The sequence below is a fragment of the Vigna angularis genome, chromosome 1, assembly GCF_016808095.1.
Source record: "Vigna angularis cultivar LongXiaoDou No.4 chromosome 1, ASM1680809v1, whole genome shotgun sequence".
Classification (NCBI taxonomy): Eukaryota; Viridiplantae; Streptophyta; class Magnoliopsida; order Fabales; family Fabaceae; genus Vigna; species Vigna angularis.
The window spans coordinates 19,372,528-19,444,616 of NC_068970.1; the positions used below are offsets into that span (position 1 = coordinate 19,372,528).

The 72,089-nt window shown below is 33.0% G+C and overlaps 3 protein-coding genes across 4 annotated transcripts in view; 2 read left to right on the forward strand and 1 right to left on the reverse strand.

Moving 5' to 3' along the window:
* Nucleotides 1–19,007: 19,007 nt before the first annotated feature.
* Nucleotides 19,008–24,175, forward strand: LOC108322646 (uncharacterized). Of its 2 annotated transcripts, none has more exons than XM_052871531.1 (10): nucleotides 19,008–19,476; nucleotides 19,777–19,872; nucleotides 19,985–20,101; nucleotides 20,618–21,142; nucleotides 21,334–21,698; nucleotides 21,776–21,875; nucleotides 22,009–22,068; nucleotides 22,556–22,639; nucleotides 22,730–22,846; nucleotides 23,679–24,175. In XM_052871531.1, exons 1-10 carry the CDS (start codon nucleotides 19,417–19,419, stop codon nucleotides 23,979–23,981), a joined length of 1,827 nt encoding a protein of 608 aa, XP_052727491.1. In that variant the 5' UTR covers nucleotides 19,008–19,416; the 3' UTR covers nucleotides 23,982–24,175. The 2 variants fall into 2 exon arrangements, with proteins under 2 accessions (XP_052727491.1, XP_017410286.1); XM_017554797.2 differs by having other exon boundaries at nucleotides 19,009–19,476; nucleotides 19,780–19,872.
* Nucleotides 24,176–25,510: 1,335 nt separating this feature from the next.
* Nucleotides 25,511–53,227, reverse strand: LOC108322671 (uncharacterized). Its single transcript, XM_017554831.2, has 24 exons — nucleotides 52,894–53,227; nucleotides 50,083–50,192; nucleotides 49,259–49,424; nucleotides 49,059–49,159; nucleotides 48,825–48,897; nucleotides 48,605–48,740; nucleotides 48,273–48,433; nucleotides 47,899–48,023; nucleotides 47,723–47,822; nucleotides 47,560–47,656; nucleotides 44,951–45,002; nucleotides 37,002–37,103; nucleotides 36,774–36,920; nucleotides 36,443–36,605; nucleotides 36,116–36,358; nucleotides 35,837–35,997; nucleotides 33,800–33,928; nucleotides 33,412–33,529; nucleotides 33,083–33,278; nucleotides 31,728–31,839; nucleotides 31,492–31,646; nucleotides 27,705–29,130; nucleotides 27,128–27,322; nucleotides 25,511–26,452 (listed from the first exon to the last, which is right to left on the reverse strand). The coding sequence occupies exons 1-24, from the start codon at nucleotides 53,024–53,026 to the stop codon at nucleotides 25,976–25,978; spliced, it is 4,878 nt and encodes a 1,625-aa protein (XP_017410320.1). The 5' UTR covers nucleotides 53,027–53,227; the 3' UTR covers nucleotides 25,511–25,975.
* A 17,055-nt stretch (nucleotides 53,228–70,282) lies between these two features.
* LOC108322660 (uncharacterized) overlaps nucleotides 70,283–72,089 on the forward strand; it is a 2,104-nt gene continuing 297 nt past the window's right edge. Inside the window, exons 1-5 of the mRNA XM_017554815.2 lie at nucleotides 70,283–70,743; nucleotides 70,830–71,089; nucleotides 71,179–71,272; nucleotides 71,394–71,505; nucleotides 71,880–72,089. The exon at nucleotides 71,880–72,089 is cut by the window's right edge and continues 297 nt beyond it. Coding sequence (XP_017410304.1) covers nucleotides 70,608–70,743; nucleotides 70,830–71,089; nucleotides 71,179–71,272; nucleotides 71,394–71,505; nucleotides 71,880–72,075 — 798 coding nt within the window. The 5' untranslated portion in view covers nucleotides 70,283–70,607 and the 3' untranslated portion in view covers nucleotides 72,076–72,089. The remainder of the gene's footprint in view (nucleotides 70,744–70,829; nucleotides 71,090–71,178; nucleotides 71,273–71,393; nucleotides 71,506–71,879) is intronic.

Consider the following 72,089-nt stretch of genomic DNA (forward strand, 5'->3'; position numbering starts at 1 on the left):
ATCCCACATGAAACGGCCTAAAATTGATTTCCAAATGGAATCCTTAGTGGGAAGGTGCATGTGGACGGAATAGTGACAAAAGTACGCATGATCTTTCAAATTTTCCCTTGCGTTGTATGAAGAGCAAAGGACGCTTTTCAAGCCCATAACTAACACCTTCATAAAATTCAATCAACTTATTATTTTCAAACTTATCGAGTTTTTTTTTCATCAGCAGTACTTGTATGCAGTTGTTTATCACCAACCACAAGGAGAAGTTAAGATAGAATTAATACAAGTTTTTTATTTTCTCTTTAGTGTATCATTTCACCCTATAAGTTTGAGATTATTTTTCCTAATATAATCAGACTTAAAGGTTGAAGAAAAAAATATCTAAAGGCTTCTTTCATACATGAATCATGAAATCCAAAGATTGCGTGCTTAAAAGAATTCAAATTCCTTCACTCAAACCAATATGCCAGTAAAATGTGCGCACGGGAAAGAGTGATAGAGAAAAAGAAAGAAGTAAAATATTGTCAATAAAGAAATGGTTTTTTAATATCTATTTTTAAATTATACTTATTTAATATTTCTTTCTGTCTTATCTCTATATTTTATCTCATCACACCCATCATATTTATATTATTTTATTTTCTATCTCTCACTAACTATCATTTTGAGTATGCAAATATTAATTTTTTTATTAATATCTTGCATGATGATGGAGAGAGAGAGGAGACAAGAAGAACAATACAACTAGACAATTCAAAGAAGATACGAGTTCTTTAACTCGAGAGGTTGGGCTGAAACAGTTAATATAGTTCACAGGATGTCCCCAAAGAATATTTTCCAAGTGATGAGGAGTGAAAGACATCACATGGTGTGGTCTCCCAAACCTTAAAACCTTTTTAAGATTCCGCACTTCTGGAGGCTCGCATATAAATACCAACCTAGATGGAGAAACATTTCAGTGTCGATCATCTATCTTCCCTCTTCCAACAACACTCCTCCATCTCCATTTCTCTCCAAACACATAAATAATCCTTTTCTTTACCCAGACATTATCATGGAAAACACTAGACTCCGAAACATTGCCTTGGTTCTGTTGTTGTTTTTCATTTTGCACCACCAATCTGTGTTTGTCGAAGGCAGGCACTTGAGGTCTCCCTTGTGCGAAGAGTGCTCCAAACCTCAAAATCACACCATGAGTGGTGATGGAAAGAGTGATGATGTGGTGCACCAAGAAGGGTCAAGACGTGTAGAATATGAAGTGGATGATTTTAGGCCGACAACGCCAGGCCATAGTCCAGGTGTTGGCCACTCCATCAACAATTAAGGACCAAGCGCATCCAACATATGGGTATCAACTGTGCTTTCAATTTCATCATATATCCTCCACATTGTGGGAACATGCAGTAAATACGGAATCATAAACTGTTTTAGTTGCAACCTGCAATTTTTCATTTTGTACTAAAGCACTAACATTTGTTTATTTTAAGCTAATTAGTTTATGGACTCACCAGCTCAAGTGAAGGATCAAAAAAAGAAACTGAAATTGTACTTGTGTTTTAGGCATTTGCAGGGTAGCATGCAGTGTATTTTCTCTTAATTTATGGTAGGTAGGTAGGTAGCAACAAAAAAAGAAAAAAAAGTACAGAAGCTAGTAATAGTTGTATTTCGTCTCGCACCTGATGTTTTATTGACTGAATGCAGTTTATTAATTGATTGCCCTGTTCTTCATAAGTTTTGGCCTTTGACTATACAAACTCAACGTGCTTCTGTTCAGCCCTAAGATAATGACGATGATAACGAACTTTTATTTTTAATTAATTTATTATTAGTAGTTGTGACACGTGTTTACTTTTCTTTCTAACAATGGAAAAAAAATGTTATTAAAACTTATATTGAATTGTTTGAGTTAATAGTCTAAGACATTAAGAAAAAAAATATATAGGTTGATATCTTAATAGATTAATATATTAAGACATTTAATTATATTGGTAAAACATGATGATAAAGCATTTTTTTTTATCTTTAATATTTCTTAATCTATGAATATTCTTGTTATTAAGTATGAAAAAAAGTTTGAGTTAAATTAACATACTATGTTAATGGGAAAGAAAACCTTTGATTATATGTTCAGGATTTTGTTGATCAACATAATAATATCAAAGATTCATTAAACTTTTCTCTTGTTATAGGTCACTTTTTAAACTTTATTAACACGAGCAGATTATCATTTTTTTTTTCAAACTAGACCTGTTCAAGTGCAGTTTCTTTTTGTTAAAGACTAGATTCTCATAATTTTTTTTTTCTAATTTTAGAGGTTGTTTGCCTTTGGAATTATGTTTGTTTGAAGAACCAATTTTAGCAACATTTTTTTCTAGTTTTATAGATTTTTATATTTATTTATAATAAATTATTTTATTAAAAATTATATTTTGTTTTATAAACTCATGGGAATATAAATTTTAAAAATACATTTAATTTAATATTTATAAATTAATTGGGAATAAATTTTTTGAACAGTGATTATAATAAATAAGATAATTTAAATATATTGTAGTTATGGTAATAGAAAAATTATTAAAATAGAATATTGTAATTAGTGTTGTTTATTGTAAATATAATTTTGATAAATGTATATTTATTTGGTTAAAATAATTTATGTAATAAATTTTTTGAATAATTTGAATTTTTGAATTTTATATTTGAATTTTAATTTAAATTTGAATTTTTTAATTTCATACCTCGTGTATTTTAAATTTTTTATAAAATTCTATTACGAATTTTAATATTTTTCTATATTTTAAAATTATAATTTTTTCTAAATAAAACTTTAGAAAAATTTCAATACTTTTTAAATATTTTATTTAAATAATTTTTTTTTATAAATAAACCTAAATGTTTTACATTCGTATTGCTAATTTTAAACTTTACATTAAATTTCTTTTCAAATCTTCCGTCTACAGTCATATTACTATTTAATTGTATTTTTCTAACTTATTATACAAAATATTATTACATAAAATATTTTAACCAAATAAATATACATTTATCCAAAATTAATTTTACAAAAAAAAAACAATAAATATAATATTTTATTATGATAATTTTTTATTACCATATATATTTAAATTATCTTATTTATTATGATTACTCTTCAAATTTTTTAATTCTCAATTAATTTATAAGTATTAAATTAAATATATTTTTAAATTTATATTCACAGGAGTTTATAAAAAATTATAAGTTTTTGATAAATTAATTTATTATAAAAAAGCATACAAATCTATAAAAGTAGAAAAATAATGTTGCTAAGGATTTGTTACTCAAAATTCAGATTTTTAACGGCAAACACCCTGCAAAATTAAAAAAAAAAAATGACAATTTATTTTTTTGCAAAAAGAAATTATACCTAATCAGTAAAAGGGACTAATTTGAGAAAAAAAAAATCTGGATATTTTAGTCACATCAATAAACTTCAAAAGTGATGTATAACAGGAAAAAAGTCGATTTATTAAAGGCTATAAAAGAACTATTTACATTACAAGAATGTTGAATATTAAATGTCATTAAATTACGTCAAAATATGTTATTATAATTGGTCAAACCGAATTTAACATGACTCAAAACAAAATATAAAGAATAAAATACGTGAAGCTCCTTTTATTCATGGATTTAAGAATTTGGTAGAAAATAAGGAGGTTAATTTGTTATTTTTATCGTGATTATTAGAAATCTTTATACATTTTAAATGTGTTCTATCGCATTATCACACATACTTTTATTAAAAACTTAATAAAATGAAATTAGATGGATACGTAATGTAGACGAAATTGATATTTTTAATATAAACAAAAATCAAGTAAACACATTACTCTAAGAGAGGAATCACCGAACAATTAAATCTTTCACTACTTATTATACCATTGTTATTGTTCTCAAATCCTATCTTTTTTCTCAATTCCCTCAAACTCTCCTACATGAAACTCTTAAATTTAGAATAACAATCTTAAGTCCTAGAATCGTCTCAACCAAAAATCTATTATTAGTGTGAGATACGAAATTGTGAAACCCTAATCGGTCTAATACTACTTTCAATATTAAACTAGTTAACAAGGAATAAACGATTCTAATTTCTTCCATTTGGTGCATAAGATAATTAGCTTAGTTTTTATTCATGGACTAAATTAATAAAGTCAACATGACTGGATTGTAAAATGATTGAATTTGAACATTGTAATTGAATGTAAAAATATATTAATACTAACTAGATATATTTAAAAAAATAAAAATAAAAACTCATTGCCAAAGTAGGTCAGTTGAGAAAGAAATGTTGTGACTTTCTTGGGGGAACTTTTTTGTTAATATATATGGATTCATTTTGTTCCCAATGGAAAAGGTTTGCTAGAACCAAATGCAGTTAGGAGAGAAATGAATTAGGTCCAGTGAACATGAGTGGGAAATGGTAGTGATGAATCCACTGAAGTTGATGATGAGACATGTGAGGGCCACAATGTAGTACAATATTTTTGTGCTAGCTAGATATACCTTCCCTTAATTAACATGCATATCTTAGTTTAAGTTAAAGCCACCCACCTGTAGAATCCAACCCCACTTCTGTAGCCTTGAAATATATAAAAACAAAGAGAAAGAAAATAGTTAGGAGTAATGCATAAGCCAAGATTGTAAGTGCAGAATACAACTGAATCAGTAATATTAACCTAAAATAAGCTAATAGCCCGAGCATATGACATATCATTTAGGCCTAAATCTAACCAAACATTCTTGTTCTTGATGCTGGGGATTTTGCTTTTCATGTCACCTTTTGGACCATTTTCATAATGTTCAAACCATGCCCTTCATCCAAATGCAATTTGTTTCGTGCTTCTTTGTTTTATTTTAAATTTGAACATTAAAAAAAAACAAATTACTGTTTATCGAGAACTTACTAAAATTGTATTCTTGAAATCAGTGAACCAAACACGTACTACAAATTTACGTAGACGCTTTTTTTCTTCCTAAATAAGCAAAGAAAAGATAAGGCCCCCAGATTTGTTACCTAACACAAGGAACAGTGTCAAGGTTTTGATGATAAATGGTATAAGGCCTTATGCATTTAAAAATAGTCTGTCATTTGCTAACACTTACTCTTATTATTTAATCTGTTCATTTTCTTTATTATTATTATTATTATTATTTTGATTTAGTTAAAGTAATAAACTTCAATAAAGTTCTATTAATATTCTAGATTCTTTTCATGCTATTAACAGGGAATAAGGATTCTATTTTACTATAAATAAGATTACAAGGGGGTTCTCATAATATGCTATAAAAGTTCTTATGTTTTTATTCTCTTTAATGATCATGGAGAAGAGAATACAGGTTAAGTTGACAAAATTCTAGTCTTGAGTGTAAACAGAAAAACTACTGTTTAGATGAAAATAAAATGTGTATCACTTTACAGTCTTAGAATTTTAAGTGTTAGAAAAAACTACCTATTAAGTGAATAAGATGTCTACTAGTACATAATCCTAGTCTTAAGCGTGGTAAAATAAACCATTACATGTCCTGGGATTAATCTGTTTTCCATGGATCATGTCAAAATATTGTCATTAAAAAGTCAAAGAGTAACTATGTAACAATTTTCCTTTTACTATTTATTGTTTTATTTTTATTTTACTTTATTGCCTTCTGAACTTATATGTGATTTTAAGTTAAAACATTCAATTCAATATAACTGTGTGCTTTCTCTTTTGCTTAGAGTTTTCTATTTATAATAGTTTATTAATTAGGTTTTCTTGAGTATTTGTACCTTTGTTTTCCTCTATTATTTAATAGACTTGTTTTTTTATTATTATTATTATGTTAATTAGGGTACACACAAATAACTTGAATAAAGTCTTGTTAATAGAGCAACTCCTTGTGTAATTAGCATTTAGTAGTGAATAAGTATTTGTTTGATTATGAGAAAGATTATATGGATACCAATACATATTATTATCTTTATATTTAACAATTTTATCATAATTACTTATATCTCTTCTATACCGAAACATCACTTGAGACCCTCTAACCATATTGAACCTCTTAAAATAAAAAAGTGATTCCTAACATGTTTGTAAAAATATCCTTAACATGTTTTCAAGGATATATTGAGACAACTACAAAAATCACTTCAGCAGCTTAGAGATAGATCAGGAAAAATACTCACTAAGGATTTATGTTTTTGCATTTTCGTATATAGTTTTCTAGACATTTTGTATTTTTCTGCTGCTTTTGAATTTTATGTAGAACGATAAATACATTATGTGATTAAATATTGCTCCTAAAAGTAATCTAACATTCTTAATACAAATGCTCTTTATTATCTTATTTATCTTAAAAGCTGTAATTTTTAAGACAAAACTAAATATAATTATAAATAAATAAATAAAAACTCTAAGAAAATGTCAAATTTTAAAACTAATAAAAATATTTTCAAAAATTGAAAAAATAATAGAAGACCTAAAATATATTTAATTTAAAAAGTAATACATAGTTATCGATTATACATTCAACAGAAGATCGTTTTCATTGTGTTATGGAGTGTTCAACCCAACAATATTTTCATGAATAGCTTTTTTAAAAGGATGGTCTAAATAGTAACTTGGGAGTGCTAATAATAATGCCGATACGAAATAAAATAACAGATACCATCTTTCTAAAACCAATAAGGCCCATTTTAAAGTTATCACTGTTTTGCACAAGTGAGCTCAAGCTAACTATGAAATGTTTACAGGTCTCTCTTTCTTATACCATTTTTTGTGTTGCTCTATTTTATTTTTGTAAAGTTTTGAAATTTGGTATGATAAATTTGGAAACTATTTTGAAATTTTGTCCCGGTCTCTAAAAAAAATAGTTATGTTCCGGAATTTAATTCTGAAAAGTTAACATTTAATTATATTCCAAAATTAGTTTCTAAATAGAATAATTTTTCAATGATTTTGAAAACTAATTTCCAAAATAAGAGACTATAATGTTTGTGAAGTAGAAATGAGTGACACAGTAATATAATATATTTTAAGAATTAAAAAAAAAATGATAGTACCTCCCTTAGTCGTGTGGTGAGAGAGGTGCCTTCCACAGTCCCAGCAGTTGGGAAATTATTGGTACTTGATAACCCTCTATGGCAGACATTTAATGTCATATATACTTTGGATAAAAAGGACCATAGTGATTTTATCTTTTTTAAGATTTTTAAATACTTTTGAAATTTATATAATGCTTTCGCATTTCATTATGCTATTTTTAGATTGGAACAACTTTGAATCGAATTGGATAACATTAGGGGATTTTACAATCACTTTTTTTCAGAGCTGCAAATAGAGTGTTCTTTATTTTAGTATCACCATTGACCTGTTGAGCTGCTGGGCTTTTGTGTCTTTTATTTTATCAATTGAACGTGGGCTTTTATTTCTATCCCATTGTTAAATTATTAAAGAGTAAATTTTTTAATAAAATTTGAAAACATGATTCATTACAAAATATCAAATATATTTTAAGATTGCATACGTTTAAAAATATTTGTTTTTACTGTGTAAACTAAAAATACATTTTTAATTATACTATTTTATATATTTTTTAATTATTATAAATAATGTAATATGCAAAATATTTTAAACAGTACATCTTAGAATAAATTTTCAAATTGATAAATGTAGTGTTGATTACATAGTTTGAAAATGCATTTTTGATCGTGGAATCGAAAATACATTTTTACATCATACAACTTAAAATATATTATCAAAGATCCCTCTAAAAGAAGACATATTATATATATATATATATATATATATATATATATATATATAAATTGAATATTAAATGCTGATTGAATATTAAATGCTGTAACTTGATATACATTGGGTATTGGGCTGCCTAGGATGTAGGTCTCTTGCATGCAATAACTCAATCTCATCCAACAAGAACAGATCAGGATAAGACTGTTCAAAGCCAGCAGAGTGATCACGACCAAAGAGGAATCATCATGTCTCTATATTCTTCTTGTTCAACCTCCAATACCACAAAACACCAACACAACCGGAGTTTCAGTAGTAACACAATCGGAGTTTCAGATTCACACAGTTTTTATTGTTTCCAGCAGATCATCATTATGTCATTAACACGTCTTATTAAAAGGTGAATTTAAGTTTAATTTAATATGAAAAAATCTTAAAATTATGAGATTTATATCACATATATTCTAAATTATCTTACGTGTGACTTCCAACAATAAAAACAATTGGTAGAAAAAATTTCAAGTTTATTACAATCCTTTAAACCAGTTTGAGCAAACATCCTTAACATGTCATCGGTATCCTATCGTATTTAGCAGTCTGGAGATGATATTTCCCTTCTCTACCAATTTTACACAGTAAAAAAATCCTTCAAACTTTTCATGTTCTGGGACCATCAATTTCCCCTCACAATTGGCAGAAATTGATTTGTCATGTACGATCGTAATACAGTAGCAAGACATTGACCTTGCCAACAGTGCTGCCAAACAATAACATCCAAATTTAGCATTTGTGCACAGTTGTACACACAGGTTAACATCTTGTAGGTGAAGAATATATACACCAGTGAGATGCATGCTTGTATGTGCATCACTCTTGATTGAGCCATGCACATTCCTAGTTTGCGTCAAACGGTTAAAGTATTGTTGGTCGTCTCTGACTCTACACAGGTAGAAATCTTCCATTCAGTCTATTCAATTGGACCATCATGCAGTTGGATTATTTAGGTGGTGGTCCAAAATCTTTCTCAGGACCACTTTTGACAGCATGCGTAGACTATGACTCATGCTGCCACTATATGCTACAACCCACCCTTGTACTGTTTTTTAGGTCTAAATAGTAAAAGCATTTCTTTTATTCAAAGTCATGTTATTCTAACACCAATACTCATTCTTTGTTTTCAACTCCATCCCTTGGTAAAAAGGGTTCTATGTATAAACATACACAAATTTCCTTAAAAAGGATCTCCTGTCATTTAAAACCTAACCATAACTCTTTTTTTCAACAAAAAACAGTTGATGTGAGTTCTTCCAAACATACTTGGGCAGTTGAAATTGAATTCATTGTACCTTCTAATCATATTTCATTTGTTCTTTTTTATGTCTCCTCCAACTTTTCTTCCTTTTTGGTTTTCATCACGTATATCTTTATTTAAAGACAAATTCAAGATAGTAGGATTGATGCTAAATGTGAATAATTTTTCAAAACAAGAGTTTGAACTTTGGTTCATCTCTTTGATTCCAATACTTATGCTATTCTAAAATGAAATTTTGATATTTTACGTTTTCTTTTTCACTGTATTACAAAAGATTGTAGGTTGGTTCAGGAGTCGTAATTTTCATATATCAATAAAAGTTGAAAGCTGACTTTATATAAAGTGCCACACAAATCCGGTTTCTCTGTGTGACACCAACAACAAGAACAGCACTTTAAGGCTTTTTATTGTTGACATATAATCTTTGAATCACACTCAGGATTAAGACAACACATCCTCTGGGCAAAGATCTTTATATAACCAATTCTTCCGTGGCTATTTTGGTGAGTTTAGATCCAAAACGTTATATCATCTCCATTTAATTTATATCATGTTTTTAAAACAACATTTGCGCCTTGTTTTTATTGTATAATTCTCAAAATTTAGAAGAAAAAGAAAAGGTAAGAGATAACACATAATTTGTAAAAAAAAACAATATATATGTGTAAGGAAAAGGAAAAAAGGGAAATTATTATTTTCCTGTTAGTTTCCTGTGAAAGAATTGATGATATAAAATCTGAGATAACATAGCCTCAGTAACTTCACCATCACTCCTCCCTAAAGTGATAAAATCTAAGAAGTGAGTGGATGCTATTAAACAGGGAACTTTTCCTTTTAGCACATGTCATTATTTATTACTATTATTATTATAGATACTATTAATGAAAAGCAAGATACGAAATTTGAATTTTGTACAACAATCTCTACTGATATCATACTGAAGTTTATCTATTATAAAAAAAAAAAGATATATAATTTTTAAACAAATAATAACAATGGAAAATTACTTCTTATAAGGTACTGAAAATATATATCAATAAAAATAATTCCTTTAGTTATTTTAATATATATCAGCATTAAACGTCCCAATCATATTGGCCACTTGCTGTCTTTGCACTTTTCACAAATGACATGAAATTAAGTTGTCGTGTTTGCACTTTATGCTTTTGGGTGTTCTAAAGGGCTCTGTGGTGAGTGAATAGATAGTTCTGGAATAAGCCCTGAAATTTATGGTGGTGTGTGTGCTGGCTCATTTTGCCCATTCATCCCTCATCCATAAAGGATCAAACAACTTTCTTATATAATCCATTTTTTTAATAATTTTTTTAATCTATTATTATTATATATCACTTTTTTTAGTTCTGTTCTCTGTAAATCGACCGACCGGTGATTCTTAAATTTAAACAAACAATGAATATGTATGAAAAAACTGATTGGAAACTTCAAATATATGTTAGAAACTAATAAGTAAAATTTGATTTAGTGAGTAAAAAATATTTAACCATATATGGTCTCAAATATTAAGCGCGTGTAGTGTTGATGCAGTGTTAATTTGTGAAAAGGGATTGAAATACGCTCCTGAGTGGCTCTAGGAAGTGATACACTACTTATAATTTCAACTTCAAAAATTCATTATAATCTAGGTCCATCTTATTACTTTTTCAAAAACTGTTATAGGTGATAACTTGGCATATCTTGTAAAAAGTAATTGAGATATACTATTTTTCATGGTTGGGTGTATCAAAATGAATTAGGATTTTAGTTCTATATAAAAATGTAAAATAATTATTTTAATCTTAAATAACTCATATTATAATAATTATGAAATTATAACATTAAAATTATTCATATAAACTAAAATTTCATTTAAAGATGTCTTATTTATTATTATTATTATTATTATTATTATTATTATATATATATATATATATATATATATATATATATATATATATATATATATATATATATGTGTGTGTGTGTGTGTGAACACATTAATTAAAAATATTGATGAAGTTCAATACGAGTGTCATGCATATCATTAATTTATCTTACACTATTATAGAAAGACAAATATTTGGCGATTAAAAATAACTTTCTACTACAACTTTCAAACTGTAACTGAATTTACCGTCGTTAAAAGTATTACATAAATGACAAAAATTACTTTTAGTTGTCGTTAAAAGTGATTTAAAAAATAATGACGATTATTTATAACTATTGTTGAAAGTGTTAAATAGGGATATTATTAATACCGTTATAAAAAATTTATTCAAAAAAACAAAAAATAATAATAATGAAATGATTTATACTAATAATTTTTGTCATAACTGTTGTTATAAGCCCACTCAAAAATGAATAGAAAAACTAAATGCATATTCATGACGACTACGATTTTAATTGTCATTAAAATTGAACACTTTTTAATATAATATTTACAATTTGGTCTACCAAAAACTTGTCATAAAATTTTCATATAAGAACTTAGACAGTTCAAAAAATAATTCATATGTTTTATAAATATCAATACTCTAACAAATAACTAAGTATGAAACTATTCTAACATAAATAACTTTAAACCTAACTCCAACACCCTATATTCTTATATCTAATAGTAAAGTACTTTGTCCACACGTGTTTAATATATTCTAATGTTCTTTGATCGAATGATTGGACATTGTTAAAATTATGCAAAAATGAATTGAAGTTAAAGCTAGGACATATTGAAGTTGAAACAAAAGTTAGTGTATAGTTGTTATAACATTTTACATCACCTCAATTACTTCAATAGTCGGCTTACACAATAGTGTCATTCCTTACATGATGTAATAGTCACACTCATAGCACCTATTTTGTTTATTACACTACACTCATAGTAAAACTATTTAGATAAATTAAATGATAACACAAAAAGTAAGTCAATTATAGACTATAAATACTTTGACAAAAATCCATGTGATCTTTTGAGTTGTGGTAGTTGATCTACCACTCAATATATTATGTTCATTGAAGGTACTAAGATAAAAACATTCAATGTTAAGAAACATTCAATTGTATATTGAAGGTCAATGTATTATTAGGGATTTCTTAAAATAAACTTACGTGTATTCAATTGTACATGCACTATTATATATATGAATTCGAGCTCCAACGCAAAATGAATGAAAAAAACGAAATAAAAGAAGAAAACATGTGTTGAATGAAGAATATTTAGAACAGAAAAATAAAATTGTATCATATTCTATAGTAGTAGATTTAGAACCGTCATAATTTATTTTGTAATTAATTACAAAAACGTTATCACATCACTTTTTTTATTAGGACGATTTGATTTAGAATCATTATAATATGTTTTGTAATTAATTATAAAGGTATCATTATATCATTACTTATTATATCACTTCTTATGAGTTAAATTTAGAACCTTCATAATATATTTTGTAACTAATTTCAAAATATTACCATGTAACTTTCAATAATAAATAAATTTAAAATCGTAATTATATATTTTATAATTAATTATGAAAGTGTCATCATATCATTTTTTATTTATAGTTAAATTACAACTACTATAAAAAAATTGTCATAAAATCAAGTTTTTTCACTAGTATAAATTGTCTTCCTATCAGCTACTAATTTTCTTTTTATACCAATTATGATAAACACAAAGCATGTAATAAAAATATGAAGTTATACTTGTTAAAAACCGAATATGGGACGAAAGTATAACTTCTAAAAGAGCCCCACCAATCATGTGATTATTCCATTCATAATAAAAATGTTTTAGACTAAATATTTTAAATGGCTTCCTCTATTATTTGCTAAATACATTATGAAAAATAATGCTTGGCAGGCGTTGACAATCTTTATCTTATCACATCGCTAATCACTCCATAAACTAGGAGAAATAAATATTATAAAGACTTTTCGATTCATACAAGTTGCCAACCCCATAATTTTCTTAAGTTTATCCATTTTCATGTATAACAATGCATCCTCAATTAATAATTCTAGCTTCATCATTAACTCATGGTCCCAGAGCTGCTTCTTATAATCTTCTACTGTTTGCTGCTGTATTTATGAGACCTCCTTCTCATCAATGCTTATACATTGACTACATTAGACCTCCATTTTCTTCTTACCTTTTATTTGGTTTAATGATTACTTCTTATTTGTGACGAATTTAAATTTAAAAAATTGTTTTTATTTTTTATTATTTAAATATAATGTTGTTTATCATATCAACTAAATTACTTACTTTCAAATTTTTACTCTAAAATTTATTCATTTTACTTCTAAATTCTTTAAAAGAAACAAGTAAAAGCTGAGTTACATTACATTACATGCGTGGGTGGCTTATGATAAGGAGACAGACTGAATGCAGCGTGCAACTTTGCCAGAAAGGAATGCTCAAACGTTGAGCCACACATTAAATAGACTTTACCAGAAAATGCTTACTCAAACCACGTGACTTTGCCCTTTGGTTTTGGCTGATAAATAGTTAATATGTCTACTTAGGGGGGATAACACGCCAATGAAACAATGAAATTAATATATATTTATATACATATATTAGTATTACTATGATTTTTTTAATATGTTTTTTCTACGTATGAGTATAAAACATTTAAAACTTCATAACAAATATAGGGATACAGGTAACAAATAATTAGCATTATAATAATTTTAAATAGGCATATAATTAGAAATAAGTTACATAAATGTAAAGTTGCATCATTAAATGTAAGCATCATATTAAAAGCAAGCATCTACCAATAAGTTCTTATGCATTTGTCTTGTTGTAGTTGTTTTCTTGGCCATATTACAGTTGTTTTTGTAGTTTGTATATATATATATATTTTGGTCTACCCATATTACAGTTGTTATTGTTGACTGACTTTTTCTTAATAAATATACAAGTACAAATGCCGTTTTCTCTATAAACCTTACATGTTTGCCTTGGGAAAAATTTTACATGAGAAAACAACTTTTAATGTGCCTTTGTATGTCTCAATATTTTTGTATATGTAAAAGGGTACAATCATAATTCTTTTCAAGTTACTTTCAGATATATGCGGAAATTTGGATGATAACGCTTGCTAAAGATATTTCAAACATTATTAGCTACTGTTTCTTTAAAAATAAAATAAGGGTAACTTTTTTCAACAAAAGTAAAATAAAATAAATAAATAAAATGTTTAAAATGCATCAACATGGAAACAAACATAATAGACATGTCTGCAATTTTTTATGTTTAACCACTCTAATTCATAAAAGAAAACAAATAATATAATAAGAATGTTGGATATAACTGCCAAAACATAAGGTTGATTCAAATTGAACTCTAGTAAAATGGTTAAAGACACTATGATTAATAATATAATAAACTTTTAAATATTTGAAGCACAAAAAATCCATATTTAAATTTAATATAATTTATTAAAAATTAAAATTATAAAACTTACCTAGGGTTCTATGTGTTAGCCCCTGCATCACAAGGAAAACTCATTTGTTGATAACGAGTAGCACTGATGGCAATCAAACCAGAAGCGATGACAAGCATACCAGTGGTGCAGCGAGCAAACCAGCAGTGGCAGCAAGCAGACCAACGGTGGCATCATGCAAACCCGCGATGGCTGCGACGACCAAACAAGTGTCAGCACCAACACTAACACGGCAAACACAAACGGTGGTGAGCAAACTATGTGATAATCGTATGTCATAATCGTGCGGTGCATTTGTTTGTTAATAAATTTGTATTTTTTTAAAAAGAAAATTCAAAATCTAACTTATCAATAAAAATTATTTTTCTAAAGCAATAAAGTAATAACATATAAATAAAAAGGGTGGGAAAAGAAAAATTTGTAAAAAGTAATTTTATACTAATTTGAATTAAAACATGTTACATTTAATTGTTAATTTTCAAAAGGAAGAATTAACTTAAACACTAAAAATGAACTAAGACTACAAATATGAGTAAGAAGTTTAGGATAGAAAACATCTCTTTTGAAGTTATAAGAGATGAAAAACATCTCTTTTGAAATCATAAACATCTCTTTTGAGCTCCAAAAGAATAAAGACACCGCTTTTAAATCATATAAAAAGATGAAAAAACACTTTCTTTGAATCCACAAGAAATAAACACTTTCTTTAAATTACACAAAGCATAAAACATGAACATATTCTCTTGTACTAACGTGATACCCATAATAGGTTTTTCAAAATCTTTCTACATAGAGTTTTTAAGTACTCAAATTTCTCTAACTTTTGTATTTTTAAATGAAAGTCTATTACATTATTAATAGAAATAAGGACTCAATTGAGATATAAAAAAAAATTATTTGAAATTCTAGATAAAAATAAGAACCTACCGAAATATTAAACCTTAATTTTAAAAACAGTTGGAATACGTCAAGACAACGTTATACCAACCAATACATAATTTATTCAAACTACATATCCAAATTTTAAACATGTGTAAAGTTAAAAATATATGAGAAAAGAAATAATTCATACTCACAGATAAAGTTTATTGTTCATATGATTAGAGGAATAACAAAACCGTACTTATGTATAAACTTGATTGACAAAAATAATTAATAATTTTATCTATATGCATAATTAATTATATATATAGGAAAATTGTATATTAGTTAGTAAAATAAAATGTATAAATTATGATAAATTTTCTAATATATGTGTATTCAGTGATAAAAAAAATGATGGTATATTTACTAGTTGCATTATTGGAGTGAATGATATTGAGTAATATTAAAAATAAAAAGATATATTAAAAAGATATGGTATATAAAACTATTAATAAATTACTACATAAAATGTATAGTTATTCAAATACTATTTATTTTCCTAAATGGATATAGATGTATTGTTCTTGAAAACAATCTACAAAATGGTATTTTCTTTTATTAATTTTTAAAATTTCCTTTATAATATGAGTCGCTAGTAGTTTTTTAAAATATATAATATTTTCTTTTCAAAATTGGTTTTGTAGAAATCAAACATAAAAAATTTCCAGAAACAAGAAACGAGAATCTCCGCCAGATCTTTCACATATATAATTTATAACATTAATATTAATTAATTGGGAATTCTATTTACTATAATTTCAAATGTAAAAATTTGCAGCATTCGAGTAGAGACACTGACCACGTTGCTTGCTTCTTAATCATGTCTTCAATCTTAATCACATGTTTCCAATACGATCCATAAATTATATGCACCGTGACATTGGACAATAAGATATATGATACACGTTGAAATTAAATGGATTGGCTTCTTATGTTTCACTCACTACGTGCAAGATAATAAACAATTCAATATATCAAGAACTCTATATATATCTTCTTTTGCAGTTTTGTTATACTGTACCAACACTTTTTAATTATTGGTTGAAAATAATATAAGTTTATAAAAAATAACCAGGTTTAATTGATCAACATTTAACGATCATCTATATTAATTTTTGGAGGGTGTTGTTTAATATTTGTATTTTATATATAAAAAAATCATTTACAAACTATCTTTAGTTACATATATTATAGATGGTATATTTGAATTAACTCAAAGAGTACATTGGAAAAATAACATCAAAACACGATGAGTGAGTAGAAAAAAAATACAAAAGGAAGAACACAAGACTTAGGTATGGCAATGAAATGTGATGGAATGATAAGTCTTCTCAAAAGTCAATTTTAATTCTCATCCATTCTTTCTTTATAGTCCTTCTTCTAATGATTAGATTTTTGTTTCATAATGATGTTATCTTTATTTTATCTATAACTTATAATCTTTTACATCAGCAGACAAATTCTTCTATCCAACAACTTAGTAATTATCTTTTAAGACACACTGTTTGTGAGACAAATTATTACAATAACAGGTCAAAAGTCTTTCATGGATACAACATTATCCACCTCATAAAAATAAAAGTGTGTCATCGAGACCTTTCACTTTGATATGATAAGCAACTGCATCTTTATTCACTTCACATAACCAACAATTCCCACATATATACGTATATATAGTTGTCCCTCATAAAACTTGTAAGCTTATTATTCACTGCAAATTACCAATAATAATATATATATATATATATATATATATATATATATATATATATATATATATATATATATATATATATATAATGATAGTTAAAAATGCACTTTACACCAGTAAATTATAGAATGAACAGTGTGAGGTTGTGGCAGAGAAAGCTGGAGCTTGGTTTGTCTCATAATTTATCATTAAATAAGAAGGTACTAAATGATACCAAAAACTTTTAGTAAAATGAGGTAGGAAATATAAAAAAAAAAAGTGTTTAGTTTGTTTAACCTACGTCTTTCTCTAATCGGGATTGATAACTAAGAATTTGTTCTGTAGTGAAAAAGTGTATAATAAATAAATGTTTGTTATTAAGTAGCACGTTGGCTTGCTTACCTCAAAAGGCATTTAGTTAATGCTTTTGGATAGGTATGAAGCAGATCGAGGATATAATAAGTAAGGAAATAGAATTGCATGTATAGTTTAGTTAATGATTCTTCTTATGATTAATTAATATAATTAATGAGATTTAATCTAATAAAGTATTTATTTGATGATGGTCCCTCTAGACTTTTGGCATGGTACTTAAGGACGATGCCTTTCAAAGTTTGGTTGTTATCACATGCCCCGACAACCATCACTCAACTCTTTCGTTCACTTCCTTCTCCTTTTCATTTCTTTCAAAATATCATTGTTTTCTTACCAAAGCTAAAGTGAAAGTGGGGAATTTCACCTTTCAGCATGGAAAGTGATGAGAACAAATGGATTTCAATGAAACTTGTTTAAGCACTAATAATCGTTTTATCTTTGGTGAGAATTATTGATGGGTGGAAATTAAGAGAATCAATTAACGATTGGTGAATCGATTAAGAAAGTGGAATAAAAAGAAAGAGGAAAGAGAAGAATAGTAATATTTAAAATTTATGAAGTTAATGTGAGATAGAAGAGAATGAAAAAAAGAAAAGAGAAGAGAGAGAGAATAAGAGGAAGGTGGGTGGCACGTTAATTCATTATGAAAGGAGGTTGTCACCCTCACTTTCACGATTCACACACAATGCCAAAGGCAAAAAGTGTATTCATATCCTCTCTCTCCCTTTTCCTTTCCACCATCTCTCTCTTTCACACACACACACACAAACACAATATCTGCCATGCATCAAATTCCATGCCCACTCTCAAAGCATGCTCCCAAAGTAAATTAAATATTCCCATCACAAACTATGCTCCATATATGAAAAAAAAAACTATACCTTTTTATTCCGGCATAAAGATCAACCCAAGATTTTTTCACAGTTTAATCACAAGTTTTTACTTCATTTCTCATACTTAGTAGATAGAGTTAAGTATTTAGAAGAAGATGCCATAATAATATTTGGTTGGAACCCATCAAAGATATCTACTATTCTTTTTATATATAAAATGGAAACACTTTTTTAACATAGTATCTCTTGGTTAAGAACTAGAGATTAATGTTTGAAGAAACCCATGATTATTTAAGAGTCTAACTTTCTTACAGGATATTCTTAGAGTTTAAAAAATGGAAGATCGAAATGATATATACCTTAAACAAAGCAATAAGCTTTCATGCATAATTAAGTTCAGGGTGTAGAGAAATTTCACACTAAGTGAAAATTTTGTCAACAAAAGTATAATTTTTATGTATTATCAATTACTTTTTTACGCAATCAATTCAATAAAAATATGATAGATTTTTCAAAATAATTATTATAAAAATCAATAAACTTATAATTTGTGATTCAACTATATTTATCATCAGGAAAGAATGAACTTTACTGTTGAAAAGAGTTGCAACTAATAAGTAGAAAAATGATGGCATGTTATTAATTGGTCCGGCGTTTTATTTATTTATTTGATCTAAATTTATTGGTTAATTTGAGTGAAAAAGAAGTTGGTTGGTATAGCTACTGAAACCAAGTGGAAGGCTTTACTTGGATGAAGCAAGAAACTGGACAACCTCGTCGTTTTGCTTCTTCTTATGTTGCTCTGGCCCTTTCTCACCTTCTTTCACTCTGTTCGAGATTTGTCATAGCAACAATAACAATATTATTATTATTCTGATTGCACACAAAAGAAATAAGAAAAAAAAAAATCTTTTTTGCAGAAAACTCGCATTCCCCGTTTCCCGCTCCTCAGTTGTATGAAACCACCTTCTTCTCCGTCTCACAATGCTTTCAGCGTTTGCAATTTAGTAACCCAGTTTTTCCGAAGCAGATTTCATTTTTCTCTTTCTCGTTTCGCGAGAAAGTTGAACGAGAAATGAATAGCAGAACACGCACCACTCTTCACTCAGTGAAACCTCCTTTAAATGATTCTAAAGTAACTTCTTCTTCTTCCTCTTCTTCTACTACATTCTTCTTTTTTATCTATTTTGGAAAACAAAATACTTCATTTTGAAGCATAGACTAGAGCTTCTTTAACCGTTTGGGAATGATTCTTATTAACTGATGAAAAAAGGTTTGCGCTTTTGATCCAAATCTAAACTGGGTTCTTCAGCTTCTCTTACGAAACGAATACTTTATTATTTTATTTATTTGGGTGTTTACTTTATTTAACTTTTTTGAGTTGGGGGGAATTGAGTTTTATGATGATGATTTGCTTATTGGTGAATGTGGAAAGCAGGGGAAGATGGAAACTGGAGGGAAGAGAACAATGGGTGGGCACAAGAATGGGCGCCGATCCAATCGAGAAAGGAAGATGGCTTTGATTCAAGATGTACTTAGAATCTTCCTCAAATCTTGTTTTCACATTGTGTTCCCTTTTTTCTGTCATCGAATTTTTTGGTTCGTTCTGCAAAATCACTAGCCCTTCATGTTTTCAAGTGCAGGTAGATAAGTTGAAGAGGAAGCTCAGACACGAAGAGAATGTTCATAGAGCTTTAGAAAGAGCATTCACTAGGCCTTTGGGATCTCTGCCTCGTCTTCCTCCTTATCTTCCTCCTTATGTTAGTCTATCTCTGTCTCTCTCTCTCGTTGTTTAATCACACACAAATTAAGTGCATATTTTACTGTTAATACACATTCTAAGACAATTGGAATGGAGACGTATGTAATAGGAACTGAAATGAACATAAGTCTGAATTGTTTTAACAGAAATCCAAACACCCCATCACTTTAACACGATGAGTTTGTTCATCGTATCAATCCCGATCAAGGGACTGCTTCCTTTTTCCAGCGGTCAGTCAAGTATTAATTTCTCATGTCGAGTGATTGGTTCCTTTCGCTAGACCCAATTCCCCTTGTTTGAATTATAGTACTTACACACTATTTTTTTTATCATTAAAAGTTAATATAGTTTTTGTAAGTATTACTGCCATTACTTTTTAATTAGTATAAGTTTTATCTCAATTATATGTGGAATAAAGTTTTGCATTGACTTGAACTTTTGTTATATTTTTACCGTTGTTGTGCTGATTTATGAATAAAAGGAGAGTAATGAGGAATGTGTGTGCCTGTTGTAGACATTGGAGCTGTTGGCTGAAGTAGCAGTGTTGGAGGAGGAGGTGGTTAGACTTGAAGAGCAGGTTGTGAACTTTCGTCAAGGTTTATATCAGGAAGCCGTGTACATTTCCTCCAAGAGGAATGCAGAGAATTTGAATGACCCTATTGACCAAAACACCATCAGGAGTTCCAAGCATCAGAGATCAAAATCTATGTCTCAGAGTGAGTTCAATTCAACTATGATGGGAAGGCCTCATCCTTCTCTTGCCAGAAGTGCTTCCAGCAGAAAACTACTGTTCTCTTCTGACACTATCAATGAACACGCTGGGAAGCTAGTCCATGGAAAGCAATTGCACAGAAAACAAGATTCATTCTCATCTATCCCAGAAGAGGGAAGGGGAAAAGAGAATCGATCGTTTGGAAACTTTGTGAAGGATAAACAATCACCGGAAAAGAAAACAACAACCAAAGTTACTTCTCCAATAAAGAAATCTCCGCTCAAGCAAGAATCAGCTGAGAAGTGCATGGATCACTTGAGGTTACAGGTAACTAGATGATAACCTCACAAATACCATTTCAAAGTTATTTCAATTAGTCATTTGAGGTTTTGAACTGCTTATTTGTTATATCTAACATAATAAGTGAACGTTTCTTCAAATTAAGCTGAACCAAACATGTACTTAGTGTTTATTGTTCTGTCCATTCAACATCATTGTTTTCCGTTTTGCTTGCCCAGTTGGACTGGAGATTAGCAGACCATGAAAGGGCTCAGAGTTCTTCAAGTTCATCAGATGATAAGGTGTCAGAAGTTGATATCACACCCAATAGAGTTTCAGAGGATATTGTAAGGTGCTTGAGTAGCATTTTTGTTAGAATTGGTACATCCAAGGACAAAATTGGGGAAGCAAAAACACCTTCGCGCTCTGCATCAGCTTTCAACCAATTCAGCAAGGAAAAGGATCAACTTTGTGATCCTTATGGTATCTGTCCAGAATCAAAAACAAGAGAAGTTGGTCCATATAAAAGATTATGTGAAGTCAAAGCCTCCACTGTTGATATGAACCGGGCATCAAATGCTGTGTTTTTGATCCAAAGATTAAGGTAAGTAGTTATTGACTATTAAGTGTTTTTGATTGAGGAAACTGTGGGTATCTATCTAATCTTGCCGAAAAATTCAGGTTCTTACTTGGGAAACTAGCTTCTCTCAACTTGAAGGGTCTTACTCATCAGGAAAAACTTGCATTCTGGATAAACATTTACAATTCCTGCATGATGAATGTAAGACACCTTTGTGCTGCTGGTTTATGGCATCTCATTAAAATGCAAGCCGGAATAGATTTGAGTTGAATTTGACGTCATCTTAGGTTCTGAGAGCAAACATCTTAAAACGATTTTGGTTTCAATGTTGTAGGCATATTTAGAGCACGGCATCCCTGAGAGTCCAGAAATGGTTGTAGCATTAATGCAGAAGGTACATTTATTTGGGTTATATTCTTAACATTCATTATTATTATTATTATTATTATTATTATTATTATTATTGTTGTTGTTGTTATTGTTGCTAATGGTGACGCTGTTAAACTAGAATATTCAAAGCAGTAGAAGCATTGCTAGAAAGTCTTAATCCTGAGTCCTATGGTCACCTACCAAGAAATACAATTGACAGAAAGAAAAAAACGAAAAAAAAGAGTCATTGGACTCAAACTGACCATGTGTCCCTTCCGATACTATAATAGGTTCTAATAATAGGTCAGACATTAAACCATGTTCAGAATGTTCCACTGAAATTGGTTCATCAGCTAAATGAGTGTAATGCTAAAGGACATTTCAAATTTAGTTCCAAACTTCTTATACCTGTTTCCTACAAACACTGTCTAAGTATGTAATGTCCTTTCTATATATCTCTCTAAATAAAATGTCCAAGTTAATTAACTAAGAAAGGGCAATGCATGTTTCAGGCAACTATGGTAGTGGGGGGTCAGTTACTCAATGCAATTACACTGGAGCATTTCATCTTGAGACTGCCTTATCACCTCAAGTTTGTAAGTGCAAAATTTTTGTGCTTTCTTTTGAATTCAGAGTTCATAGAAAATAAAGTTGACTTTCCTTCATTTTTTTGGTTCCTGTGACAGACGTGTCCAAAAGCTGCAAAAAGTGACGAGGTTAAAGCACAAAGCATATTTGGCCTGGAATGGTCTGAGCCCTTAGTAACATTTGCACTTTCCTGTGGAAGTTGGTCTTCACCTGCAGTATGTTTTTCTATCGTAGTTTACAAGATAAAATTGTTATGCGGCAACGGTTAACTGTTTTTTAGCTTTTGGGGACAGTCTAGATGAGTTTTTCCTTAAACATTTCTGAAGGAGAAAAACAAGAAGGAAATGAAAAATTCACTAGTTAAAATTAGCTTACACAGTTAAAAATAAAAATTCAGAAAAATTATATGAGAAAGCTTACACAAGTTATTTTAGTCTATCAAAAGAAAACGACTTCAATTTTGTTTTCATTTTTCTCTTTCTGAAGTATTTATGGAAAAGTTTGTCAGATCTCAAATTCTTATGGAGAAGTTGGTATGTGACCAATATCATGTCTCAGACGTGTTGATTCTATAGTAAGAAATCTGGAATTAATTAGTTTCACATTGCAGACAGTAATTATAAGGTTAGAAATAGAAGCTGTGATTATAAATTTCTGCCTTATACATCAAGACGTGATTTTGGTTCTACAGGAAATAAAATCAATCACACCATAATAGCGTATTTGGAAGGTCGTTGAGAAAAAACACCTTTTGGATACGGAAGTTATAATTAGTTTACGAACATCACATCCGAAACATGAAACCAAGCCCCTTATAAGAAAGAACATTGTGTTCTTCCAATTCCACTGTTCCATTTTACATGTAGGAGTTTGACAATGTGTTCACTAGTTAAGATGCATTTCATTCACCCTTCATTATCTTCACTCAATAAAGCATAAATATTACATGCCTTTTCTATTTCCATAAATATACTTTTTTAATAAAAAAAAAATACTTTTGTTTTATTAACCAAGTGACTTAGCAAATCTTGTCTTTTTTTCTTTTAGGTGAGAGTTTATACAGCATCACAAGTTGATGATGAGTTAGAAGCAGCAAAGAGAGACTATTTACAGGCTTCAGTTGGTATCACAAAATCAAACAAGTTAATAATCCCCAAGTTGTTGGACTGGTATTTACTGGACTTTGCAAAGGACTTAGAATCTTTGTTGGATTGGGTCTGCCTCCAACTACCTGACGAAATGAGAAAGCAAGCAGTTGAATGCCTTGAAAAAAGGGGAAGAGATTCTCTATCACAGATGGTACAAATGATGCCCTATGATTTTAGTTTCAGGTTACTTTTACACCAGTAAGTTCTGAGAAGTGTTGTTCAGGTTACTTTAGTTTGATGTGGTGGGTTTTTTGTTTGTACATTGGTGGTTCACACAGAAAGTACATAAGCCAAAACACGTAACGTTTTCTCATTTGGGAATAGGTTTTGGCATTTGGGTCATTGCTGGTTAGTTATGCTTTTCGGAGATATACATAGAAATGGAGAGTTTTTAAATCTTAGATTCATTTCGGCTGCAACTTTCTGCGTTTATAATAATATCATATGTTGCTTTAAACCCATGGCACCAAATGCCAGTACACCAAATAGAACAACGTTTAACAAAGTCAGCATACCATGGATTTTGGTTGGGGTAAGAAGAATATACACAAAATTGAGCAGCGACTGAAAAAATTAACTTATGCTCAGTTTTATATTATTTTTAATTATAAAGTTACAATTATTTATTTATATTATAAGTATCCTAAAAATCATATTAACTATTATATCTAATTGTTCATCCGTGTATATATATATATATATATATATATATATATATATATATATATATATATATATATATATATATATATATATATATATATATATATATATATATATATATATATATATAAATATAGAGAGAGAGAGAGAGTTCATGCATATGTAGTGATTCATTATGAGCTATCTTCTATACATACGGTCAATTATAAGAGTAATTTATCATTTATAGTATACATCTTTTATTCTAAAAAAATACACACGCAATTTAAAAAAGTGAACTATAAAATCAACCGATATTAGCTTTTAAGTTGCGAGAAATTCTTAAGTATAAAACAATAATGCATCGTGTATGCTTCCATTAGTAAATAAATAGGAAATGAAATATAAGGAAAGAAAATAACTACAACAAAAGGAAAAAAAGAAAATAAATATTTTTTTCTTGTTAATTCAGAAGAAAAGAGAGTGAAATGATGTTTTATTAAGGAGAAATAACAAACTGTTTGATATATCCGTTATCGATAGCATTAGATAATTCTTATATTCATATTGCTTTCCCTGGAAATTCAATTGTTATTCAAAGTAACATGAAAACTCAGGTTTATTTTACAGAAGACCGTTTAAGATATCTAAACAATATCTAGATTTACTTTTATTCCTAAACAATATCTAGATATAAACTCCAGGTTCGTGATTTTTGGAATAAAACAAAGGTCCATGTTAACTATACTTTCTTAAATATCAAATTCTCCGAGACATTATTATTGAATGAAAATTGTTAGATATAATAATTGTACAACTCTAATGTCCAATCGAATAAACTCAATTTCTGATAAAGTTTAACTAATAAAAGAATATATTGACGTGTGTTAACAGTACTCCACTTAATAGTAATAGTTTAAAAATTAATTAAAAAATTATTAAGCTGCTGCTTTCTAAAAAGCAAGAATAGCTAATTATATTTTCCGTGTATTAAATGATCTTCAAATCCATATCCTTATAATATGATAAAACTATGAATCGATAAACTCATTCCATCATTTCTCATCTGGTAAGCTTTCCAACAATACATAAACACAAGTGCAACAACTCTTCCCTGGGATTTCAGATCATACTGGATAAAAATTGTCAATTTTCTCATATGCACATCAAATAATATCCCATCTTAAATTTACATGCATAGCCGAATGTGTATACTGACCGTAAAGGACGAGAGCAATATTTACGAAATGCAATTGATCTGCAACTTCGTTTTTCTATCATGGCAAAGGCACAACACAACTACATTACAGGACAACAACACGCTCTGTAATCACAAGCAATGCATCATAGGAAAAAAAGAGAGCCCACAATCGCATCAAAACTCGAAAGCAGTGTTCGCAATAGATGATAAACCTTACAATCTCTCCAGATGTGGCGCAATATTTGATACCCCATAGTCTCTTGTATACTTTCTCTACAAGGTTGTCTCTGTAATACTTTCAGCAGGGGTACAAAAGGTCATATATAACAAAGATTATAATCCATCTCAGACACTCAACCAAACGGAGAAGGAACTGGTCCTCCTCCGGCAAGAGCATCTGATCTCTTGATGCTTCCCATTCCGCAGACAATGCAACCAGGTGCAGTCACGGCCGAAAATTTGGCTCCACAGAGATCACAGACATCATATCCAATAGTTGACAGCCTGCTTAAGGTGCCAGCACAGAATTGTGAGGGATCTTCCAAAGGATCAATGGACTTGTTTGTCAAACCCCTCTGAACACACAGGTCGATCAGGCTTCTAAATTCCTCCTGCTTGTTTGAAGGTGCTTTAGACAACAGTAATTCTAACATTTGCTTCGAATAGGCATAATTTTGTACATCCATGTTTCTTTTGATGGCAGTTCGAATGCAATTTATTCTGTGCTTAGCTAGAAGTGGCAGGGAACCAAGATGACGTGAAAGTCTAGCCATCTCATCTTTAGCACTTATTGCACTCGGACCATGGACTTTCTGCAGACGTCCAATTTCCTGCAATAATAAAGGTAATACAATTCATCAACCATCCACTGCATTACTAAACTATAGAGTCGAAGCAATTTTGAAGGTTCATGTCTAAACAGAGAAAGCCAACATTTGTACACCGCAAGGTTAAAGACTTTACTGTACAAGTTTACAAAAAATAGATTCAGTTTAAATAGTGTAGATAACGATTTATTTTCTGTCTTGCAGCTTAGATCCAACTAGTACCCAATCTCAACAAACAAGCCTGTGATTTGTGAATTGTGCTGTCAAATAAAATAACAATCGATAAGGAAAAAACATGACATTTTCTTTGCATATATTCAGATGAACTGCTTAGAATGTGTAGTACAGGCCCAATTCGAGTTTGGATTGACCTGAATATGTATGTATCATTCAAAAAGTTTGAATCAACTGGACCCCTTTAACCTTATAATACAGAGTAACCTGTCTTAATTTACCCTGCTTGGTACTACAGCTTATTTTACCCTGCTTGGTACTTCAGCTATTCAACAGGAGTCACCTGACATCACTTACAGCACATCAGGAGTCTTAACACGGTTATTATGTTTATGGCCTAGAGAAAAAAAAAAAACGTGTGTACATTTTTACAATAGGTCCATCCTATCGTACTTGCGTTTAAAATTGAATAATCGTTCAAAATTGAATAATTGCATTTAGTACCCGGAGAAGAGTGACAGCTATCTTGTATTGAGCACAGATTGTTGCTTGAGCTTTTATATCGATTCCACGAGATTGTTCCTTAGCTAAGGCAAGAAAAGCTTCATCAAAGCAAGACAATGCATCTGAAAGATTATTTTGCTCCAGGTGAGCGAGTCCAGTCTTGAAACATACAGAAGCAGCAGCTCCACGGGGAACCTGTCAGAAGATTCATGAGATTAGATTGGAAACAATGATGAAACAATATATATGCCCAGCAGGTTCAGAGAAAAGCTAATTCCCTAGTTGTGTCATTATCCAAAGAAATAATCTATCATGTTCATAAGCACACTAGCTAAATCAAGATCTTTTCTCAGGCAAATTGTACTAATTTCTCCTCCAGCAACTGAAAAATTATGACATGAAAATTAAAAAGGGTGTATTCCATTTTGTTTTATCTAGACGTAAGTTCAATCCAGATCATCTAATTCTCGCAAAACTACCCAATTCTTCCCTTGACACTCATGAACAAACAAATATTTCAGAACACCATGGAACCTCATGTCATTCAGATATCGCTGCATGTTTATTTTCTACATACCTGTCCAGGATGCACAGCAATTTGTTGAGAACCAGTTTCTGGAGGCTTCCCTGAATCGGGAGACTTTGGTGCTCCAAGTATGCTAAGATCAAGAGGTTGGCTAGAAATTTGAGCCTGAGTAGCCTGTAGCTGAGAGTCAGGTATGACCACAGCCTGAGATGAGGATTGTGGTGGGACACCACCATCAGGAAGTCCTATGGACTCGATGGAAACAACAGGTTGTTGAATGGTTTGAGGGGGAATACCACCTTGAACACTAGCATCAGCTTCAAAAGCACCAACTTGATTAGGAGTTGTCTTAATATTTTCAACCCCTGGAGTGTACTTAGAGAGAAAAGTTCCAGCAGGGGGTAATCCCGCAGCCACTTGAAGGGATGGAATTGTATTCTGAAAGAAATCCTCGGGAATAGGTCCTGCTTTAAGTCCCCCACTCACAACGCTACTAGTTGGCTGTGAAACGAGTTCAGGTTGAGTCAATGTATCTGTACCAAAAATGTCACCAGGAGTTGAAACAGTTGAAGAATCTGACCCTGTAGTTGCTGGAGGCAGGGAAAAATTCTGGCCAAGATCCTGGCTTCCACCAGTTGAGGACCTGGTCCTTGTAGGTGGAGCTAACGCTTCACCAAGCTTAAACTGTCTAGTGGCTTCCTTAATCTTATTCACATCCACAGTAGAAGAGGCAATTGGCTTGTCCCGTATTTTTATGTGTAACTTTTTTATTTTGGATACTCCTTCTTCATCACTACTGCTGCCATCGGCAGCAGTTCCATACATGGATTTCTTAAATTCTTCTTCTGCTTTGGCCTGTTCATCAGCAGAGGAACTGACAAGCTGTTGGTTAAGGCTTTCCAGACCCATCAATGAATCACCTTTGGTATTACCAACCACATTCGACTGATGATTAGATACAGATTTAACAGAAGATGCTTCAGGTCCATTTATTTTATTATCATTACCTTTAGGCATGAAAACCTTAACCAAACCATCTTCCCTCACCTCTACAATATTGCCCCTTCCTTTGATTGAGCCTAAATACACACCAATATGATCTACAATAATGGATGGTATTGTACCATCATCAGTTTTCATGTATGGTGTCACCTCTGCAGCAAGCTCCCACTGAGGTATATCTTTCACAGCAGTAGGTGTTTTAATTTCCCAGTTTCCACCACCCCATTCAGGTCCTTTAGGAACCATACTCTCAGCTGCAAAGTTGGCAAATATACCTTGTGTCCATCCAGTTGATCGAATTCGTAATATCCTATCACAATATCTCCTCAATTCCGAGTCAAGACTTTCTTCTTCCAATTTCTGAGCAAGACGCCGCATGGCACTTGGATTAAGGTGGCATATAAACAGATCAAGCATACTTTCATGGTCTGCTATAACTTCAAATGTTTCTTTTGCACTATCAAATTGACCAAACCTGAAAATAACCTTCAATTAGAGAAGTAACAAACTTGTAGATCATGACATTCAAATAACTACAGTACCAACTGCACGCCAAAACATAACATATGGAAGCTCCAAGTTCCAACATTCACAAAAGAGATGCATGTCACTAGATCAAGCAACACATCTAAGCTATAAAATGAAAGGAAAAAAACACTGATATAAGCAACATACAAGATAAACATCTAAAGCCAGAGAAAGCCAATTTGAAGTATTATACAAGGAGTACGAGGCAATCAATAACAACCAAAAAATCAATCAATCTAGAAACAAAAATAAATAGAAGTCATAATATAATAACCAAACCCTTTCCATTTCATCAATGCTACTCCTATACAGGTAACAAATGGATGGACTGAATAACAGAAAAAAGAGAAGCATGTGTAGAAAATCATATTTTGATGAATTTGCCTCCAAACTCATAGGCGCATGAACTGGAGTTAAATTGCAGAATCAATGAAGAAGATGAGGTCAATGTGGAGATGACGACCTCGATACCACTTGATGGATGTTGAAGAATTGGTTCAGTATCGTATATGGAGATAATGCAAATTCCTAGAAGGATTAGACCTAATCTAGGGAAGGAGGCTAGAAGAAGCTTTGAGGATAACCTCTAGTCGGTGACTCCCAAGAAAAGTAAAATCTGGAGTGATCTCAACATAGTTTTACTAAAAATCCAAGAGTGTCTTTACAATGGTTGTTAGAATATAGGATGATAGATTAGATGGGTTTAGGAGTTAGGGGTGTGGGAGTGTCGGTTGTAAAAGGGAAAGCGGGTCAGAACTGCTATAAATAGAACTCTAGTAACTCTGTAGGGATTATGGAATATACTTTGTGTAAAGTCAAGCGTTTTAGCTTGTAGAGAGGGGTTATGCCCTCAGTCAGGGAGGTTATGCTCCCAACTCTTTCTTGTACATAGGTCTCTTTTACTGTGAATAATATAGAAAACCCATTCTTTCTTTCTATCTCCATCTTTTGATTGTGTTCTTGTTAGGTTCCAAACCCAAGAACCTAACAATGGTGCAGACCCTTCTATTTATAGGAATGAAGGCTCCTCTCTACGCTAACTACCCTAATTTCATGCCACAATTCACGGATCAGCTAACAACAAGTGGCATACAACGTGTTTTAAATTGACATCACGTGAAAAAAAATGAGGAAGGTTCTTTTGGAAAGGCTTCTTGGAGGAAGAGATCAATAGCCCTGCCTATATAGTGAACTCCGCAACCTGGTCCTGCAAGAAGAGCTCAGCAGCTCAGCTGAAACAATACCTCGACAACCCGACCATGAGGAGAACCCAGCAACCCGACCATGAGGAGAACCCAGCAACCCGGCTTTTTAGCAACTTGGCAGCTTGGTCTAGGATTGAGCCCGGCAACCCAGCTGAACTTCAAGGCAACTCAATCCAGGAGCCTGACAATTGGCCTTGGAGCCCGGAAGCTCATCCCAGGAGCCTGGCAGGTTGGCCTAGGAGCCCGGAAGGTCAATCGGGAAGCCTGGATGGAAACAAGAGAACTCGGCCAGATGCAGAAAAGCTCGGTTGGAAACATATGAGTCCGGCAGCTTGTCCAAAAGTACAAAATACAAAGAATATGAAAGAAAACTTATACATTTCTACACTATTTGTATATTTAGAAACAAGGAGACTAAACCCAAAAGTACAAAATACAAAGAATATGAAAGAAAACTTATACATTTCTACATTATTTGTATATTTACAAACAAGGAGACTAAAGTTGGACTTATTCATGGACCCATATTGTAAGCCCTTCGGGTGATATTCATCATATTTGTATCCTTATTATATATTTCCTTGTCATATTTATACCTGTCCCTTTACCTTAGCTAAATATGAAAATAAATCGCCAATTATAAGATATTGAAATAGATCCTTAGAGATTATAAGGAAATGTGAAAACTTTCCTAAAAGATAATCTAAGATATTCTAAATTACTCAGAGATATCATCACAAGAATGTGAAATGAAACATTATAAGATATTTTTCAAATTTCGATTCTCTGCCAAGTTTTTTGTGTTGTCCTTCTACTGAATCTTTAAAATAGATTGATGGACACTGATTTTGATGTTTTAATATACCAACATTAATGTATTTTAAAAGTTTAGTAGAGGGACAATACGAAAAACTCGAGAGAATCTGGACTTATTTTTCATATATTCTAACAAAAACAAAACCTTAACATATTAACAAAGATTAAAATCTTCAAGACACAGTTCAAGCTAATAAGGAATAAATGAAACGTACATCATAGTTCAATAATTCCTTTATGTACAACAGAAATATCAAAAGCACAATCAAATTTCCAACTTTGCCTACCTGATACAGGCATAACCCAACTGCCTGAACCGGTGAAATAAATGAGATGTGGGGGGGCATTTTGGGTAATCTCTGGAACGCAGAAATTCATCTTTCAAAATAGATAAAGCAGTGGAAAAACGAAGAGCTTTCACAGCATAAACTCCACGCATCACCTGTGATGAAAATACTCACCTGCTCATATGTTCAAATAAACCAAAACGAAAATGCTAAGAGCAAGGAATTATGTTGCTTACTTGAGTGAACTGTGGACCTGATTGTGACAAAGCCACGGCTAAATCTCCACAAACAGGAGATCCTCTAGCAAGAATATCCAGAGACCTTGGTGTTATGCGCAAACTGTCAAACCTGCACTCCAATAAAAGATTACAGTGTAAGTGTTACAAGCTTTCATAAATTTATGAAAAGCAAAGTGTTTTTGAAGTCTACAACCTGGATTTTATACCCATTAGATACGATTCATTGTGTAGTGTGTATATATATATATATATATATATATATATATATATATATATATATATATATATATATCAGAAGTTTGGTGCCACTTAAAAATTTATACAAAATACAGTGTGAAGTGTCTCATTTTTCCAGGTTACTTAAGTCATGGCTCTAGATCAAGGTCAAACCTCAGGCACTGCCTCCCCTTGTTCTAACCGCATCAACTATATGATTTTTATAATCTGTTGTAATGGTTAAGGTCTTCACCATCCTTAATCATCTTGTCTTGTGAAGGCATAGTAGGACAACAATCAGAAACCAATTAAAAAGCCAACAGTAGTCATGACTCACAGTCATGATTTTCATGAACTAATATTTAAAAAAAGTGGTACCTAAGCCTCGACTTTTATACATATAACTTCAATAACACAGAAAAATTACTAACATCATATTGTTTTACTATTTGATTTAATTAAACCAATTTTCAGTAATAATGTTAAATAACTTTTAAGTCTAACTCAACCCGACAAAAAGTGAAGGCATAATAGGACAACAATCAGAAACCAATTAAAAAGCCAACAGTAGTCATGACTCACAGTCATGATTTTCATGAACTAATATTTAAAAAGAGTGGTACCTAAGCCTCGACTTTTATACATATAACTTCAATAACACAGAAAAATTACTTACATCATATTGTGTTACTGTTTGATTTAATTAAGTCTAAGTCAACCCCACAAAATCAAATTGTAAAGTGAGGTTTGCACTCACTTATATACTATGAAACCATCTTATCTCTAATTGATGTGCAACACACCCTCATCGGTGGTCTGGTAACGGGTGAAACAATATGTCCAATAAAGAACAAATCTCGCTAAGATAGACTATAACAATAACTTTGATACTATGTCAAGAAATGAATTTTAAGCCTAACTCAACCTCACAAAACTGGCTTGTAAGGTGAGATTTGCACTCACTTATACTATAAAATCGTCTAATCTCTAGTCGATGTGGGACTTCCAACACTAACTTCCAACAAAATGGAAATATGCACAGCAAACTGCACCTGTTAGGTAAAGTTACCCAAATATTTCCACTATTAAAACATAAGTTAAAATTTTCTTATTTTAAAGGAAGAAAAGAAGGAAACCTTGATGTTATTTGGTATAATATTTCTGACAGGTCAAGCTTCTGCTCAAAACTTAGCTGCATTGTGGCAAATCCAATAAGAATTGGTTCAAGAAGACCAACAAGGCAGCTTTTGATCTCAACCCTCTTCTTCTGTCTAGGATTTATTTCCGTGGGGTTAGCAAGCAACAACCGGTCATTCAAAGAACCAACCAACACTGCACGAGAAACTCATAAATAGATCAGTAGGACTGCACAAAGAAATGTACAGTAGTTGAAACAAAAATAGGATATGCTTATCAAATAATTTATGGTTACAGATTAATCCTAGCATGCGGCAAGAAGAATTACCCGCATAAGGCATACTGATTGAGAGGATAGGCCTAACTTTTCCATCCCAACCAAGTATACTGATAGTAGTAGCAGTAGAAAAAAGGAGGGCCGGCCCAACCCACAATAGAGATCTAAAGTGAGTATGAGTTAAGGTTCCCACAAAGAGAATATGTGAGACAAAAAATTAAAATTAGGAGGGGAGAAATTTTAGGAAACCCTTTGGTCTATTAGTTTGAAGCAGAGGCAGGTAAAAAGAGGTTCCAAGAAATCCTCCCCCTCAATAGAGAGGATGCTATGCTCCCTCCAATCCCCCACCCCACCCCACCCCGCCCCTCCCTCTTAACAAGTCAGTTCACTAGTGTAAATAAATGGTTTGCTCTTGTAGAGAAATAAGTATAAAGGATATTGGAGGAAGTCCCTTATTAAAATTTGCAGAAGTGGCAGCAAGTATATCAAGGGCTGCTGAAACAATAAGGACTCGCTGTGTTGTTAATATTCCAGCAACGTATCCCCTAAGAGTTTCTTGCCAGTGCACCTGCCAAATTTGAAAAAACACATATTAGCACCTAGCAGAACAATGTAACAGAGCTATTTGATAATATTTCCACAAACAAGGAACCCTATAATCACCTGAAGCAAGAATGAAGGATCGAAACAATTTTTATTTTGGATGGGTAGGGGGAGGATAGAAAAGGCTCATTAGATCCTTATTGCTCCCATTCTTACTTTAAGAAATTAGACAAGTTTTAATTCAACTCCACAAAATCAATTTGTAAAGTAAGGACTATGAAAGATTTATAAGTTTTATTTAAGTCACATCTCTAGTTGTTGTGAGACTAAACCACTATTAAGACTGCAATTAAGACAGTCCACAAAAGAGATCACAAAGTTAACATCACTTTCTACCATTCCCCCAACCCCCCAAGGGTCACCAGCTGGAGTGTGACAACTAGTAAAGTAAGCACTACCCAAGATTATAAGTTCTATTTAAATCATATCTATGGTTGATGTGGGACTATACCACTCCTATAGAGACTCCAATTAAGGCCGTCCACAAAGAGGTTCCAACCACAGTAGAAGTTACTGCAGTTAACGTCACTTTCCAACACTCTCCCTCACTTAGAACCACCAGCTGGAGTATGACAAATGTAGGTGTCCCAACAATGGATCTAAAATAATACCATTTATGATCTGGGTGAGTCAATTTTATGGTTTCTTAGAAATTGGACTTAAAGTTTAACTCAACCCAATAATACTCACTTCAAAGATGAGGACTGCTCAAGCCTTATAAGCTCTATTTAAATCACATCTCTAGTCAATGTGATACTAAGAGTGCCTAAGAGTTGCATCTTAGTGGCTATAGTTTATGATGCTTAACTTAGCCTTTCTAGTCAACCTTTCCATACGTAGCCCTTCCCAAACTAAGGGTGTTTAAATTTCAGGCGGCTTTCCAACCTCCTAATGCCTAGGGCTATAGACCAGAAGCATAAAAAACTGGTAATACAAGCGGTCAAACATGGATCTATAATTGGCATCCACTCTTATACTATAATTTGACCATAGCTCTAATTGACATGAAATCTCGAAAACACACTTTAACATCAAGAGAATTGAACACCTTAAGTGTAGAACTAGATAATTGTGAGTGGTCCAATAATCAATGACCCAATAAGCCTAAGAAACCTTGCTATAATAGATTCTAATACCATCTTACAAAGTGAGTTTTAGGCCTAAACCAACCTTATAAAATTTATTTGTAAAGTGAGATTTACATCCGCTTATACACTATAATGTGGTCAATAAATTAAGTTGTAAGGTGAAAATCGTCCAAACATTATAGATTGTATTTAAGTTATCCTTAGTCAATGCAAACCTAAACATACCTATGAGTCACACGTAAGTACTATAATTGATGACACAGGTGACCAAGTGACTTTCTAACATTGCAATATAAGTTGTATTAGTAATTTTTTACTAGAAATTATACCCACAGACAACTACCCTCCATATTGTTTCAATGAAAGGAATTTTGCATATACAAGACAGGAAACATGTAACATTGAAAAATCACTCTAAATGTCTACCAGTGACAACCACCTTAAAAAGTCCTTTAGCATAACACAGAAGTATCCAAATGAACTCTAAGGCCAAAGAATCAACCACAAAATTCTAGCACTTTTTTCCAACAAAATACCCACAGAACTACAAATTGAAAACATAAAACCATTTTAGCATCTCTCTCTATTGGTTCCAAAAGTTCTAAAATTAAAACTTTTGTTTGGAGATCCATGAGGCAAACCCAACCTTCACCAACACATAGAATACTAAACAATTTGTTTCCCTCTTTTTCTAACTCATTTTCCAACTATTTTCACTTAACTTCAAAGATGCAGTTATGAGCAATTTGGTAACCATAATTAAAAAATACACTTCTAAATGATACCTGAAGCACAATCTCGTTTCTTTTCAACTTAATTAACTTTTTCCCCTCACTATTGGTTGATAAGTACTGGCCATTGGCAGTTGAAGTTGATAGACGGTAACCTTGTATGAGCTTCGCTATTCCAATTTTGTTTCCATGAGTAGCAAACATCAAAGATGAATCTACATTCACAGAAATCACTTTCAATACTTAATGCTATTCTAATTTCAACAAGTGACAACTATGTGTCTGTTAACGGATAAATAAATGGATTCACATATGGTTGAGATATTCAAGCACCTAATGGAGTAGAAAAGATACGATCAACTTCAGTTTCAAACATATACGGTATTGGGCCACGAATTGACCCAACAGTTGTCTCTGCAGTTGCAGTTGCAGTTGGGTTCTCTTCAAAAACATTTTCATTGTCCTTAGCTTCTTGAGAGGCCCCTCCTGGTAGAGTATATACACTCAATACTGTTTTGTCATCATCAAGGATTGCAAACTGATTTTCATTGGGGCCAACAAATGCTGCATCTCGACCTACAAGACAGATACTTGAATTATTAAAATGTAACAGATGACCGAAACCTGACTGAGAAAAAAGCTTACTCCAGTTAGAAATACCTTTTACTGTGCTGCTTTTACTGTTTGCTACTTGTGCATCACTATTTTCCCAGTAAAGCACAACTTCATTTGTAGCACCACTAAATTCATAAACTACAAGAAATAACCGCTGCCTTTTACTGTGTATCAGGTATTTTGCTCTGTACTCCACATTTCCAGGAATCTATAGAAAAATAATGAATAACATTACAAGGATGAATTTTCCAAATTTGCATAATTTTTCAGTTGAAATATATAAATACTTCCAGCATATCAATATTATGTAAAATGAAAATCTCCACAAAAAATCACAAATACAGAATGATGTTTGTCAAAAATATCTCTATGTTACCGAAGTATATAGCTTCCGGTAGATAGTGTCAGATCCAGAAGAAAGATTATGTGCCATAAGGTTCAGTCCATCCATATAGTATGCCCTGACAGGATAATGCAGAACTCGGTTTGCTTTACTAAAGAAATTTAGCTCCAAATGAAAAGGCTGGCAGTGCACAAATGGTGTCAGTTTATTGAACAGAAAATATAACAAACTTTTCAAAACAAACTGTTACATGAATCATACCTCGTAAACTGGAAAGTCCTTCAGATGATGCTTGTTATCAAGAACACTGATAAGAGGCAAGCGTGATATAGGAGAAATTTTTGCATGGCCCTCCATAAAATGCTACAAAAATATGTAAAGGTATCATTCAGAAATAATTGACGTAAGAAACTCTTAGAATATTTATCCTATTTGTCATTCTTACAATATTTACTCTATTTATCATCATTGTAGTGTGTCTAATATACATAGTAGTAGTACCTAGGTATGCACCTAGGTCAAGGGGCAGACCTGTAATCTTCCATGTACTTTTGTATCAAAACTTTCTTATATATAGAATGAGAGAGAGGGATCTTTCAAGTCCTCTACAATGTTTTACAGTTTCAATCTCAAGTTGGTATCAGACTGGGTCAATCCTACTCTGGTTTCTGTCTCGTAGCATATGTCTTGTGCTGTTTTCAGTTGTATGCGGTTGTCCAATCCCTATCTGCAGTTATCCATTGCAGTTTGAAGCTCTTCAATGTTGTCAGCCACTGTTCTTCACTATTTCGCCGTTGTCCACCACCGTCCGCCACCGGATCTGGTTCACCTCTCCGTGCGATGACCACCCCTGCCGGTGCCAGGGTCCCGTTCTCCTTCACGCGCCGCCATTCACTCCATCTTTGTGCACCGCGAACAAGCGCATACTATTCATGCGCCGCCCTCTGCTCGTCTGATTGCCATCACGACACCTCCACAGTGGTCACCGGTCCTTCCTCTCCCCGTTCTGACCCTCAAAACTCCTCTTCGAAAGGGTCTTGAAGCTTCCCTTGAAGAAAGTTTGTCTAAACCCTTAGGGTTTTCTAGCTCCTCGCTGTTGCGGTTTCTTCTTCTTCAGAAATGGCATCTAGCAGTACTCTTTCATTCTCCGAAAGTCTATCAATTATTTCCGAGAAGCTAAATGGAAAAAATTATCTATCATGGTCTACTGCCATTGAAATGTGGTTCTTTGGGCAATGGCATTATGACCACCTTGAGCAAGATGGAAGCCATGTGCCTGTAGAAAAAGCTGATCAATGGAAACAAGCAGATTTCCAGTTGTGTGCTCTGTTATGGCAATCAGTGGAACCCAAACTTCTTATATCTTTGAGAGCTTTCAAAACTTGTCACTCCTTTTGGAAGAAAGCTCAAATCATCTATGCCAACGATATTCAAGGTCTCTATGACACGGCAAACAAGCTTGCATCTCTTAAAATGGCAAACCATGATATGGTGTCCTTCACGGTTGAAGCTCAATCTGTTGTCGAAAAACTAAGGATATTTTAAGAAGCGGACTCATTTGAGGATATCAAGAAGAAACTAGACAAATATTACATGGTGTTAATCCTTTGTACCCTACATCCAGATTTTGATCATATCAGATATCAACTTCTGACAAGTCATGAGGTCCCCTCCATGGAAACATTGACCACTCGCCTTCTCCACGTCCCAGTACCTCAAACTCAAGAAGCGCATGAACAAGTGGAACCATTTGTCATGGTTGCCACACGAGGAAGAGGAGGACGCGGTACTAGAGGAGGAGGATGAGGAGGTCAGGGACGTCCTCAATGCACATACTGTAAAAGGATGGGTTACACTCAAGAGAATTGCTACTCCTTACATGGTTTCCCTTCCAAAACCACCAATATTTCGAAGACCGAAACTTCCACTTAATATCAAGAGTATATCTAAGGTTAAAGTCTAACAGCTTGGCACAAACATCTCAATCTCACAGTACATCAACAACTTGCATTTCTCAATCCATGGAAAGTCAAAATTCATGGGTAATTGACTCAGGTTCTTCTGATCACATTTATGGTAATACCTCTTTGTTCTCATCCATTTCCTTTCGAGAAAAACCTCATTTCATAACCCTTGCAAATGGACCTAAAACTTCCTCAAAAGGAGTCGATCATGTTTCCTTGTCTCCCTCTCTCAATCGAAACTTTGTCCTTTATATCCCTAATTGTCCTTTTAATTTAATTTCCCTAAGCCAGTTGACCAAAATGTTAAATTGTTCAATAACCTTTGATCACAAATCTTTTGTTATATAGGAGCGTGGTTCGGGGAGAGAGATTGGAGAAGGATATGAAGTTGGCAAATTATACCATTTTGGATCTCATCCAAGGGTGTCTTGTGTTGTTGCTCCTAATCCTAAAGTGTTACATGATCGACTTGGCCATCCTCATTTGTCCAAATTAAAAAAATGTGTCCTGAACTAAGTGGTCTCCAGACCTTAGATTGTGAGTCATGTCAACTAGGAAAACAAATTAGATCTACCTTTCCAAAAAGTCTCAATCAATATGTAATTCTAGTTTTTCAATCATCCATTCTAATTGTTAGGATATTTATCCTATTTTATCATTATTATAGTGTGTCAAGGGTTACCCTATTTATCATGATTATATTGTGTCTAGGATTATCCTATTTATCATGATTATATTGTGTCTAGGGTTACCCTATTTATCATGTATTTGTGTATTAATTTATTCTTATAAATAGAAGATTGTGAGAGGGATCAATCAAGCCCTATAGAATTATTTTACAGTTCAATCTTAAGTTGGTATCAGAGCGGGTCGATCCCGCTCTAGTTTCTGTCTCGTAATATATATCTGTCTGGCGCCACAGTTCTTCGTCGCCCGCCACCGTCCGCCGCTGCCCGCCGCCGACCACCGTCCACCGTCGGTCACCACCGTGCGTCGCCGGCCACCGTCGCCGCCGGCCACTGTCGTCCATCACTGTCACAGTTTCCTTCATCTAAACCCTTAGGGTTTTCTTGTTCCTCGCTAGTACTATTCGTCTTCTTCAAAAATGGCGTCTGGCAGTACTCTTTCCTTCTCTGGAAGTCCATCAATTACCTCCGAGAAGCTAAATGGAAAAAAATTATCTGTCATGGTCTGCTGCCGTTGAGATGTGGTTCCTTGGCCAAGGGCATTATGACCACCTTGAGCGAGATGGAAGCCATGTGCCTACTGAAAAAGTTGATCAGTGGAAACAAGTAGATTTCCAGTTGTGTGCCCTGTTATGGCAATCAGTGGAACCCAAACTTCTTGTATCTTTGAGGGCTTTCAAAACTTGTCACTCCTTTTGGAAGAAAGCCCAAAGCATTTATGCCAACGATATTCAACGTCTCTATGACACTACGAACAAGCTTGCATCTCTTAAAATGGCAGACCATGATATGGTGTCCTTCATGGCTGAAGCCCAATCTGCTGTCGAAGAACTTAGGATGTTTTTGGAAGTAGATCCATTAGAGGATATCAAAAAGAAACTAGACAAATTTTACATGGTGTTGATCCTTCGTGCCCTACATCCCGATTTTGATCATCTCAGAGATCAACTTCTAACTAGTCATGAGGTCCCCTCTATGGAAACATTGACCACTCGCCTTCTGCGTGTCCCGGTACCTCAAACTCAAGAAGCGCATGAACTAGTGGAACCATCTGTCATGGTTGCCACACGAGGAAGAGGAGGACGTGGCACTAGAGGAGGAGGACGAGGAGGTCGGGGACGTCCTCAATGCACATATTGTAAAAGGATGGGTCATACTCAAGAGAATTGTTACTCCTTACATGGTTTCCCTTCCAAAACCGCCAATATTTCGAAGACTGAAACTGCCACTTTGAAGACTGAAACTTCCACTTCTATGTTTTCTGAGGATGAATATCAAGAGTATTTAAGGTTAAAGTCTAACAGCTTGGCACAACCATCTCAATCTCCCAATACATCAACAGCCTGCATTTCTCAATCTATGGAAGGTCACAATTCATGGGTAATTGACTCAGGTGCTTCTGATCACATTTCTGGTAATACCTCTTTGTTCTCATCTATTTCCTTTCGAGAAAAACCTCATTTCATAACCCTTGCAAATGGATCTAAAACTTCTTCCAAAGGAGTCGGTCATGTTTCTTTATCTCCCTCCCTCAATCTCAACTCAGTCCTTTTTGTCCCTAATTGTCCTTTTAATTTAATTTCCTTAAGCCAGTTGACTAAAATGTTAAATTGTTCAATAACCTTTGATCATAAATCTTTTGTTATACAGGAGTGTGGTTCGGGGAGACAGATTGGAGAAGGATATGAAGCTGGCGGATTATACCATTTTGGATCTCGTCCAAGGGTGTCCTGTGTTGCTGCTCCTAATCCTAAAGTACTACATGATCGACTTGGCCATCCTCATTTGTCCAAATTAAAAAAAATGTGTCATGAACTGAGTGGTCTCCAAACCTTAGAATGTGAGTCATGTCAATTAGGAAAACATGTTAGATCTTCCTTTACTAAAAGGTCTCAATCAATATGTAATTCTAGTTTTTCCATTATCCATTCTGATATATGGGGACCTAGTCGTATCTCCTCCTTTGGTTTTAAATATTTTGTTACCTTTATTGATGAATATTCACGATGTACTTGGGTTTATCTTATGAAAAATCATTCTGAATTGTTAGCTATCTTTACATCCTTTTTGAATGAAATCAAGAATCAATTTGGTCAAGTAATCAAAATATTAAGAAGTGATAATGCAAAAGAGTATTTCTCATCCTCCTTTTCTGCCATCTTGAGTTCCCATGGTATCTTACATCAGTCTACTTGTCCTCATACACCACAGCAAAATGGTATAGCAGAACGAAAAAATAGACACTTGGTTGAAACTGCTCGTACCCTTTTGCTTGGTGCCCATATTCCTGTCCATCACTGGGGGATGCCATCTTAACTGCATGTTATCTTATTAATAGGATGCCCTCCTCCTCTCTTAATAATAAAGTCCCTTTCTCCATTTTGTTTCCTAATGATCCTCTCTTTCATACATCTCCCCGAGTGTTTGGTTGTGTATGTTTTGTTCATGACATGTCTCCAGGTCTAGACAAACTCTCCGCTCGCGCTCTCAAATGTGTCTTCTTAGGCTATTCTCGACTTCAAAAAGGATATCGGTGTTACTCTCCTGAAACTAAGAAGTATTACATGTCTGCCAATGTCACATTCTTTGAACAGACTCCTTACTTCTCTCCATCTGTTCAAGATGTTTCTATCCTCCAGCAGGTCCTTCCTATTCCAATGGCTGAGTCAAATAGTTCCACTGTCTCTGTCATTCCAAGTCTTGATCACAATCCTTCTACACCTGTTTCTCCACATACTGAGATCATCCCACACAGGGCCCCAATGGATAGTCCACCTCCCCAAGACAATGGTGAATCTCCTACTTCAGATTCTTCTCCCTCGTCACCTCCTCCCACGCCTCCTGGTGCAAATGATTCAGCATGGCCTATTGCCCTCAGAAAAGGTACTCGTTCCACTCGAAACCCTCATCCCATTTATAATTTTCTAAGCTATCATCGATTGTCGCCCTCCTATTTTTCTCTTTTATCCTCAGTGTCCTCTGTTGTTATATCCAAGAATGTGAAAGAAGCACTTGATCATCCTGGATGGCGACAAGCTATGATTGCAGAAATGCAGGCTCTTGACCATAGTAGTACTTGGGAGCTGGTGCCCCTTCCCCCAGGAAAAAAGGCGGTTGGTTGTCGATGGGTGTATGCAGTTAAAGTTGGCCCTGATGGTGAAATTGATCTGCTCAAAGCTCGGCTTGTTGCAAAAGGTTACACTCAGGTTTATGGTCTTGATTATTGTGACACTTTCTCTCCTGTAGCCAAGATGACTACTATTCGTCTCTTCTTTGCCATGGCAGCCATTCGTTACTGGCCACTTCATCAATTGGATATCAAGAATGCCTTCCTACATGGTGATCTTGAGGAAGAAGTTTATATGGAGCAACCTCCTGGGTTTGTTGCTCAGGGGGAGTCTGGTATGGTATGCAAATTGCATCGATCTCTATATGGCCTCAAGCAATCCCCACGTGCTTGGTTTGGAAAGTTTAGCTCCATTGTTCAAAAATTTGGACTAAAACGCAGTGAAGCAGACCATTCAGTTTTTTATTGTCATTCTTCTCTCGGGAAATGTGTTTACTTAATAGTATATGCTGATGATATTGTCATTACAGGAAATGATGTTGTTGGAATATCTCAACTAAAAGAGTACTTGTGTAGACATTTTCAAACCAAGGATCTTGGAAGTCTCAAATACTTCTTAGGCATTGAAGTAGCGCAATCAAAAGATGGAGTTGTAATCTCCCAAAGGAAGTATGCTCTTGATATATTACAAGAAACAGGCATGATTGATTGTAGACCGGTAGACAGTCCCATGGACCCAAACCAGAAATTAAGGACAGAAGAAGGTTAATTATTTTCCGATCCAGAGAGGTATAGGAGGCTGGTTGGAAAACTGATTTATCTCACTATTACAAGGCCAGATCTATCCTTTGCAGTTGGAGTGGTTAGTTAGTTCATGCAGGCTCCATGTGTTGACCATTGGAATGCTCTCATTCGCATTCTAAGGTATGTAAAGAAGGCTCCCGGGCAAGGATTGTTATATGAAGATAAAGGAAGCATTCAGGTCTCTGGGTATTGTGATGCAGATTGGGCAGGTTCACCTATTGATAGACGATCTACTACAGGATATTGTGTTTTTCTGGGAGGAAACATTATTTCATGGAAAAGTAAGAAACAGAATGTAGTAGCTCGATCAACTGCGGAAGCCGAGTATAGGGCAATGGCATCACTAACATGTGAACTTATATGGGTGAAACAATTCCTTCAAGAGGTTAAATTTTGTGACATCCATACTATGAAGATGTATTGCGACAATCAAGCTGCTCTCCACATTGCATCAAATCCAGTGTTTCACGAGAGGACTAAACATATAGAAATTGATTGTCATTTTGTTCGTGAAAAGTTGTTAACCAAAGAAATATGTACTGAGTTTATTGGGTCAAACGATCAACTCGCAGATGTATTGACCAAGTCATTAAGGGGTCCTCGGATTGAGTTTATTTGTTCCAAGCTTGGTACATACAATTTGTATGCTCCAGCTTGAGGGGGAGTGTTAGGATATTTATCCTATTTTATCATTATTATAGTGTGTCAAGGGTTACCCTATTTATCATGATTATATTGTGTCTAGGATTATCCTATTTATCATGATTATATTGTGTCTAGGGTTACCCTATTTATCATGTATTTGTGTATTAATTTATTCTTATAAATAGAAGATTGTGAGAGGGATCAATCAAGCCCTCTAGAATTATTTTACAGTTCAATCTTAAGTCTAATATATGAGGATCTAGTCATATCTCCTCCTTTGGTTTTAGATGTTTTGTTACCTTCATTGTTGAATATTCAAGATGTACTTGAATACATTTGTAATAAGCTTAGTGCATATGACATATATACTCCAGCTTGAGGGAAAGTGTTTAGAATATAATTAGCTATTACAAATTTGTATGAAATTAACCGTTACATAATCTAGGAAATTAGGATGATTGATTCTTAATTATTAGGTGTTTTTATTATAATTGATTATGTAATATAGTATAAATACATACGATGTGGTATGCATTAAACATACTATACATTCAGAACATATACAATTCTATATATACTATAAACATATTTGAGCATATCATAACCTATATTTTTCAAGATGACACGAATTGTCGTGTCAGATACATGTACCAGATACTCGTATAGTATTCGTGCATCATAGATACAAAAGCCAAACTTTTGTGGCAACAGTCTATTTTTGTGGTTCTCTGGTGTCAATGGTAGCTGAGAAGGAAAGCTAGAATTTTCAAAGGCACGGTGATCTCAAGAAAATTTGGAATAGGATTACTTTCTTGGCTAGTCTGTGATGTTTTGCCAACAACTATTTGGAGTGTGTTCTCTGTTACACATCAAGAGAGATTGACAAGCCTATTAAATGACTTAATTCTAGATGTTTCTTTTGTTATTTCTTAAAGACAACTTATTGTCTTTAGTCTTAATTTGATAACAGCACAAGATCAGTTCCATATGCAACATAAACTCCAATTCAACAACAACAATAAATAAATAAAATTAGAAACATACACTATAAAGAAAAGCCTTCCTCGCAATATCTGATATTGTAAGATGCCCTTGGCTGCAAGAAATAGTACAGATATCAACAGTGACATAAGATCCTTACGAAAAAATTAAATTGAGCAGACTTTAGGGAAGTATCCAACCATTGTCAAATCTCAAACTGATAACTTAATGCTTAAGCTCAACAATTTTTTTACCAGAAGACTAAATTTCGAGTGTGGATAATGATTATGAAATAATAGATTATCTTGGACCCAACAATTAGACAGGAGCAGCAACTGATCCCACCAAGTCGTCCCTAAGGTAGCATGAACAGAACAAAATAGGACCAAAAGGAATGGAACACCGTTGCTTTGTTTATTTAGAACTATTTTGGGTATGCATAGAACAAAATATAACAGTGTCCTTTTTTCGCATTTGGTGCCTACTCAATATAATAGAACACTCTTTTCAGTTATATATGTTTCGGTGCCAAATTGAGTTAACGAGACTCATTACTACTTTTTGGTGAGCCAAATATTTTGTAATCCAATTCGACCTAACACAAATTGATAGGTTAAATGGGTTGACTTACTTAAAAATGTTTTAATCCAATTTATTTTATATATTTATTGCAGTACAATCAAAACTGATTAACTCGGCTCACTTTTGTATAACAACACAATCAAAGTGGTCATATATTTCTCTAAACATGATTATAAAGATAGAAATTGAAAATTAAAGTGTCATATTTTGTCAATAAATAAATTAATCATCCAAACTATTCAAACATTATTGAACAAAAAGATCAAATTGTCAACCTATATAATTATAAGTAGTAAATAATTATAATAAAAATATGAAAAAATGGTAAAAAAAACTAAAAAGTTGTTAGTGGGGTACAGGTCAACTTACCTTTAACCCAACTTGAACCCACCAAGTCGGGTTCAATTTAACTCACATTTAAAAAAAAAATATTTTCCAATTTAATCCGATCTGAACCCGTGGTGAGTCGGATTAGTTCATGGGTTTAAATCTATTTTGACATCTCTCTCTCTCTCTCTCTCTCTCTCTCTCTCTCTCTCTATATATATATATATATATATATATATATATATGTATCTCTATCTTATTTAAGGTTCACTAAAAATCAAATAGAATAGACACTCCTTTATGTTCCACTTTACAATGATCATAATATAATAATTTGAAAGAATGTCATAGGCTACTGTAACAACTTATGCATATATGACAACTTAATGCAACAGGAAGAAACAAATTTAAAAGATATTATAAAAAATAGTCATTAATAAAAGTACTGGTTTGATTTTAGAACATAAATGCATACAACAATTGAATACAAAAATAAATACTCTAACATGTAAATATAAATGTATTAGGTAAGAGATGAGAGAAGTGAGCATCAACTGTATTATTAAAACGGATAGTTAAGATTAAAATTCAAGAAAATAATCTTGACCATCTCTGTATGTTTGTTTGATCAAGATTTACTTCTTTTACCTCATGCTGTCACTACAATATATACGTATATATGTGTGTGTGTGTGTGGTAAAAACAGTCCCCGTTTTAAGAATGTAAGAAATATAAGTATAAGTCATACAACCATACATTATGATCAAGATTAAAAATTAGTTAGTGACCGTAAGACTACTTAAGAAAACTATGTGCATTTATCTTTTAATCCCAACCATTAAAACATGATTCCATTGTCTACATCTATTGTTTTCATTTCTCACAGTAGCAAGAGTTTTCACTTGAGACGTTCCTCCTAGATTTTGGGCTTAAGGTGTAATTTAACCTCAAAATCAATGTAAAAGTTGAGGACTGAAAAAACTTTATTAGAACCGACAATTAACCATATCTCTATATGATACAAGATCTCAACCCCTTAAGAGCTTACATCCCAGCAGCACACTCCAGAGACAAGCAGAGGTGCTTCCTCAAGTACATATGTAAGGCAAACAAGATCAATCCCTTAGGATCAACTCATCTATGAAAATGATATAAGCACATTAGAGTATATAAATGGGGTTCAATTCATTCTATGAGCTTGATTTTCAAGGTGAGTCACGGAAACAAAATTGAAAGATGATATTATAGAGCATATCCTAGTTGTTGTTGGACATATTCAACAATCTACAGATTCTCAATCTTCCAAACTTAACACGCAACTCAAGATGTTTAGTCCACACCATAGTGACATTGGCTAATGATATAACCAACTTAGTGCTTGCGTGCGTGTAACAAAACAAATCAGAAAATTTACAGTGCAGTATTTCAAATTTCACTAATTAAAGCACAATATTTCAACAACTTCAATACTACTAGATTTGTTGACCAAACCCATACGCTGATATTGGTATCAAGTTCCCTAGAAGGATAGCCAATCAAGACCAAACTCTTCAGAGTAGAATAGATATAAGCCTAAGTGGTTTAAGAAAAAGTTCTAATTCCCATTTCCCATATTCACTTTATTTCCTGTTTTAGAAGAGGAAATGGTAGAAACAAAATGAACTTTGAAAACAAAGTAACACATTTTGTAATTATTAATCAAAACATGAAACCAAACAAAATACAAAATAAGCCAAACACAGAAGAACCCTTTTCTAACTTACCCTTTAAGATGATGCTCTTGTAGTTGAGATTGAAGTTGATGGTCTGCTAACACTCCAGAAGAACCCAAGGCAGAAAGTTTTTCCCTTAAAACAGATGCTGCAAAGCACCTCTACCATCAGCATATCTTTAATGTTAATTATATACAAAAATAAAAGCAATTACCTGAAGATCCTCGTGCACTTTGTAAAACTGCAAAAAGTTGCTTTCTCCCTTCTCTACTGTATCTGGCCCTATTTTTTGAGCTGTCGGCTATTGTCACATTCTGTTAAAATAAACACCAATTTATCTTCCACATTCACATACAAGCAAGGTATAAACAAAGTAAGGTAGCACGTAACTGCAAAAACTAGTGCTGCTAAATTAAATTTTGGATGAAACTCTAAAGCTTTGATGCGTGGCAATGGATAAACTGTTTCTCCACCCTGTTGAGAAAGGATTCGAGGGATATCAATTGATTCAATAGCTGCATCATAATTTAATACATGTTAGCCAAACACTTATAGAAAAAAGAGTACAAGAATGAAGTATGACTAGTGTTATTATGTTCCTCACTATATATCTATCTATTAAAAGATTCTATAACAACAAGGAGAGAGGAAAAGTAGAAGCAGAAATATTCTGCATTGTAATTAAAATAAGCTATCAAAATTCAACACCAACAGGAAGTCATCAGGTTTTCAGGGTGAAGGCAGGAAGAGTCAATATAGCCAACCTGCAGGCTCAAAAAAATTAGCCTGAGTAGGAGGTCCATTAGGATTAACTGCAACACGTGTTTCCCAAACATGAAGATTTCCATCCTTAGATAGAGTTACAAGTAAGCGCAACATGGGGAGCCAAGCAACTGATGTTATAGGATGAGAACCAACTTGTTTTCTGAAATTTCAATAACAAAAAATGATTACATATAACCATAACAACAAGCCTAAACTCAAATATCTACATATAAACTCAGGATAATAATAAATAAGAAACCATAGGTGACAATGATACTAAGCCTCAGTCATGGTACAAGAAAAAAAGCCGATCATAGTAAATTACACTCACATTCCAATCATAATAGGTCTCTCAGTTGATACATCCCATACCAGAAGTGTACCTCGTCGATCCCCAACAAAAATCCATTCCAGAGTTGGATGAAAGGCAAATGCACCAGCACCAACAAGCTTTATGGTATTGTCAACTGAGTAGTAAAAACAATATAAATACAAAAAATATTAATATAAAGCATGCCTACAGGAAATGAATATGTAAGAAATCATCTTACGTTGTAGTGTGTAATGAACAGCATAGGTATGAATATTATAAGCTCGAATCAAACCTTCTGCATAAGCAACATACTGTGATGGAAAAACAATCCAGTCAAATTCAAAAAACATAGGATTGAAGTATATCATTAGCATAAGAGACTCATCACTAGAAGTGTCTTACACCAGAACAACATCACATGTACTTACAAGAAAACGTAATCTCCTAAAATGATGCACACTGAAAACATTACCAGTACGGGGAGACGAGGGTGACAAGCAAGGTTGACAACAGGCTTCTTCAAGTCTGTCTTAATTTTTGTGGGTGCTCTACCACCTTCTACAGTTCCAACAACTTCATTTGTGCAAAAAAATATTTAATAGAAACAATCACCATTAGTAACCAAACTAGTACAAACATATTTGTTTAAACACATTATAAGGCATATCCAACCTGTCACACTCATTCGTTTATGAAACCCAAAGAAAACAACAGGTTGTAGTGGGGTCAAAGCCATATGAACTTCTGTATCAGAAGAAATTTGCTCTGTCTTCTTCTCTGGTGAATGTAATACACATGTTTGCTCTAAGTCAAAATCACAAGACCGTATTGTACAATCCTACATATGTAAAAGAAACCAACAGGCATGATAAGAAGAAAAGAACAACCCAATCACAATATATAAACTAATACAGAATACAATTGAGGGGCATAGCTAAAAAATAAAACAGGAATAGCAAGTGGTCTTGCTTCCCAAGACCTAAGTAACAGAATATGAAACAAACGAAATTCATAAAAGATTGAAACGGATAAGAAAAAAAAAAGTTCAAATGAATAGGAGAATCTGTGTTTAAGCATTTTTTATATCTAAATGAGCAGTAATATTAAAATCAAAGAATAATTATAAACATTCTTTTCAGTGAAACTTCTTAATTTTAATTTTCTTTTCTGGATTTCATCAAGTCAAATGCTTCATCAGTTCAGTAAGATCCTAATTCCTAAAATGTTGTCCACATCATCCACAATACATCCATCAAGATTTTATTTGCATATTACCACCTCTACAGCAAAAAAAAATCAGAAAATAAAATCCTGAACATTTGTGTGCAAGAGAGAGAAAATTAATGGTTCTGAACAAACCACAATCTTTTTGCAAAACTACATCCTTCCTTCATAGTGAAAGCATGTCTACACTTTCCACTAAGAATTTCAGACACAGCAAAGGGATTATTTTGATGGAGGAATGAGGGCACATGAAAAGTTCAGGTATGATCAACCTGGAGGATTGCAATCACAGTATGCCCACTTGTAGGACTATAAGACATTCGTACAACAGGTGCCCCAATGTCAAGAGCGGAAATCTTGCTTCCTGTTAATGCATCAAATTCTGCATACATTGAAACAACCATCAAGTAAAACAGTTAAACCCAAATCAAGTCAACACACAAGGAAATGCATCAGGAAACAGCAATAAGTCCACTCAACTCAAACTCAAACAAGACTTTTAAATATGGGAAAACACTTTATTTACACAAGACAACAGATTGATTAGGATCCCGACTAAATTTAAAAAAGAAAAGACAATAACATATGCATTACTAAACCCATATTTTCTAAAAGTAGTTGACAATGACAGCCATTCGTAACCTATAAAGCTACAAACAATAGTTCAGTCTCTTATGACATTGTTGCACTAATCTATTTGTCCTCTAATCGACATAAGATAAGAGGATTTGATCTCTAAACATCTAAGATTTATTTTCTTGCAAATCCTATTTCAGTTTCTCACTTCATTTCACAGCAATGCTTCCTGCCCTGTGAATAAATTCTTGTGATAATCATGCACTCCTTCCTGACCAAATTCTTTGTTCAGACTACTGTTCTTGATCGGATTAAAACCAATGATTTACTTCAGATTCAAAGATCCCTAAGTTTATCTCCTGATTGTTGTGTAATGTGGACAGCTATTTGTTCTTGCATTGTTTGGCAGCTTCATTTTTCTAGAAAAATGACTTGGCTTTGGTGAACATCAGGTTTATCCCAAGAATCTTCAGCAGCCTTCTGCGCATTAATATCAAGGATTCAATAACGCTAGGCATGCTGTAAAGAGTTAATATTGTCTGAGTTGGCTATTTTTTGGTGTATTTTATTAGAAAGATATGCTAGAATTTTCTCTCGACTCTTTTATCGAGCTCATTAGGAATCAAGAAGTTTACTACCTTCTTTGCAGTATTGCATTTATATAGGAGTATATTTCATAGACCCTCCTCAGGTGTCTGGCATGCAATATTGCATGTTTTTCATCCATTTTTTTTATCTTTTCATTTTTTGTGACATCTTTTTTCCTTGATGATATTTTATCCTTTGCATTTGAATCTTTCTCAACTTTCATAATAAATCATTTGTTTATAAAAAAAACATTTGGTTACATGTCTGCTTGTCAAACCAGACCCAACATGACCCTTGTGGGACTCATCTATTACATGCATACATCCAATATTTAAAATTTTTTCAGCTATGGTTATGTTATAATACACCATTGACACTTTTAAAATTTGACAATAGAAGGTAAAGGTTGAGTCTGATTCACATTAAGCAACTTTCTTTAATAAAAAAGAAGCATATATATATATATATATATATATATATATATATATATACACATATATATATATATAGTTAAATATGTTTGTAGTCTTTGAATTTTGACGTGAAATTAGAATTTGTTCCTGCCTCAAACTTTGATACATTTTGGTCTATAAACTTTAAAGATGAATGGATATAGTCCTTTCAATCCAATTACGTTAAATTTTTTTTATGTGTCAAATGTTTTTTATGCTAGTATTTGAGTTGTTTACTCTGTTTGACATATTTTCATTTCAATGTCATTTGTTGAATGCATTTGACATGTTAAATAAATTTAGCAAAATTGGGTTAAATGGACTATATCCATTTCTTTTTAAAGTTTGGAAACCAAAATGTATCAAAGTTTCGAACAAGGACGAATTCCAATTTTATTTCAAAGCTCATGAATGTGTGTATATATATATATATATATATATATATATATATATATATATATATATATATATATATATATATACATATATATATAGTACTTTTCCCTTTATGCATAATTATTCCTTCTTTACATTGGCTAGGTCATCTCAACTTTATACTAATCTATAGCTTTATTTCTATGATTTTAAAAAATTTATTATTCATTTAATTAGAGAACATTTATTAGAAATTAAATATTTGCCCTCCCTTCCCTTTTTTCCTCAAAAACCTCACTCCTCAGCATATGCTTATGAATTTCCTTTTGAAAGATGTAAGGAGAAATTATCTATATGTTGTTCCAGAGGGCTCAGTAATAGCAAGTGTTGGCAACAAGGTTTTAAAAATAGGCGCACAACAGGAATTTTGGCTGAGATGTTAAACATCATGACAAAACCATGACACAATTGTAGACCTTTATAGGAAAATATGACATATACCAAAATATTACAAATCTAGGAGCTTGTGTTCGTTTGAGAGAGAGAGAGAGAAAGAATGTATGTTTCATAGTTCAAACTTGGATGCGGTAATATATGTAACATGAGGTGATAGTATCTGCTTCATAGTTCCTAACAAGTTGATTATAGATATACAGTAAAAAAGTAGTTAATTAACAACAGCTCAGGTATCACGGATCAAATCAACATAAAAAATAGTTTCTACTGGTGCGTGCCTTCAAAAACTAAAGTTTCAATTCAAATTAAGCCGCAGGAGCATTCATCAAACAACAAATATATATATATATATATATATGAGCGTTTGAGTGTCTGCTTCATAGTTCATTGTACGTGATTGTGAATACACAGAAAAACCGTTGTTAATTACCAACGGCTCAGATGTCACGGATCAAATCAGTACACAAGATTACTTCTACTACAGTGCGCGCCTTAATAAACTAGTGCTTCAAGTGCAAGTACCATCAAACGACCATAACAAGCACACAGTTAAACAAACTGAATTGCGAATTAACAAGGTAAACTAAGTTCCAGGAATCGAAAAGGTACGAAAAGAGATAGTGGTTGGTGTCTCACCGACGATGTAGGTTCCTATGGCGACGGCGACAAGAGCTTGGTGAGGATGGAAGCAAGCAGCGTGAGGCTGCAGAGGCCTAACGCCACGGCCGACGTGGCGCAGATCCAGGTGCTGCAGCGTCGTCCACTCCATGGATCGCGTTCCCAAACCAGCAACACTACTTCACCACATTCAAATCTTGTTTGCGCTTTTCGAAAACGCGAAATTGTGCTTTCCAATGCTGCAATTATCGATCTGCAATGGAGTGTGGAGAACCCAAGGAAAGATGAGCAGTGAGATCGCGGGACCGGGCGAAGTTGGGAAAAGCCTGGTGCAGAAGTTGGAGATGGTGACCAAATCAGACGAGAGAAAGAAAAATGTTTTGATTTTCATACGGGGTCAAGCGAATTTCCTTACCGGGCCTGATCCTGTCGGGTGGGGGAGTAAGGACTTTTCTTTCTGCACCTCCTAAATTAAGGAATACCCTTTTTTACCTTTATAAATTTATGTTACAAATTTATAATAAAATAGGACAAGTGTTCACTTCATCCTTCTACGCGCCCATCCAAAACTTTCTTCATTTTCATTTTTTTTATCATAGTTATTTTGTTAATGTGGAAATTGAATCCATCATTTTTCTCATTCTTGTTTTAAATCAAACAAATTGTTAGTGTCTTGGTTCACCATTGAAGCTCTTTAAGTTATAGAACATCTGTTTCAGTTTCTTCATCGATTGAACAGAGGAATAGGTTTTGTTTTTGTTTTTGTTTTCTTATCATCTGTAGTGTTTTGGGTAAGACATGAGTATAGGCTCATTTTAGGGTTCTAATAGGTTCGATCTGGAATGTTTTACCAAATCCAAAACGATATATGAAAATCAACCATTCAAAATGTGGGACGAATGTTTTACCACTTAAAGAGTTTCAATGATGAATCAAAGCAATGAAGAAAGACTCAACAAAGACATAGAAGAAACCAAGTTGAAGAAAGGTTTCAGTGCAAAAAGGAAGAAGGTGGAGTGAAGACTTGTCCTATTTTATTATAAATTTATAAGGGTAAAACTAACTTTTCCTAATTTAGGACTGCAGCAAAAAAAAATATGAGAGCAGGAAGAAAAGAGGGTGGAGTAAATAAGCCGCTTCTATCGAGGAGCAGGCCCAATCAAATATAGCTAGGGAGATTCTAAATGGGCTGACAATTTCTTTGAGCACTCTGATTCTTTCTTCTTGCACTTTTATAAGTGTGGATAAGGTCCAAATTACTAATAAATTACAAATAATTTTGGTTGCATAATTCCAAAATTAATTATAAATTTGTGCAACTCAGAATTTAAAAACTTGTTACAAATTGTATAAACGAATATGTATTTAATATTGTACAATTGGGTTTCAAAGGATATAATAGAAAATGTATTTTATATTGTAAAATTTAAAATTCAATAAATTTTAAATTATGTAGTTAAGAAATTTTGGATATACTATATCACCTATAAATATATTTACAAAATTTGTAATATAAATATATTGTATGTAAAGACCTGAAAAATAGAGTGTTATAGAGTAGATTGGTGTATTAGAATAATGAGATCGATTATTTTACTTTAAAATAATCTGATAATATAAAATGAAATTTTATAAACTCTTCTCATTATTCCAAGAACACTTCATCTCTCTAGAACTATATTCCTCAGAGTTCTCTGACTTCTCTCTACAAATTCTCTCTGCTGAGTTTTCTGTTCAATGATCAGGAAGTACCTAAGCGATCCTGGCGTTGAGGGCTTGAGTTTGGACCGATCAATTTCTCGTTCCTCAGCTGGTAAGTCGTCTCCTTTTTTCTGTCCGTTCTTCTATGTGATGTGAGCATGCAACGATTCTGGTTGCATGTGTTTAGTAGTTAATTCTTCCAATTCTAGCTCAATTTAGGTTCTAACTGTGGTTCTCTATCACCAATTGGTGAGTTGTAGGTTTCTGTTGAAATTCCTTGCTGTGTAAGGTACGGCTGGAACGTTTCTGTGGTTGGGACAATGTATCTCTGAGGTAAGGGAAGCTAGCCACTGTACTGAATTGTTGTATGAACTGTTTTTGTGTTGAACTGATAGTATTTGACTGTTTGAGATTAAATTGTTAGTTCTAGAGTAATGTGAATTGAATGTGCTAGAAAGAGGAAATTATGAAACTATGATATGTTGTGGCTGAACTGGTTTGGATGAATTTATGTGCTGTGATTGTGAAAATTTGAAGATGTGTGCTGTATGAAATTTGTGGTAGTGTTAAGGAAGTAAAGAGTAAAGTGTTTTGGACTGGTTTAGTGTATTTTAGAGGAAGTGAGGTAGTGAATTTGAGAATTAGTGGGCAAGGGTTGTTGGTGACTGTTGGGATAGTGTAGATAGGTCATATGGGACTGGGTTGAGTCTTTGAAATGGTCAAAAACAGGTTCTAAGTGGTATAATTGGTTTTGGGTCTATAAGTTGATGAATTGGAGGTTCTAGAGTAGAGATTGGTGCATAAACACTTTAGATTGGTGTTAGGAATGTTTAGAATCCTTTAGTTAAGTCTAATTTAGCATATACATCGAATTAGGAGTGTTAGAAGTTGGCCAAGTTGAGTAGAATTGGTAAGGAGGGGTTGAGTTGTGTAATTCTGCAGAATTTCGTTTTGCAGATTATGCAGACTCGCTGCGCGAATGGATTCGCATAGCGAGTTACCTTGGCGAGGTGCTCTCTGCCAATGCACTCGCATAGTGAATGGGCGCACTGTGCGAGTGATTTGAGAGGGCTGCTCTCTGTTTGTCAATCCGCATAGCGAGTGTAATCGTTATGCGACTGGGTGGAGTCTGGAACCATTATTCATTTTATTCGATCAACGAGTGGGTCTCGCTCTGCGAGTACTTGGGAGGTCAAGTCTCTGGATGAGACTCTTGAGTAGCGAATTGGGTCGCTATGCGAGGGGTTGGGGTCTGTAGCATTTTACAATTTTATTCGCATAGCCAGTTTAGTCGCTATGCAAGAAATCCAGAGTAGTTGGTCTCTGTCCTTGTCTTTCGCAAGACGATTTAGGTCGCTGTGCGAGAAGTTTATGGTCTCGCTATGCGAAGGTGTGCGCTGTGCGAGGGGTACGTTTTAGTTCAAGTCTTGTGTGTTCTTATGTTGTTAGATATTTATCAATAAGTGTTGTATGAAGTAAGTTGAAGTTGTAACATGTAATATATGTGGTGATTGTGGTATGTTGTAATCAAAATGGTAAAGTTCAAGTGTGTTTATGGACGTAATTCCATGATCCTTAAGGAGATGAGACATGGTGGTGCCCTATGTTGTGATTTGAAGTAGAATCTCTAGTTGAGATTCAAGTAAGTTTAGAATGGATGCAGGAGCTCAGTCTTGGGGTTATTCTGAAACTCCAATGGACTTTCATTCTCAAGTAGAGAGGATTGATCCATGTCGTGAGGAGTAGCAGGAGGTCCTAGTCTTGGGTGCTTCCAGTACGGCCCAAGGTGAGTGATAACGGACTAACCTCGTGAGTGTGGTAGGGTGAAACCCATTGACAATGGCTTTGCAAAGCAGTAGAAGCCACCACGAGTGCACGACCCGCCATAGCTCGACAATCATTCTAAGTCCGGACAGTCAGAGTCAGTGTGTGTTATGTGTGAAGGGTTTAAGTGATGTGAATGCATAATATACTTGTATAAATTTTATTGATTGTGGTATGATTAGTCTTTGTTTAATCTAGCTTACCCTGTTGTGTGCTTATGTTTTGTATGTTCTGTTGTTCTTCTTCTGCGATGACCATCCTTTGGATGTGAGCAGCGGAAGAAGATGTTTCTTTGGAGCAAGCATTGGATGGAGGTGATGCTGCTGCTGAGTAGTTGTGTTGGGTTCTTTAGATCCTTGTAGATAGTTTTGGAATAGTTTTCAGTTTGTAAATAAAGTTTTAAATTTATAGTTGTTTTTGGATGACTGTAAAAGTATCACTTTATGTTTAGATGGATAACTGTACTACTTTATCATGTATGTCGTTTCTCCTTATTATAGTCTATACTATATATATTGGGATGTTACATTGTACAATTGGGTTTCAAAGGATGTGATATAAAATGTATCTTAGATTGTCAATTTATAATATATTTACAAAATTTGTAATTAAAAAAATTAAATATAAATAATTTAAACTTTTTCAATACTAACTCTAGGCGGAGATTCAATAAAAAACCATGAATAGAGGAATAGATCTCTTATAAATATATTTTTATTTTTATGTTTATCAGATTTTCCAAATTTAGAATTCAAATTTATTATCTTTCGAAGGTTTAATTAAGTTTTTAGTTCATAATAAAATTTGGATGTCTTCAGTTTAATCTTTAATAAACTTTTGAAGTCTAAATTATTTAATTTTTCTGCTGTTAATGGAATGACGTGATTATTAGTTTATTATATTATTTTACTTATTTATTATCATAATTGTATTTATAGAGTCAAAGATATTTTTGTAAAGTTTTCTTTTATTTCACAAAGTTTTATTATTTGATACTCGTTATCCAAACATTTTTTTTTTCCTCTATGAAATTGTAGGATGCCTAAAAATAGTAACATTTAAGTTGGTGTTTTGGGTCAAAAATTCTTGTCAAATTTGGATTAATGTGAAACTAAAGTTAAAATATGATTAAAATAATATTTATTAAGGTGTTTTACTAATTATGGGTCATCATTTGAGTGGACCTCAACTATAGGTCCATTGGCTCATAGGCTCATAAGCTCAATGGTGATCTTATTTGTGACGATTTGTAACCATTTTTTACTAAGTTACCTAGTGTGTGGATGTCTTCGACAAACAAAGAAATGTACTAACAGGTGCCACCCCATTCTAGTGAGAAACGTGCTTTATCAAATAATGACATCTGACATTCGGTTTTTGTTGGGAATACTGTACTCAATATTTGGTCATTGGTGTCTACTGTGTGACATTAAACTTGCCCTTTCGGGTGTGTAGCTCTTAGTATCTAGTAGATAGTTTATCATCTTCAAAGTATTCAATATTTGGCATGTGAGCTCTACTAGCAAAAATATACTTTATATGCGGTATTATATTGATGTTTGGTTAGTCAATCATTTTAAGATTGTATTTGATAGAGCCGAAAAAGCTTCGGTTACATACACTACAATATGTTATTTTATAAATTTTTAATATTCACTTGTTTTATAATTTTCATCAGTAATTTCAACTACCTGATGTTGCAAAACGGGAATATATTGAATGACTTTTTTTAGAAAAAGATAACCTAACTTTAGTTAACTTTGTTCAATTCTTAAATGGTTTCTTTTATATTTATTTTATTGAAAAATTGAAATTGGTCAATCGACACATTAAAATTAACTAAAATTTCAGTTACTTTTTTCAAAAATAAGTCTTTGAATTCGTACCCTGTGTAAAATTTGTAGTATTTTATACTTAGACTCCAATTGCATTAAAGAGAAACCTATTTTTAGACTCTAATTGCATTAAAGAAAAACCTATTTTCAAATATTGGGAATTGTTCCTACAGCTCATTGTACAAGATAACGTCAGATCAAACTTCTTCTTCCACCTAGAGACGACAACAAGTTAAGTATGGGTACTGTCTAATCACTATATGTCTCCCCTAAAAAGATTTATTTCCTGAAAAAATACCCAAAGGCTTTATTTATATTTATGGATGTAACATCCCAAAAATACAGCAATAAACTATATAATAGAATAATTACATTTAATAATATTTTCAGTTCAGTCTTATACTAAAAAGGAGCGAACGCTCATGGCAGAACGACCTTACATAAAAGAGTTATAAAAGTGACTACACATGATAAGAAAGTTTAACCGAACGGTTTACAACATTCATACCGAACGATCAAATGAAAACAAAAGGGGAGGTGATCGAACGATCACCTTTCTATACTAAACTACTGACCGAACGTCCTATTGTTCGGCCTTCACTTCTACCTCTATCAAATTTTCTTCTTCCAGCGCTTCTTCCAGTAGCTCGTCTCCTTCTGCTCACATCCACAAGGATGATCATTGCAACGACAAGGACGGACGTACAAAACCAGACAACACAGGAAATACAGGGTAAGCTTATGTAATTTAATTCAAGCATAAACATACACTTCTCATATTCAAACATATTAATTACATTTCAACATACGTTTCAAGCAAGGCCTATTACTAGAGAGACTGTCCGGACTGTATGAAATCTGTGTAGCTACGACGTTCGTGCACCCGGGTGATGTAGTAACTAGAGTACTCTCATCAGTTGCCACCCGAGGTTAGTCCTATCTGTCCAAAGTACCCCTAAGGACTAGGACCTCTTGCCGTTCCCACACATGACCTACCCTCCTCTACGTGAGGACGAGTACTCACGGAACATCAGGATGAATCGACAGCTTAGCATTACCACAGTCATACTTTACCAATTCCATTATTCATCCATGAGTCGTTCCTCCCTGGAACGCTCGTTCAAAATCCAACATTTTCAATTCATATCACATTCTTAATCATTCTCAATTGCATCTCTCATTATCATTTTTCTCACATTCATCTTTCATCATCAATAAGTTAAATCTCATCTTTGTTCAAAGGTTCTTACAAATACTCAATACCGAACGTTCAATCCTCACTCAGAACGAGGACGAACACTTGGAACGAGACAGAGAGGTCTCCAGTTCCAGAATAGAATAAGACCGAGAGGATTACTATAGGATTACGAAAGAAACCGAAGTCAACCGCATATCGCAGGAATGACTAGAACGGACGTTACTTACAAAGTGAGTCAATTAGATGAACTGACCCTTGAGAGTTTCAACCGAACGCTGAAAAGACCTCGCCAAGTGTTACGACTCTAGGCCGGAACAAATCGATACAGACACTTCAAGACATTTCAGTAATAATACTTAGAAGAATTTACATGAAAGAACCGAACGCTGATAAGTACTTAGTTTATTTGAATTTACATCAAGCAATCCGAATGCCAGTCAATAACCGAGCACGGTAGAGAAGAAAGTTCTTGTTGAAGTTGGACGAACGTCATTTTCGTAAAGATAAATGATAAAAGAAACGAGTACGAACGCTCGGTGTAAGACTGAGCACTACTCCGTACGAGCATTTGGGGTGAGACCAAACACCTGCCTAGAACGAACACTTGGTATAAGACCAAGCGTTATTAAGCTTATAGAAAATGGGTTTGATAAATATAATCAGATACTATTTGAGTGGGATTTAAGAATAACCAAGATATACGAATACACATAGTTTCCGCATTTAGGTTCATCACCGAATACTCAAATGCAACTACGCTTGGCCGAACGCTCAAGCACAGTACTATCACAAGAAGACGTTCGTCCTCAACTAGAATTCTTTCCAAATGAAAGAATTTAATTTCAAGCAAGTTTACTAGAAACACCGAACGGTCAAGGACCGTTCAATGACGAACGTACATTATCATAGGAAAATTTCTTATTCAGAACTCATTTATCTTCAACTCATTTCTCAATACATAATTCCATAACTTTATAAAATTCATATCATAATTAATTCCCATACTTCGTACAATCCATATCACTAATAAATCATATTCCACATAAACAATCATATCAGTATTCATACTTTCTATACATTCAACCACTCAGCAACATGCATTTATTATCAACGAACGTATAAACAACATACAATTAAATTAGATAAGCTTCCCTTACCTCTGAGCATGAACGAACGTCCTACAGACCGAAATTCAGTTTGCATAACTACGATTTCCTCTACCCTCAATGCTCAACGACTCTTCAAACCATAATCAAACAACAGACCAAAATGGTTCAGAATGAAACTAAGGACTCATGCAACCCGAACTTGGTTTGCATGTTCACAAGAACGAACGGCTAGAGACAAGAAACTTACCAGTTTCAGAACTCGAAACTGTTTGGTTCAAATTGAAGCTTGGGACGCTAGAAGTATTCCTACGGTGCCTGAACGGAGATCAGAGTAAAGAACTAGTGAGTTTCGGTAGAGAGAAGGGAGGACTTCTAGAGAGAAGGAGGAGAAAATGAGAATATCGGAGTATGGGAAGAAGGTTGCATGCAGAAGAGAATGGGACAGAAGTTTTCAGAAAAATCAGTTTTCTTCCCACGTCAAAACGAGCGTCCGCTCTTCTGCTAACACCTGCATCCCACTATCTGATTTCTGATCATCGTTGCTTGACACCTGTCATCCGTGCAGAGGGGTTTTGGGTACGTTTTTAATGAGGTTTGACAATGGATACCATGGACATTTTTATATTTTATAATTTTAATTTTAAATAAATTATTTAAAATCAAATCATTAAAATATAAAATTAAATAAAAAATTAAAGTACAATTTAAATTAAATTTCTCACTAAAATATTAATGTACAAATTTTAATTAGTTGCACCAAAATATAAATTTTAAAAAATAACTTCAACATTGTAGGTCTAATTAGAAAATAAAAATACATAAAATCAAATTTTAAACAATTTTTCAATAATTAATATTTCTTTCACCAGTAACTTTATTTTGATCATTTTAATAAAAAAAGTTACAATAATAAAACTCGCTAATAATTATTTATAAAATAAAAATATAAAAAGGATAATTATGAGTGAGTAGCGAGTATCCCTTGGTAAGATGTCATGATATTCATACACATTCCATTAATAAACAGGTAATAAAATACAATATTCATTATGTGTGGATATTAATTAAGAATATTTATTAGTGTCCATCATGGATTTTACTTATGGAAATTTGCGGATATCAATTTTTTTGTCAACCTTATACTCACCCTATAAACCATGCCGTAGTTTCAGGTGCTTTCACTTATGTAAGAAACTTTTCATTTTAGTTCTCACTTCCATTTTTCACACGCACACCTACAAAGTATGAAGCTTAAATACAAATGCTTCACATATTTTTCCACGACACAAAGTAGGGAATGCAACAATATTTTAGAGGTTTTTTTATGTTAAAGAGAATGGGAATGCAACAATATTTTAGAGGTTTTTTATGTTAAAGAGAATTGCATTGTTCACGTGTAGTTTTTCTCGTAGTTGACCTCCATGACAACATTGTTAAAGACTCTGACCTTTATGGAAACTTTTGTATCTTTTCTTTACTGACCAAGGGTTGATCAAGAAATCTTCCAGCAAAGACATTGTGGATGAGGTTGAAAATTTATTAATGTTATGTTGAAATAATAAAAAAGAATATTATAGTAGTTGAAATTGTTGGGTCTATGAGGAAGAGGTTCACTGAGGAGATACAACACCAATGAGATCTAGGTCCAACCACATAAGGAATTGACACCACTCTCTACCCAAAATCTTAACACAATGAGTTAATGGATCTTCAACCTTATATGGTGTTCTACTTTCTCATTTCTATCCAGTGTAGGACATAGACTCACACTTGGAATCCTAACAATCTTCTGTTTCAAGGGTGAGTTCCTTCTACATATGTCCCCTTACCGTCGTTCATCTTAACGAGACACTCTTACTTGAAAACCTTTGTCAAGAAGACTTTCAATACATGGACCATATACTCATCTGAGCCTAACTTGGCTATGAAAACACTTGTTAGGTCTATCGGGGAGGAGGTTCGCTGAGGAGATTTAAAACCAATGAGATCTTAACTCAATCACATAAGGGATTGACACCACTCTCTACCCAAAACCTTAAGATAATGGGTTAATGGATCTTCAAACTTGTATGGTGCTCTACTTTCTCATTTCTACCCAATGTGGTGTTGGGTATCAGTCATACAACACAAGCACACACAACTTAAATAAAGATGAGAAAATATGAACTAGGCAAAAATGGAAATTTTATACTAATGGAAGAAATTACAACACTCTCTTCCTTTACACTCAGAATTTCTCAATTGCTTAAAGAAGCAAGAGAAGATAGAAAGAAGAGAAGAAGATGGGATGAAGAAAGGGGAACCTTAACCTCTCTTTTATAACCAAAGGAGGAAGTCCCTTACAATGTTTTACTAGATGTGGGACTTCTCTCCTTCAACATAGCTCTGTTCATCCGCTCTGCTACACCATTTTGTTGCGATGTGTGTGGTACTGAAAATTGTCTGACAATACCTTCTTTCTTGCAGAATTCTTGAAAATCTCCATCTACATATTCTCCTCCGTTATCTGATCTCAAGCACTTAATTCTTTTTCCAGTTTCAAGTTCTACTTGTGCTTTGAATTCCTTGAACTGGGCAAACACATCAGACTTTTTCTTGATAGGATACACCCACAATCTTCTGGAGTAATCATCAATAAATGATACAAAGTATTTTGCTCCTCCGAGGGATAGTTCTGGTGATTCACACACATCAGAATGGATCAAGTCCAGTATATGTTTACTTTTGGTAATCGTTCTAGCAAACTTCAACCTATGTTGCTTGCTTGTTACACAATGCTCGCAGAAAGGTGAATCAACCTTCTTGAGCCCGGGTATGAGATTACGTTCCGCAAGAATTTGCAATCCTCGTTCTGACATATGCCCAAGTCTACGATGCCACATTAGTACCGCTTCTTCTTGGCTTGTCGATGCAACCGTTGCGTTGGCTTCTTGCAAAGTATCTCCCATAAGCACCTATAAGTTTGCCATGATTTTCTCAGCTTTCATGACTACCAAATTTCCCCTCACTGCCTTCAAGATCCTTCCTTCAATATGGATCTTACATCCGAGGTCATCTAGTTGCCCTATAGACAATAGATTCTTCTTCAAGTCTTTCACATGTCTTACACCTTGAATTGTGCGAACGGTACCATCATACATCTTTATTTTGATTGTACCAATTCCTTCAATTTCCAATGCATGGTCATTTCCCATGAATACAGATCCACCTGAGATAGGCTCATAAGTGTGAAACCAGTCCCGATGAGGAGTCATGTGCCACGTTGCTCCTGAATCCATTATCCATCTATCATGACATTTCTTTTCATCATTAGAATTGATTGCTGCTTCACTAACGAGGATTTCTCCGTCTTCTGCGGTATTTGCAACACAACCTTGTGAGGTTGATGCTTCATTTTTCCTCTTCCAACACTCTTTCTTTGTGTGCCCTTTCTTGCCACAATAGTAGCATTTGTATTTGAAATTCTTCTTACTTTGTGAGCTTGACCTGTCGTTGTTTTTACTCCCACTCGAACCACGTTCCATTGATCTTCCTCTTGTCATCATCAATGCTTCTGCTTGTTTTGAAGTTTCCGTTCTATCCACTTTGTTTCTCCGCCTGGATTCTTCTTCAAGAATAGTTCCGGCAACATCTTCAAAGTATAGACGCCCTTCAATATTATTATTCGTAACGTTGATGATGAGCTGGTCATACGAGTCTGGTAAGCTTTGAAGTAGAAGCTCTGCACGCTCATTTTCAACTATGTTGAAATCTGCTGCTGATAATTGGGCAAACAAGGTGTTGAGGTGGTTGATATGGTCCGTCACCGAAGTGGACTCACTCATCCGAAGAGTGTAGAGTTTCCTCTTCAAGAATATTCTTGTGTGAAGAGACTTCACCTCATATAATTTTATGAGGGCGTCCCAAATCTCCTTTGCTGTATTTTTCTCCGCCACGCTAGATAATACTGAGTCTGCCATTGCCAGGTGCAAATTTGCGATAGCGTTGTTGTCAATTTCTTTCCACTTCTGATCTGTCATTTCTACGGGTTTTTCTTCAATTGCATCTATGCAATTGTCTTTTCTCATAATTGCCTTCATCTTTAATTTCCATAACGAGAAATTATTCTCGTTAAACTTCTCTATCTCATATTTTGTTGTCATGGTTTTTAGAACCGACTTATGCACTTCTCACTATAAATAGTATTGTCTACTGGAACAACACAGGTAGACCATGAAGTAAAGCACCAAGAAGTTCCCAGGAAAGAGAGGTGGGTCACAAACGGACACTCTTAAGTACCAAGTCTTTCCTAGCCAGAACTTTCCCAGACAACACTTTCACACTACCAAACGTTTCCAGTAATAACTCTTTTCTGATGCGGAAGATCGGATTAAACCGCAACCACAGAGCATACTCAGAATTGTACCAACACTATTCTAATGACAATAGCAGCGGAATACAAACCAGTAGCTCTGATACCACTGTTGGGTATCAGTCATACAACACAAGCACACACAACTTAAATAAAGATGAGAAAATATGAACTAGACAAAAATGGAAATTTTATACTAATGGAAGAAATTACAACACTCTCTTCCTTTACACTCAGAATTTCTCAATTGCTTAAAGAAGCAAGAGAAGATAGAAAGAAGAGAAGAAGATAGAATGAAGAAAGGGGAACCTTAACCTCTCTTTTATAACCAAAGGAGGAAGTCCCTTACAATGTTTTACTAGATGTGGGACTTCTCTCCTTCACACTTGAAATCCTAACAATCTCCCCTTTTAAAGGTGAGTCCCTTCCACATTGGTATCCTTTCCAGGAGAAGCATTCGAGTATCCTTTTCATACCGTCGTTCATCTTAACAAGAACGCTTACCTGAGATTCGAGTCCAACCATATAAGGGATTGACACCACTTTCTACCAAAAACCTTAAGGCAATGTGTTAATGAATTTTCAACCTTATATGGTGCTCTACTCTCTCATTTCTACCCACTGTGTAACTTAGATTCACACTTAAAATATGATGAAAATTATCAAATAAATGACAGTGAAATTATAAAATTATAAAATAATAAAAATATAAATTTAAGAAATTATAAAATTATAAAACTAAAAAACTATATAATTATAAAATTATAAAATATGACGCTATAAAATTATAAATTCTAAAACTAAAAAAATATAAAATAACATGGCACAACCTAATCAAAGTTATGAAATAAGATTTGACTCATGTCAACCCGTTAAATAAAAAAATCAGAACTCAGTTGAAAAGTTTAATTTTTATAAAATATTATTGGAAAAACATATCCAAATTTATCATAAACATAAAATTTAACTATACCTATTTCAAAATACATTATTTGAATGAACATTATCATCGTATATAATTACCGAATCGTTATCAAAATAGACGAATTATGTTCCAATTTTTTAAAAATATATATTAATATATAATTATATTCTAATACATTATTCTGGAATTGATATTCCAAAATACCAAAAGTATGATCAGAATATATACAAACATGTTATGGATTATTCAATCTTTAAACTACATTATTGGAATAGAAACTATCCGAGTTTTCCATTCTTAGCGCAACCAAGCGAAGAGAATGACAATAAAGGGTAAGTATAGAAATTTAGGTTTGTTTTAAGGTTAGAAAAGTGTGTAAAACGATAATAAAAATATTTTGAACTAAAATAATGAAATTACGCTTAGGATGTAATTTAATTAAGGATTAGTTATTTTTATAAATAAAAGTATTATATAATTAATTTTGAATTGTTGTTATATTATTTTGTTTTTTCTCCTGGGAGTGGTTTGTCCTGTATGGGAAAGAATTGTTGGATTAATTATTTAACATGTTAATAAAGAAAGAAAGGAAAATGACGAAAGAATATTGGTGGAATGTGATGAAAATGACAAGTCGTAGATGAAAATAATATTTCCTCTTTATTATTTTATTTTTCTTCTTTGCTTTACTAGCAGTGCACTAAACCAGAAAGCATTCCAACACGAATATCTAACTTCTCTCGTGGCGTGGCTTAAAATTACGAGAACTCCGATTCCGAATTCGCATGATTGCCAAAAAGGAAGAAAAGGAAACATGTCTGAAGGGACCGTAGCTTCAATTTAGTATCATCAATTTGTTCCTCTGATGTGATCTGAGTACCTATGAATAATAAGTTCTAACAACAATGATCTTAGATATTTCTATTTTTTCATGTGTTCCAAGTTTTAACGTAGGATGTGCGGAACTCTATAACATACAGAGAACAGCAAAATGGCACAGCGAGATTGGCTTACTGAGTGAGTTGTGTTTTTTTCCAGATTACTTCGGAGGCAAAAGCATAATGATTGAATTCGCGTGTCTTTTTCCCCATCATGGATTCTGGCTACTGGTCCATAATGTTATTATTATTCTGATCGCTGGGCCAAATAAAAGCATGAAATCTCAAAATATCAATCTTAAAAATAAATTTAAGTCTTCACCTCATAAAATTAGTTTATAAAATAATATTTATAAATAATACATTGTATTAATATAAACTCTAATTCTTTATTCAGATATTATATTAATAAGCAAGTTTTAAATTTAACTTTTATATATATATATATATATATATGAAGGAAAAAGTGTTCGAGACACTCTCTCTGCACCAGGATTATTCCCAAATCATAATTCTTGCGTTGCAATCATGCTGCACCAGATTCAGTGTGGCCTAAGGCAAATTATTATTCTATTTCGTAATAATAAACACCATTAAGAATTTAGTAAATAAAAAAAAAAGTTGAACTAACGAAAAGTTTAAAATTGTTCTCAAATATTGGAGTCTAAAAGAGATTACCACAAACAATGTAAACAAAGAATAACGATACCATGACACATTTTTACATTCATTTGATACAAGTTATAAGAATAAAATGATTGAAAAGAATGTAAACTTTTGTATTGTTTTAAAAAAAAAGAAAATAAAAAATAAATAAGGATAATGTCATATGAATGTAAAATATTTAGGTGTATCAAAGAATTTTGACTAATAAATAAAATGCAAATCAATCAGCTTTACACGTTTTCTATAACATTTCCCATCTTTTTAGGTTTAAAAAGTTTATTTTCATTTGATTGCAAGCTTCATTGTAGAAAAACTTGTACCCAACTGAACCTGAGAAACACCTTAATTTAGTGGTTATGATTTTGAGGTAGTTTGTGATCCTTTTTAGCCCTTTAAAACTTGAAAGGTCAATGCAAAAGTAGCACAATTTTATGGTCAAAATAGAATTATATATGTGTAGACAATAACAGAGGGCAGGTGTGTGGAATCTTATTCCAGTTGGGCTACCTAAAATTCCATCTTTATGGATAAACGGGTATCTGTAGCCCTTTTGCTGATATATCTGAAAACTTAAAATGGCCTTTGAAAATAAACATGTGATTTTTTTTAACATTTGATATTAATATTTATTTTACAATAAATTAGCTTAATTATTTAACGGTATTATAAATATTACAAATAATATATAAATTTAATTATATTTTACCTTTTTAATATTACTGGAATTTAAACATCTCATTGATAAAAAAATTATACACTTGTATTTTGAATGATGTATTTGATTTGAAATTGATTTGATTGAAACAGTGAAGTATGTTTTTAGATTTTGAATAATTTATATTTAAAAGAACTATATTTATTTAATTTTAAAATTTAGAAATTAAAATATATAAATTTTCTAGATACTTGCATCCAAATTTAAGAATGAAAAACATATTTAATTTATATATATATATATATATATATATATATATATATATATATATATATAAAAGTTAAGCTACATATACATACAAGAAAAAACCAATAAATAAAATATTGTAGGTTTCAACAACCTAAATTTCATATATATCTCTACAACTCATAAATTTCTCATTTTATCTATCTGCATGAAATCGGTAAAAATCACTAATGGTTTATTTCGTAATGAATACATTCTATGTTCTGTTATCAACTATAGTTCTTTCAAGATAAAAAAATTTGTTCTAAAGATAATCTATAAAAAGTTAACAAAGTACTTTTTCCTAACCATAGGATTATTGGTGATAGATATTGTATCATTAACATAGAATACAAACAAAACTGAATCTATATAGTAATTTAATATCCATATGTTTAAGCACAAGAGTTTACCGAGTATATTTAATTTGTTCACCAACTTTTGAAGAAGCTGAGTTCCTTTTGATTCTCTCTCCACTGTAATTCTTCTTCAAAATTTCCTATACATATCATCACAAAAATACTCAAAATCAATATACCAAACTATTCCCATTTTAGTATCAAACATTTTCTTACATCATTTATAAATTAAGATTTTCGGATATAACAAAAATGTTAAAAAAAAAACTAAATCTACTTATAAAATGTAATAAGTTATAGAATTAATAAGCATAGAAATGAATACCCCTGATGTGAATGTTGGATAATATACTTGAGTCGTGTTTGTCCAAGTTGTATGATAATATTTGTATGGAGCGAGGGCATGAACCGACAGTTCACATAACCGATACTTTCAGCGAAGTAGTATTGTCTTTGAGTTCCAAGACATGAATGATGTTCTGTTGTGAATAATTATTGAACAGGAACCCCGTGTCTGCAACTAAACACCACATCTGCAATGTTCCTGTCACCGAGCTGGAACTGCAAGTGGTGAGGAATCACTTACTTAATTTACCAACTGCTAATTATCTCTGCCCTTAGCAAACCATTTCAAACCAAATAATAATAAATATAAATAAAAATGTTATAATAAAAATAATAATTCATGTAATAATTATAAGTGAATTTTAAATTTAATCTAACTTGAGTTTATATGGAAGATGAAATTTATATTCATTTATATATTATAAATTGATTTAATTGACATAAAATTTTTTATACATTTTAGTCATACTAATACATGAATGGATAGTTTAATAGATAATAAATGAAATAATAGACTAAATAAATAAATATCAATTTTACTAAAAGGAATTTTAATTCATGACTATAATAATATATTAACAACTGAATTTTAAACTAATTTAATACTACAAAATTGATTTATAAAATAAGGTTTACACTTATTTATATATTATATATTATAAATTAATTTTATTGAAACTTCTTACATTATCAAAATCATGAGTTAAAGTCAATATTATCAAAATTTATTATTTTATTACTATTAAGTTACTATCAAACTAATTATTGATATATAGTATTTCATGCATGAGATTAATATGTTTTGAGAATAATATATTAAAAATTTCATATTAATTAAAAACAAAATCTATTTATGATGTATAAATAAAAAAATGTAAATATTATCTTATAAAATGATTTTATCTTATTAAATTAACTTTAAAATCCATTCAATTACATTATAAAAAAAGAAAGAAATATTTCTCTTTAAAAATATTCTTCCGTACTAGTTACTCGTGACTCGTATCATCATACCATAAATACAATAGGAGTACATCTTCCTGGTCTTGGTAGCAATCATTTCTTAGTACATGAATAGATTAGAATCAAAATTTGAATAAAAAGAAGTGCATTGTTCTCTTACTAATAAGAAAAATGAAAAAAATAATATTTCTGGTTCTCTTTAGTCTTTGCATAAAAAAAAGCATAAATTTTTTTGGAAATGAAATGCAGGAACAGATTTTGACATAATATTTGTAGTTGTTTGGTTGTTTGAAGAGAGATTGAATGGAAGGATGGAGTGAAATTGAAGATGGAATGGGAGGGTTGTGTTGTGTGAGTATCAATGTAGAAAAAAGCAGTAATATTTGTGGTTAGGAATGGGGCAAGTGACGTTGAGAGGAAGTAGTAGTGAAAGAAAGGAGAGTGAGAATGCTGGTTGTAAGGGAGGCAATGATTCAGACACAACCACCACATCTCACACCCTACTACTCATCATCTTCACTCCACTCCACTACTTAAATATCTCACTCATTCATTCCACCAAACCAAACCCTTCCACAATATAATATTCCTTTACACTTCTATTTCTTAACCCATTCTCATACACTGCACATACAGAGATGCGAAACATGGCCAGCTCCGCTTCTTCACGAGGCATTGCTGCCATCGTCGGTGTCGGTCCCAACCTCGGCCTCTCCATCGCTCGCAAGTTCGCTCACGAGGGCTACACCGTCGCCATCCTCGCTCGTGACCTGGGTCCGTAACCACTTTTATTATTCCTGTTATTCTCATATCTTATGCTACCATAGATGCAAATCAACTAAGTAATTTACTATGTACAGGGAGGTTGTCGAGATTCGCCGACGAAATAGCCAGGGAAGAGAAGGCGCAGGTTTTCGCCATAAGAATAGACTGTTCCGATTCCCGAAGCGTGAGAGAGGCTTTCGAGGGAGTGCTGTCTCTGGGATTCGTTGAAATTCTCGTTTACAATGCATACCAACCCCTATCTTCTTACCCCACCTCCTTCCAAGACCTTCGCATCGATTCCTTCCACAAATCTCTCGCCGTTTCTTCTGTCGGTGCCTTCCACTGCGCTCAACAGGTACCCACCCTTCTATCGATCCCTCCATCGATTAATCTGTACTCACTGTGCTTTTCTTTCATCACGTTGATTCATGAACTTTATATAAGGTGCTGCCCGGCATGGTTGAAAGAGGAAAGGGAACCCTTCTCTTCACGGGTTGTTCCACTTCTCTCAACGGCATTGCTGGATACTCCGAACTATGTAAATACCAATTATATATCTTTTTTCTTTTTGCATTCTTCTTGTTCTTCTAGAGTAATTAAATTGAGTTGAATTAATTGAATTTGTGAGAACACTGGATCCAATGGGGGAGATGAGACAGGCTGTGGGAAATTCGCTTTGAGAGCACTATCGCAATGTTTGGCCAAGGAATTTCAGCCCCAGGGAGTGCACGTAGCTCATGTTATCATCGACGGCCTCATTGGCCCACCCAGGTTGCTTTCTTTTCTTTACATACACACCTTCATACCTTTCTTTTCTTTTGGCAGCATTGCATACTAATTCTTTCATTTCCTATATATTCATACCAAAATATAAAAAAATAAATAAATAGATAATCCTTATACTCTGGAAAGTAGTATATATAGTTTTGCTAGATAGATAGATATATAGTCTGGAAAAGGCTTGATAACATGGGATGTAGCAGCTCAACTATGATTGTTTGGTTAAAATCTGATATTTGGAGAGGTTATACATATAATCCTTTTAATAACTAATGTGTTTACAAATTACACTGCTTAAACTAAGAAACGATGTTAAAGAAAGGAAGTTGAGGTATTGACGGATGAATTTGCATGTTGTGGGGCAGAGGAGGAACATTGACGACGTCATTGCAGAGGGGTAATTCGTCGGGGGAGCAAAGCAGTGGAGTAGTGGGAGGAGGAGGTGAGAGTACAATGGACCCGGACGCACTGGCTCAAACCTTCTGGCACTTGCACGTCCAGGACCGGAACGCATGGACCCAGGAGATGGATCTTCGTTCCCCTTCTGTCAGATTCTTCTAGTCACTCCTATTAAT

What these genes read in the sequence shown, in the direction of transcription:
- LOC108322646 (XM_052871531.1), top strand. Translation starts at nt 19,417, where the DNA reads ATGAATAGCAGAACACGCACCACTCTTCACTCAGTGAAACCTCCTTTA. An exon ending in CTCCTTATCTTCCTCCTTAT is followed by an intron (nt 20,102 to 20,617) that starts GTTAGTCTATCT and finishes TGCCTGTTGTAG; the next exon opens with ACATTGGAGCTGTTGGCTGA. An exon ending in TGGATCACTTGAGGTTACAG is followed by an intron (nt 21,143 to 21,333) that starts GTAACTAGATGA and finishes TTGCTTGCCCAG; the next exon opens with TTGGACTGGAGATTAGCAGA.
- LOC108322671 (XM_017554831.2), bottom strand. Translation starts at nt 53,026, where the DNA reads ATGGAGTGGACGACGCTGCAGCACCTGGATCTGCGCCACGTCGGCCGT. An exon ending in TTAATAAGGGACTTCCTCCA is followed by an intron (nt 33,530 to 33,799) that starts ATATCCTTTATA and finishes ACTCATACTCAC; the next exon opens with TTTAGATCTCTATTGTGGGT. An exon ending in TTGCTGTGCATCCTGGACAG is followed by an intron (nt 27,323 to 27,704) that starts GTATGTAGAAAA and finishes ATCTTCTGACAG; the next exon opens with GTTCCCCGTGGAGCTGCTGC.